The sequence below is a fragment of the Macaca thibetana genome, chromosome 5 (assembly GCF_024542745.1).
Source record: "Macaca thibetana thibetana isolate TM-01 chromosome 5, ASM2454274v1, whole genome shotgun sequence".
Taxonomy (NCBI): Eukaryota; Metazoa; Chordata; class Mammalia; order Primates; family Cercopithecidae; genus Macaca; species Macaca thibetana.
In genome coordinates, this window is record NC_065582.1 from 54,972,239 (window position 1) to 55,044,327 (window position 72,089).

Consider the following 72,089-nt stretch of genomic DNA (forward strand, 5'->3'; position numbering starts at 1 on the left):
AATCTCTATTCACTCCATTCCAAAGTAAATAAAGTTAGTAATTTTTCTTTTTAAAGCAGCAGTGGTACATATGAAAACCTACCTGGCACATAAATATGTAAGACAGATTTTCATTTATAGTTACTTCAAAAACCCAGGTTCAGTTGAATAATTTATGAAAGTTATAAACATGAGATCAAACTTTGCTTATACTTTTCCTTCCGGGGTTTCACTAAAAAGTCATAATATTGTTTAGGAGTCATAAAAGTCTTTAATTTATATATCACAGCCTGCTTTTATTTAGTCTAGGGATCTACATAACACACATGTTATGCATTCCCCAATTGCCTATGCCAACATGAAGACAAGAATGCTGATTAATTACTTTAATGCTAGCCTAACTCAGCTATTCTAAAGGTCAGATGAAGACTCACTAAAAAGAAACCAAAACTCTATGGATTAGCTTAACTATGGCAAACTACTGTGATAAATTAGAATTTGTGCATAATTTATTCTTTAAAAAAAAGTCTACACTGTTAAAGAGTTTCAATTTATTAGACTAATTTGTGTATTTTGGAAGGAGACCAGCTCCCATCATCTTACTGGACATTTGATTTAGGATTTTTACCATCAGTACTATTCCTGCTATATGAAGAGGGTGTTAACAGGGGGTAGCTACTCAGGCATGAGCAGGGAAGAAGAGCACCCTCCCACCACACCGCCCACTGCTCTCCCACCAGGAATGTCAGGAAACCATCAGGTGACAGGCAGTTGTCACACTCACTACCTCTCTGAAATAATAATTGTGTTGCAGGACTTCTCCCTTAGTTGACTAAAAACGGGGTTCTTTGTCTCACAGCCACAACAATTCAGGCAAGCAATTTAAATAGTGAGTAAGATAGGTTTTTATTGGGTGAAAATGAAGAAAAGGGGAAAACAAGGACTCTCGCTAGACCAGAGTGCCTTGCTAAAGTTCTTTCTACCTGCAGTTCAAATTCCAGGTTCCAAGTCCAGGTTCCACACAGGAAGAGGCGGGGCCAGGCTCCTCCCTGCTGCAAAGGGCGGGAACTTCCTGAGACTCCACGTCAGTGGGAAGGCTGGTTGAAGTTTCTCCAGGGACCTGCCCCTGCCACCTGGCTGTCTCAATTAGTTACAGCTGGTGTCAGGGAACGGCCTTTCTCAATAGATAGAAACACCAGAAAATGGTGTTGCTTCCCAATAAGTAGCTTCCCATAAAATCTCAGGAGTTGGGCAAGTAAACTCAAGCATGTACCATAAGAGGCAAAATGGTGTAATTTAACTGGTATGTGACCTTCCAGGGACATTCCACCGCTAAGGGAAGAATGCCTCCAGTGAGCACACATACAATATATAAAACCCCAAGTCAGTTGGACACAGTGGCTCATGCCTGTGATCCCAGAACTTTGGGAGGCCAAGCGGGTGGATCTTGAAGTCAGGAGATCGAGACCGCCCTGGCTAACACGGTGAATCCCAATCTCTACCAAAAATACAAAAAAAATTAGCCGGGTGTGGTGGCAGGCGCCTGTAGTCCCAGCTACTCAGGAGGCTGAGGCAGGAGAATGGCGTGAACCTGCGAGGCGTAGCCTGCAGTGAGCCGAGATTGCGCCACTGCACTCTAGACTGGGAGAGAGAGCGAGACTCCGTCTCAAAAAGAAAAGAAAAGAAAAAAAAAAAAAAAAATCAGAAGGTCAAACCAGGCACTTGACTCTCTGAAGTTGCCTGCTTGGCCCTCTTCCAAGTGTACTTTCCTTCCTTTTATTCCTGTTCTAAAGGTTTTTAATAAGCTTTCACTCCAACTCTAAAACCTGCCTCAGTCTCTCCTTCTGCCTTATGCCCTTCAGTGGAATTCTTTCTTCTGAGGAGGCAAGAATTGAGGCTGCTGCAGAACTATACAGATTCACCACTGTTAACGAGGGCAGATACGGGTTTTCACTTATAAGAGTCTGATGCTGAAATCTCTAATATAATACTCTTGAGAGATTTAGTTGAAATCACTTTGGTATGACAAAAAGGGTGGTCTATAAAGAAGGGCATTTTCGAAGTCCAAGGTTAGCTATAAACTGTTAACTATAAACTGAAGTTTATAGGTAAAAAATAAGTTTATAGCTTAAGAACACAAAAATCACGAGTGACTATCTCCTTCCTACTCATAGAATGGGGTCATCAGCCATTTGTTACCTTTCTCTACCGAAAGAACATGAGGGTCCTCTCCTGTCTTAAGATTTCTAAATTTATTGTAACAATACTAGCATTTTTTGTTGAAAGCAAATGAATGCATAAATTAATATAAAGTATAGTATAAGATAAACTTAATAGCTTGGGCATGATGCATATTAAGGTGGTATATGCTTCACTTCTATATTCCTACATTTCTACCTGTTATTCCTAGCTAATATCTATTACCTCAAAAGGTATCCCTGTAGTGAACAACCTAAGAGGTATGCTCTGCTTTCGGTTTTGCTTTTCCACACACCTGAATCTGTCCCTAAATTGAGTGTTTTCTGTAAGAGATGTGTCAAGGTTTTAGTTTGTGAACTGATACTTAAGGCAATTACTTCCATAAATTAGGATGCCTCTAAAATTAATTATTATATCAAACTCTCATCTGTGATACAAAATATCTGCTGCCACAGATTCAGTGTCCCTTTGCCTGACTGCGATTAGGCAAAGATTTAAAAAAAAAAAAAAAAAATCTGAAAATGGTGTTCAGACTCAGGAACACTGTTATGAACAGATTTCACCTCCATGATTAATTACTTAAAAATAAAATGACTGGAGATGGTAGAGCTGGATAAGAAAGCAAGGAAAAAAATGTGTGCATCTTTTATTCAGTAAGAATTATTAACAAACACCTAGAAAAGCTGAGATTCCAAGAAAAGTAAAATTATGCTTAGGAGAGTTCCTCAGATTCATTATTCTGTACTCAGAAAACAGACTCCTCTGATTTAACTTTATGTTACTTTCATACAAATTGATTTCTTTGGTAAACCAAAAATGACATTCTCAGCCCTCCAACCAACTGAATGGATCCCTCCTCTCCACCAATGGCATTCTAAAGTAAACCTGAAATGCATTCTAAACCTGAAATGGCACCAATGGCATTCTAAAGTAAACAATAGTTCAGGCCATGATGGAAATGGGTGGTCAGACATGTCTCGTCCTAGCTTCCTCCTTTGGAATTCAGGCATGGCTGGCCAGCATTAACATTAAAACAGAGACCTTAAGACTGACAGAACAGACTCTTTAAGTCTGATTTATTTATTTTATCTGAAGCCTGCTACCTGGAGGCTTCATCTGCATAATAAGAGCCTTGGTCTCCACAACCCTGTATTTATTTATTTATTTATTTATTTATGAGGAAGTCTCCACAACCCTTTATTGACTGATTGATTGAATGATTGATTGATGACGGAATCTTGCTCTGTCACCCAGGCTGGAGTGCAGTGCGTGATCTCGGCTCACTGAAACCTCCTCCTCCCACACAACCCCTTATTTTAACCCAGACACTTCCTTCTATTGATTGCAGATTGTTAGATAAACATTTTCAACCAATTGCCAATTGGAAATTCTTTGAATCCACCTATGCCCTGAAATCCATCCCCAACATGCCCCCAGTTTTAGTCGACCTTTCTTTCCAGACTGAACCAATGTACATCTTACACGTGTTAATTCATGTCTTATGTCTCCCTAAAATGTAAAAAATCAGGTGTAGCCTGACCACCTTAGGCACATATCAGGACCTCCTGAGACTGTGTCACAGACATGTCCTTAACTTTTAGTCAAAATAAACTTACAACTTGATTGAGACTTAGATACTTTTTGGTTTACACTTTGAGCATGTGCGCGCACAGACACACACGCAAATTATATCCGTAGTGCAAATAAAGAAGTGATCCTCGAGACCTAAAGTTTCTTTTTCATTTTCCTTTCTTCTCCCCAAAGGAAAGTTTCTATAGCCTCTTGCCCACGGAAAACAGTAAGACAAAGCATCTGCTGTCAAGACTGAGTGACAATTTGTAATAATTAGCATCAGGAACAATAGACCACTTTTTAAACTCCTACTCAGAGTGCTTAGCAAAGTATTCAAAGTCATTTAAATTGTTTGAGAGATAATAAGGACTAAAGAACTTGCAGGTGTTATGCACAGAGGCAATGAGCACTACAGTCATTATACCACTGTAATTCCAACCAAAACAATCTCCCAAACAGTTGCAGAGGAATTTAATGGTAACTCACTTTGAGGAGGAAGGTTCTTAAGTGTAGCCTTGAGCGGTAAACCTTTGGAAGGAAGATTAGTAGGCAATTTTTGGCCTCATAGTCATAACCTTTATGGGTGATTGTACCTGAAGTTTGGCTTCTGCCTAGCTGTATCTCAGATCCCTTGAAACACCTGTGTGCCTGAGATTTGCTGCAAGGGTGCTATTGCCATTTTCAGAAGAAGACTTATGCCAGCTGCTTTGGAACTGGTAAGGGATCTATTTGAGACAGAGAGAAGTCTAGGAAATAACTGAGAGGGAAAAAGCATACAAACTAACTTAGGAGTCATGCTTTTCATGTCACATAGATGGGATTTTCTTTCCCTGGGTTGTCTTTTTGAATTCCTCCTTGAAATAGCAGCAATCCAGAATTCTGATGAAACAACACCTGTTCCGACCCCAGGGCAGACTTTTGGGCAGTAATCCTTTTGGATACCAATTTATTCAAGTGTGCTAAATAATTAGTGAGTCAACTTTCCTAGTTGATTTCCATTCCTATGGGCAATACTGACTCTTTTCTAATTTGAATCATTTTATAAGCTAATTCTAGAATATAGTTTCCAACAAATGAGATTCCGCTGTCATGCGCGTCCGTGTGAAGAGACCACCAAACAGGTTTTGTGTGAGCAATAAAGCTGTTTATTTCTCCTGGGTGCAGGCGGGCTGAGTCCGAAAAGAGAGTCAGCAAAGGGAGATAAGGGTGGGGCCGTTTTATAGGATTTGGGTAGGTAAAGGAAAATTACAGTTAAAGGTGGGTTGTTCTCTGGTGGACAGGAGTGGGGGATCACAAGGTGCTCAGTAGGGGAGGTTTTGAGCCAGGATGAGCCAGGAAAAGCAATTTCACAAGATAATATCATCGCTTAAGGCAAGGACCGGCCATTTTCTCTTCTTTTGTGGTGGAATGTCATCGGTTAAGGCGAGGCAGGGCATTTGCACTTCTTTTGTGATTCTTCAGTTACTTCAGGCCATCTGGGCGTATATGTGCAAGTCACAGGGGATGCGATGGCTTGGCTTGGGTTCAGAGGCCTGAAAAATATAATTTAAGTCCCTTCTGAAATCTAGCAGCATATTCTTTTTAGGACAACGCTTACAATATTATTATTTATTTCATACATGTTTTAGTATTTTAATGTAAACATCTAGAAAGTAAAAATGACTCATAAATGACACAAATTTGTAGATTTCCTGTGAATTAGTTCATCTAAAACAACCTTGGCACAAATAGTACAGATAATAAAAATGTTTCATGAGTTGTGTATAATTATTTAATTTTAGAATTAAGCAGTTAGGTAATTTGCATGTATAATGCATATTAATATATACATATGTGATTTACAACTATGTGTGACTATTAAGTTTTATGTAAACTGAGTCCTTTAGAGAGTAGGTGCCAGCTGGGCTTCCTGGGTGGAGAAGGGGCTCAGAAAGCTGTGAAACTCACTCATTTCCTGCATCAGGACTTCCTTCGGTCCTGGATGGATAATATTGAAGATATATGCTTAAAATATTCCTAACACCAGGATTTGTGCATGTGTTTTCTACCCCAAGAAAGCTATAAACAGGGAAAATGTTGCTTTAAGTTTCCTTGTGTCCTGTCTCCCTCTCTCCCTTCCCCCTCCCCTGAAACTAAAGTAAAAGGAATGTTAACTGCCTGTTTTTCTGTGACCCGCAGACCTTATCTATACTCCCAATTCCAGTTCCTTGTAAACATACTTTGTAAAGTCCTGTAAGATCCTGTCTCCTTTGCCATGCCGCTGCAAGGTCATAAAGTAGATAAAACCTAAGTTGCAATTCCGGTTTGCCTCAAAATCTAAGACATGTCATAAAATACTCTACTGCCTTTGTTTCTTGCTCTGGTAACATCTTTCCGCCTCATGTATTTCCCTGACTTAAAGAGTTTAAAAGGCAATCACCCAAAACCAGCAGTGGCTACCCGTTCAGGACCCCTTCCTTGCTGTGGAAGTTTTGTACTTTCACTCTGCTCAGTAAAACCTACAGCTTTTTCTCTCTTTGTTCGTGTCTCTATCACTCGCCACAGTCAGCTGCCACACCAATTCTTTGGTGTGGTTAGGCAAGAACCTTAGGTGTTACACGTTGGAATATTTGACATATAAACATTACGTTTCTCCATATATTAGACACATACAAATAATTTAAAACTTTATTTCTTATGTGTTATATCTAAAAAATAATTACTAAATAAATCAGATCCCACAAAACAGGGCCTTGAGACGGGGACTTGCTCTGTCACCCAAACTGGAATTCAGTAGTGCAATCACAGCTCATTGCAGTCTTGACTTACCATGCCCAAAAGATCCTCCCACCTAAGCCCCCCAGCTAGCTGGGACCACATGCACATATGACCATGCTTGGTTAATGTTTAGAAAAAAAAAAATTATAGTGATAGTGTCTCCCTATGTTGCTCAGACTGGTCTCAAATGCTTGAGCTGAAGTGATCCTTCCACCTCAGCCTCCCAAAATGCTGGGATTACAAATGTGAGCCACATTGCCCAGCCTAAAATTTATGTTTTTACACTGCTAAAATGCTGATATTTAATAATAATAAATGATATTGCTATGTAGAAAGAAAATTAGATTTGGATGAGGATTAAACATTTTAAACATTTCACTTGAAATTATAACCTATTATTGGATGTCTTTTTTAACATATATAGTCTCAAATATACCTAATACTATTACATTGCAAAAATTAAAGTTCATGGAAATTTTTTTTTTTTTTTTTTTTTTTTTTTTTTTGAGACAGAGTCTCGTTCTGCCGCTGGGGCTGGAGTGCAGTGGCCGGATCTCAGCTCACTGCAAGCTCTGCCTCTCGGGTTTATGCCATGCTCCTGCCTCAGCCTCCCGAGTAGCTGGGACTACAGACGCCCGCCACCTCGCCCGGCTAGTTTTTTTTGTATTTTTAGTAGAGACGGGGTTTCACTGTGTTAGCCAGGATGGTCTCGATCTCCTGACCTCGTGATCCGCCCGTCTCAGCCTCCCAAAGTGCTGGGATTACAGGCTTGAGCCACCGCGCCCGGCCAGCTAATTCTTACTAAGATAAAAGAAACTATGTTGTCCTAATTTCAATCATGAATATTATTGTTTGAGATTAAAAAGTTTTTTAACGAATGTAATTCCATCATAATCTTAGTAGTAGCTAAACATTAGTAAAGTATGTGTATTTTTTCTTCATAATGCAACCTAAATATATATTTAGTGTAATGTAAATGTTTAATATAATGTAATGTAAAATAATATATTTTCTTCTGATTCACTACATAATGAAAAAAATGGATAAATTTACAAACTATAATTGCCATACAATTTGATTTACAAGAATTTCTTTTATATCAAGACCTTATAATGGTAATGCCACTTACCTTTTCATCAATTGTCCATCATTATTTTTCATTCACTTAAATAACTACATCCTTCAGTTATTTGGAGGCCTGCAGCCACTTGAAGTGTATTCTCAGAGGGTTCAAAATATAACATTAGATTTCTGTTTCACTTTGATATTTTATTTCATGGCAGCTATAACAAATAACCTAAGGTGTTTCTTCTGTGATAAGGTAATATTAATTCCCAGCAACAGATGTGGACTTCTCAGTTTTTCTGCCAGGTACAATTTGGAAAATACAGTTGCTATATTTTTTCACAATTTTACTTTTGCTCTTTTGACTCAACCTGGCTATATAACTAGAGATAGTATACACCGTTGAGTAAAATTTTTGAATAAGACTATTTAGAAGGCACTTTTAAATATTTGTTTTATTTATTTGCTATTGTGTTTAACTTCCTACCATCACTTTCATCAACAATATGGTATGTTTGAAATATTTACATAAACACCTTTGAGAGTTGTGGCCAATTACAAAGTTTAGAATAAACAGTCAACAAAAGACTGCCATTATTTCAGATATCAAATGAAAGTTCACGAGACAAGGTACACAACACTACTCTTGTATTTGATTTCACTAGAAGGACTCACAGAACTCATTTAAAGCTGTTTTACTTGTGGTTACAGCTTATTACAGAAAGAGAATACAGATTAAAATCTGCCAGGAGATGAAGTATTATACCTAGGTCAGAATCCAGCAAAGGTACCAAATGTGAATCTCCCATTGCCCCCAACCTGGGGGAGTGGCAAATTTATTAGTTTCTAGGCATTAACATGTAACCATACACATGAAGTATTATTAACTAGAAAAGCTTTCAAGTCTTTGGTGTCCAGAATTTTTAGTAGGGTTCAATCACTTACCATTGCTGTGGCTGGCATTTAGTCTTCAGCCCTTTCTGGAAGTTGGACTGACATTTTTATTCCCCAGTCCCCTTTGGAGGCAGAATTGAAAACTTGTGGTCCAAAGATTCCATCGCAGAGTACTTTTTGACTGGATAGTGGCCAAAGCTCCCAGACAAAGACATTCCCATCAGGAAGGATATTCTAGTGGCCTAGAGATCACTAACCAAGAGCCAAGGATGAAGGCCAGACCTATCTTTTGGTAAAGCTGATTCTTCACTACGCAAACGTTAAAATTACTAAACCTGAAACAGGCACATTGAATTCAGCAAATGAATGAGGCAATGAGTTTTTTCATCTGTTTTTTTGTTTGTTTTTGAGACAGAGTTTCACTCGTATTGGCCATGGTAGAGTGCAATGGTGTGATCTCGGCTCACTGCAACCTCTCTTTCCCAGGTTCAAGCGATTCTCCTACCTCAGCCTCCTGAGTAGCTGGGATTACAGGCATGTACCACCACTCCCGGCTAATTTTTTGTATTTTTAGTAGAGATGGGGTTTCTCCATGTTGGTCAGGTTGGTCTTGAACTCCTGACCTCATGTGACCCACCCGTCTTCGCCTCCTAAACTGCTGGGATTACAGGTGTGAGCCACTGCACCCTGCCACCATTTTTTTAAAAATATATATTTGGATTTCTAAAAATTTCTGTGGCTTAACACAGAACTATAGTAAAATCATGATATAATTCAGAGATGCTAACTTGCATATTGTTAAAAACTTTCAGTATGAATTTAGAACGTCCTGGTTTTGCATTTCAATTCAGTTATTAAGCATGCAACATAAGAAAATACAGAACAGAAAGTGTTTTCCATCCCTGTTTCCAAATCAGCCCCTTATATTAAAGTGAAATTCTCATGGGTGCCTTGCTTCAGCATCACTTCATGAGGATACATATCTATGTATGTTAGACATAGGTAAGTGGTGTGTGTATGTGTATGTGTGTGTTTCTTCCTCAACCAGATGCACAAGGAAGAGTAAAGCAAAAGCAAACTCTCTTCTCCAACTCTCTTCTCTCTATTTTCCCATTTGCCCTTTCTCTAAATATAAAAGAACTTCCTTCTTTTATATTCACTGGAGTAAACTGACTGGCAAATGAGAGCCTTATTCCCATTATCCACACAAAACTCATAATCAATAAGTGAATAGCAAACAAATTTCACTATTATATTTCATACTGTGATTATTTCATTCATTATTAATACTGTAATTAAACATTATAGTATTTCATACTGTAATAATTATCATTATTCAGTATAATGATAAGAGTATATAATTTCAAACAAAAAGAACTCCTAAAATATAAGAAAGAAATGTTCTACAAAAACTTGACAGACCATTAATGTAAAATTTACAAAAGAAGAAATACAAAAATGATCAAACTTAACATTTTCAGCTACACTAATAGGTAGAGAAATACCAACTGCAGTGACAAAAATTTTATATTTTTGCAAAATAGATTTCCAAGAACATTCTTTGTTTTGAGACAGAGTCTTGCTCTGTCACTGCAGAGGCACAATTGCCACCACTGCAACCTCTGCCTCCTGGGTTCAAGAGATTCTCTGTCTTAGCCTTCCAAGTATCTGGGAATACAGGTGCTCACCACCACGCCCAGCTATTTTTTTTTTTTTTTTTATTTCACTAGAGATGGGGTTTCACCATGTTGGCCAGGCTGATGTCGAACTCTTGACCTCAGGTGATCCGCCCGCCTCAGCCTTCCAAAGTGCTGGGATTACAGGTGTGAGCCAGCACACATGGCCTGCAGCAACATTCTTAAATACATTTATTGGGATGAGATCAGGGACCATATTTAAATTCCTTTTTGGTATATGCCCAAGGGCTACCATGTTAGCTTGCAAGTAATAGACAATCAATGCATATTTATTCAATATATTTTAGAGTATAATTCTAGATTGAATGTATTAATGTATTTTGCTTATAATCTTTTTTTTTTTTTGAGACGGGGTCTCACTCTGTCGTTCAGGTTGGAGTGCAGTGGCGCGATCTCCGCTCACTGCAAGCTCCGCCTCCCGGGTTCACGCCATTCTCCTGCCTCAGCCTCCCGAGTAGCTGGGACTACAGGCGCCGACCACCTCGCCCGGCTAGTTTTTTGTATTTTTTAGTAGAGACGGGGTTTCACCATGTTAGCCAGGATGGTCTCGATCTCCTGACCTCGTGATCCGCCCATCTCGGCCTCCCAAAGTGCTGGGATTACCGGCTTGAGCCACTGCGCCCGGCTGTTTTGCTTATAATTAAAACAAGTTCATAAGCTTTGATCATTGACTGAATGGAATGTAGTATTGACAGTTTTTGTTAAATTTGAAACGCTCACTCTGGACATATTTCTGAATGTAAGCCCAGCTTATTTCTATGTTGTAGATTGTAATTAATTATCAAAGAGGAGGAATGTAATTTGGACACTATAGCAGCAAAGCTGCTTTCAAAATCTTTCTGTAGTAACTAATTCCTGATGTATATAAAATTATGTATGCACGTGTGTCTGTATATAAGTATGTGTGTATGTATTTACTATTTGTGATTCTCATAATTACATGGCAAAATTCATAGAGTTGATTATGAATATATTATGAAAAAGATTAAGAAAACCTACTCTAAAACATTGATTAATATCGTCAAGACTAGAAACATTTATTAAATATGGAGATGAAGCTAGAATTCAGTCTTCTGACTCTCAGTCCATTACTCTCCTTCTACAGTACTAGACATCTTCTCTTTCTAGTTGGAGTCTTGGAAACCCTAAATTTATCTTCCTATGCACAAAGTAACATGAAGAAATATTATAATACTACATATAATTAAAGCAGAAAAAGACTATTTTTGCATATATAAATTTCTAACTGTTTTAAATCTAGTACTTGTAAACACTAATTTCATACCTAATGTAGAAGATGAAAAAGGGAAAAAGCAACTCTTAAAAATGGTTTTCGTCTTTTTCTGGGTAAGTTGTTGCTTCTGTAGTTTAGTTTCCTTTCAGCACTATCAGTCTCTTTTAAAGTAGCAACACATTTGTATCTAATACATCTTTTTCAAGGACTATTGTGCTCTTTTAGATAATTGTTTTTCTAACATCATTAGGGCTTTCTAGGCTTTAAGTTTTCACAATGAATACTACAAGATAATTTGAACTAAAAAGAGAATAACTTGTAGAAAATTGTTGTCTTCCCTCAGTTTTAAAACAGAATGAACCTTAAAACTGAAACTTATTATTTATTTAAGCATTAACTACATAGCTAAATCAACTTAGCTTATATAAGGCTCAAAAATTTCTGTTGTCTGGAGAATATCTTTTCCAAAGTTCCACTCACTGTTCCACTAATGATTTAAATTTTAGATTCAGACGTATTAGAAACTATAGTTCTAATAAGTATGAAGGTCATCTCTGTTCACAAAAATAAAGGCTAAGATCAAATAGCCTAGATTTATAAGTAGGCAAATGGGGGTACTTTTGTCTCTGTTTGTTACTTACCAATTAATAAGTTACCAAATAATTTATCATTATAAATATTACAATCTTATAATTATCGTGATCATCACCATTATTTTACTACTTTCCCCAGTTTATTAAATATATGAGATAGTGTATACGGTTTTATACTTTTAAAATTAGGATAATAAAACTCAATCTCCCCAAATCATATTTTAGAAGAACAAAAGTTTTGTCTATTTTTTATCAATAACAGGCACACCTTTGCAAATTTTTGACACAGAATGACACGTTTTGGCAAATATTTTCTGCTGTTTATTCCTAAGAAAAAAATATTTTTCTTGGTAAAATTTCACTGAGAATGCATGATCTCATGATATTCACTATTTAAAATAACTATGAAGAATTATTAAAAACTGAGCCTATTTTTATGACCTATATGTTTAATTTCATTTGCAAGTATTATGAAATAAAATGTATTAATTCAATATTTGAGTTGTGTTGTTTGATAACTTTAAGTCAACAAAATATTTTATAGTGAAATATTTTATAATTATACAATCACCAAAGTAAAATAATTATTTAAAAAATGTTAAGAAATTATCAAACCGCCTTGTAAAACATGTATTCTAATCTCAGTTTACTTGAAATTATGTCCTACTATCTAAATTCCCTGATGAACTCAGGCAATAGGGCTAGCAAAATGCAAAAATTTTACAACTTCGTGGCAAAATATGTACTGATTCTCAGCTTTTTCCTCAAGGCTAAGCATTCACAGACAGTCATGGACTACATTTCTCTCTACAATGTAGTTATGTTGACAGTGATATAGATCACTAAATTATTTTTTATAATTCAAGATGTTCAGGGTAAACATCTTGATCAAACATATGTTGATTTCATAGAACTTGAACAACTTCCTCTCTCTCTCTCTCTCTCTCTCTCTCCCCTCTCCCTGAGACTACATCTGTGTACTCAGATATATGTATGCATCAACACATGCTATTGATTTTCTCTTCTCTTCTTGATATAGTTACTGTATCCTGATGACCTAATAAAAATTTAAGAAAACTATGTAAAATTAGTTCATTAAAACATTACATGAGGTCATAATATACAGTGTCCAAAATAAAAAGACAGAGGAAGTCTACCCAGTAATCAGCTAGAGAGGGCATGCACACACACACACGCACACACAAACACACACACACACACGCCCCTAACAAGAATGTAAAATGCTATTGAAATAATCTATAATGACATTTAAATTTGAAGTAGGATACCAAATGATTTTTGTATTAAAGTAAAATATTGTTTTATCTCCCAATTTGACTTTTATGTTTAATCTATATCCCCTTAGACAAGTACAAAAGATCTAATAAATAATATAATAAAGAAAATAGAAAAAAGTAGTCTATATTCATATCATCTTAAAGAGACATCACTCATTTTTTAAATTAATGGTAGCTAAAAAATGAAATGATTTTAAATCTCTTGCAAGACTTGTTACAGGAATAGCAGTAAATATACTGCTAAAATCTACATTATTCTCTGTTTAAAATAATCTGTTCCAACATTATGTCATAATTTTTTAAAATATCATAAACAAACATTGTGTTATGAAAGTAATGAAACAATGAAATAATGGTTTCGTTTGATAGTGCACTTGAGGAGAGAGGCAGTTATCTATTGGAAACAAAATTAGTTTGCAAATTCATTCTGAGAATGAATCTATGTTAACAGTTTATTGCTGACAATTATTTGAAAGTAATGATTCAAAAACAATGCAGATAAATTTTTTATCTTATAAAATTTTAATAAGCAATACTTTTGTTGGAAGTTTAATAAAACTTTCATTAAAGATAAAAATATTCCCCTGAAAGGATTTCAGTCATTTTATACAAGTTATAATTTGGTTAATCAAAATGAACAGTGAAAGAAATACTGTGTGTTATAATTTTTGGAATATAATGACTTTATTAGTATAAGCAGGCCAAGTAATTCTATGACTATATTAAAACTTTGTTAAATTTTCTAAATGATCTTAATTAGGTTTCTTATCATTCTAAAACATAAAAAAGATATAGTGATAGATACCTAAAAGTGTCAATAAACAAAGAAAAAGTTTGGAACAGTTACTGATTAATATTATGTTTATGTTTTATTTTCCAAAATTATAATTAGTGTGTAAACTAGGTTTATGGATGTTTTGAAATAGGCCAAAATGAGATAAGCAAAATTCTAAAAGAATTTAAAAACATTAAGGCAGTATTTACATGTGTGATATTATTTGATGATTGTGAGTAGAGAATTCTGTTAAGTTAAAATATAGAAGTTGCATTTAGATATTCAACCATTAAGATAATAACCGTAAATAGTATATTAATAAATTTATTAAAATGCTGAAGCATTGTCATTTAATAATTAGTCAAATGTAAGCTAACTTTTAGTAGTTTTAAAAATATACGTTATTTTTTTCTCTTATTTATTAGTACTGTAGGCTTTATTTTATTTTATTTTTTTTGAGGCGGAGTCTCACTCTGTCGCCCAGGCTGGGGTGCAGTGGCCGGATCTCAGCTCGCTGCAAGCTCCGCCTCCCAGGTTCACGCCATTCTCCTGCCTCAGCCTACGGAGTAGCTGGGACTACAGGCGCCCGCCACCTCGCCGGGCTAGTGCCGCCCGGCTAGTTTTTTGTATTTTTTAGTAGAGACGGGGTTTCACCGGGTTAGCCAGCATGGTCTCCATCTCCTGACCTCGTGATCCGCCCGTCTCGGCCTCCCAAAGTGCTGGGATTACATTCTTGAGCCACCGCGCCCGGCCCTGTAGGATATTTTTAAATATTCATTTAAAAATGTTTGTTCTTTAAAATAAAAACAGAAATTTAGCATTCTGAATTTAAATGTTTAAGAAATAAAATATTCTAAACATATCAAATGATTTAAGGATTAGAAATAAACATCTGTACAGAAAAAGGAACATTTAAAGAGTTTACAGTTTACTAGATCTATATTCAATAGAGTATGATTCCAGTGTATGCAGTTACTTACACAATAAAATATATAAAAAAAGCATTGAAATATTTTCCTTAAAAAATTAATAAATGATGCTGGTTTTAGTCTGCACAATTTATAAAACAACCTTTGTTAACCAATGGTCAAATATGTTCCAAATATTACAGCTATTGACATTCATATCTATTGTTATTATCATTGTTAATTAGAAAATAGCAATCAGTGTCCATTATATTAGAAAGTGGTTATTCTATTTACTTGATAAACAAGAATGTTAATATAGTTCACCAAATGAGTGCTTTTTCTTTACTTTATATGTAATTTTTAACTTAACGTAAATCGCATTTGAAGCCATAATTTAATATACTGAAATGTTCTAAAATGAAGGGTAGCACAATTTCAAAATACAAGTAAATAGATAGTTTACAGTTACATAAAATTTCTAAGAATTACATGATACATTTATTACTAAATTTATATATAAATAAGATTGCAAATAATCCATCTAAATGTGAATAAAAAATTCTCTACTGTAGAAATACAATTTTAAAAATCATACATATATCTATTTTCAACAACTAACAGAATAAGTTACTTACTAACCTCTTCTAGATTTTTTATAAAAAATAGAGAGATAGAATCAGGCATTCTGTGATGTTTTTTCCATCTGATGTGGCTCATCAATGTATAACCTCAATGGTCTTGTTTTGTTTGGTCCTTTATAAGCATCTGGATGGATCTGAGGAAAATACAACAACTTTCACAGGCACATACTTAAGTTGAAGCTACAAGTAACTTCACAGCCAAAATAATAATCATAAAAGTATTAGATGCTTTCCATTAAGCATGGTCCTAATGAAGAATTGTGCTTTCAAAAATGAGTTTATAAATAATCTAACATAGTGCTTAGTTCCCAAAAGCAAACATAAAAGCCAAAACATAAAATGTAAGCCTTTCGATCAATGTGAGGCTAATGCTAAGTAACCTCCTATTCATTCTTTTGATGGGATGTAGTGTACTTAAAGAAAAAACTGCATTTTTGTAAACTTACATTCTTTCAGTCATACACCTTGGATAATATATCAACAACTTTACTCTGCAAATAAAGTTTATTGCATAATTGTTTTCATTTATGTATATCTCATATTTTAGAAATTCATTTAGTTAATTCCTATGGGCTTTTTAAAAAGAGTAAGAACATACAATATTTTTTTTTTTTTTTTTTTTTACTCTAGCAACAGTTTGTCTCTATAGCTAAGACACAAAATATAAAAACTTTCATTATTGCTGGCTAAAATGTCAAACAGATCCATTTTAAAATCATATGTGATATATGCTTCTAAGGCTTTCTTAAGCAAGATAACTGTTCATCCACACATCAAAGAGAAAAAAATCACTAATTAGAAGAGTATCTGTTTGACTTCTGTTTTTTTAAATATAACTTTTAATCATTTTAACAACTGTGTTTTTAGAGAGAGATACACTGGCATGCACTTAGAATGATTAAGTACATAAATCCAGGTAGAGTAAGATAGCTTTATTTCTTCTATCTTCTCTTATTATGTTAGAATGAATAGTTTATATCCATGTGAATTACCCTTGGTATTCATCTCTGTCACTTGCCCCTGTTCTCTGTGTCAGTCTTTATCTATTTCTATCACTCACTATGCAATGTGAGTCTTAGATTGGGTATTTGCCACAACTGCCAGTGCCTGATCTGAAAATCAAATCTGAGAGAGAATTCCAGAGGAGAGAAATTCTAAATATCCATTCAGAGAATCTCTCCTATACTTAAGACTTTATTCTAACTGTGTTGAACATTTAAATATTAAATCAATCTGCAGGATTATAAATTTAGTATGACCCATAACTGGTAGCCTGTGTATAACCTTTCTCATATTCCAATAAAATAAATATAATTCAAATAAAAATATGAAATTTTCATATGATGTCTTTGAAAAGAACTAGTAAACAATTAATTTCCAGTATCTGGAACATATTTTCCATAATTACACTGAAAAATAAACAACGAAAATCCTCTATTCTATGCCAATGAAAAGTAAGAAGAACTGCCTGTTTTAGTCTGTTTAGACTACTAAAAACAATGATACCATAAACAGTGTGGGTTAAGCAGCAAACAGTTATTTCTTACAGTTCTGAATGCAAGGAAGTTCATGATGAGGGCTACAGAAGAGTCAGTGTCTGGGGAGGGACTGCTTGTTTTAGATGATCATCATCTTTCTGTGTCCTCAGTTGGCAGAAAGAGTAAGGAGTTCTCTGGGGTCTCCTGAGTAAGATTCTTATTTATGAAGGCTCTATCCTTATCACTTAATCACCTCTCAAAGGCTCCAACTTCTAATGCCATCACATTGGGGAATAGAACTTCAACATGTACATTTTTTCTTTTGTTTTGAGACAGGATCTTGCTCTGTCGCCCAGGATAGAGTGCAGTGGCACCATCCCAGCTCACTGAAGCCTCACACACTTCTAGGCTCAAGCCATCCTTCCACCTCAGCCTCCACAGCAGATGTGACCCCAGGCAAAAGCTACCACACCCAGCTACATTTTTAACTTTTTGTGGCTATGAGGTCTCACTATGGTAACCAGACAGGTCTGTAACCCTTGAGCTGAAGCTGTCCTCCCACCTGGGCCTCCCAAAGTGCTAGGATCACAGGTATGAGTCATTGCATCTGGCCACATCTAAATCTTGTAGGGACGCAAACATTCATTCCTTCACACTGTGCCATAGAAATTAGATAAAATGATCCTCTCTCTCTCTCTCTTTTTTTTTTTTTTTTTAACCTCAAATGCCATACCTTTACTCTGTCATCTGAGTAGAAGACTGTGAACTCTTAACTATAAACTCTGAAAACAATTTGTCCCCAAAACTTTTAAGATGTAATAACTAAATTCCTAGGTTAAAACAAGTCAAATGAGGACAGAGGAAAGGCTACATTACAAATTGGATTTATTGTAATTTCAAAAATTGAAAGTACTTAAAGAAAACCAAAATGATTTATATATACTTTTTATGTATGTGATATGTTTTTCATTGAGACAGACAGAGGAGCTAGGATTACACTTTGTCTCACCATGAAAAAGCTACATAAACGAGATGTTTGCTAGATGTTAAGAAAGAAAAGTTATACATATCAGCCTGCTTTTGTGTGAACATCTCAAAAGATTATTAATCTAGCACAGATATGGATAAGAGATAAGACCTTGGCAACATAGACATCCTATATGATGCTAAGCATTTTTTCAAGGTTGAAATGTCTTTGTTTTATGATGACTAAGGGTGAAAATAAACCACTCACAAATAATATTGAGAAAGCAAAACAATAAGAAAATGAAGAGATTTCCCTGAAGGGTCAGAGTAAAAAAATAGGTCTATGCACTACAGTAAATTCAATATGTTTTATAATAGTATAACATGATTCTATAAAAAAAGTGGAAAAAGTTATAAATAGAAAAATTGAGATTAAAAGCACAAATATAAACTAACAAGAGAATGACATTTAACAGAAATAGATCTACTATGTTACCTGACACATTTGAGCTGACCAAATAGTATTTATGTAATGGAGCAAAAATTCCATTAAAAGTGATTGTATACACCTTCCAGCCCCCCAAAAAGTAATAACAAAATTAAAAAGCACATTGGAGGTAATTGGTTGTCATTTCTATAATGGCATACTATTAATTGTTGTTATATATCTGTATTCAACAATCTTGTTAAACCAGTTTACAAATTATGTTGAAGTTTCTATATATTTGCATTACCTAGAAACAACTGCAATTTTTGAATCTCCTTTCAAATCTATACGACACTTAAGTCTGTCTGTTGCCTAACTTCAGTGACTAAGACATTCAGTATAATATTGAATAGTATAAATAGCAATGTACATACTCATATTGTTTCTGATGTTAGTTGAGAGGCTTGTGAATTTTAGTATAAAGTGTAATGTCTAGTAAAAGATTTTGTAGGTTCCTAAGAATAAATATAACCCAATTTGTGCAAGATCATTATATAAAAACTTACAAAGTATTATTAAAGAACAAAAGAACATCTATCATTAGGGGAAATAAAAAATGTAAAGCTGGCCATTTTCTTACAGTTAATATATTAATCCAGTGCCAATATTATTAACAAATGAACAAGAGTTTTTTTTAGAAATTGAAAAAGGATTCAATTTTTCAATTTCGAAAAAGACTTAGGCAATTTTAAAAGAGCAAAAATAGAAGACATCTAACCAGGGAGAGAAACTTATTATAGAACTGAGAATATATTTTTGACAAAGGGATAAACTGTAGATCAGTGAGAGAGAGAAGAGGCCAGATATAGATACATAAATACATACGGTAATTTGCCATATGTCACATATTATATACACATATATGATAGAAGAGGAATTACAAATCAGTAAATTGCGATGCATGGTGAATATCTATTCATCTATCACATATAAATACATATATATATACACACCCATAGATAGCATATATAAATACATGTATATACCAACTAGATTCCTATCATATTGTAAAAAATTTTAGGTGTATTTACACATAAATAAGAAAATATTTAAAGTTTTGGATGAAAATACAGGAAAAATATCTCAGTGATTCATCATTGGGAAAAATCAGGAAATAACACATAAACAACAGAAAGCCTAAAGAAAACTATTCATTTATGAATTTATTCAACAATTATTGATGCAAGTGTTATATGCCAGGAATTTTTTCAAGCTCTAAGATTTTAGCAGTTAATAATACAAATTTCCCTGCATACATGAAATTTAAAATGTAGTTAGTAACAGTTTGGCTCCATTCAAAAGGAGATAACAATGCAGAATGAGAGAAGACATTTGAAATATATCACACAAGACGTTTCTATACTTTTTTTTTTTTTTTTTTTTTTTTTTTTTGAGACAAGATATTACTCTATCATCCAGGCTGAATGGCAGTGGTGTGATCTTGACTCACTGCAACCTCTGCCTACTGGGCTCAAGTGATCCTGTCGCTTCAGCCTGTGGCGTAGCTGGGACTATAGGCGCATGGCACCAGGCCAAGCTAATTTTTGCATTTTTTGTAGAGATGGGGTTTCTTCATGTGGCCCAGGCTGATCTTGAGCTCCTGGGCTCAAGCAATTCGCCCACCTTAGCCTCCTAAAATGCTGGGATTACAGGCATGAGCCACCCATGCCTGGCCAATTATTTTTTAATTAAAAAAAAAGAAAGACCAAACAAAAAAAATAAAAAACAAGAGATGGCAGAATATTTTTCATTTGCTTTTTTTGTGTCCATTTTCCATACTTTTCTAGCATTCTCCATAACCTGGAAAACTGTAGTTTGTAGACTGCATCAAGGTACCCCCTTGCCTTCTACATTCATGTTTGAACTTGGCCAGTGAGAGGAAATCAGTAGGTGATTGGAAGATGTGAAAAGAGGAAGGCAAGGCATTTATTTTCCTGGCTACCTACCTCTTTGCACACCTTGTATTAACTGCATTCCTATACAAAAGTTACAGTTTCTGTGAGGTAGACATCTACGATGGCTCTGTATTTCATGTCCTAGGTATTACTTTCTTCTTCAGGTCTGCTGGTATTAATAGCTCCCTGAGGATTTTAGTCCCAGGGTGCTTCAACACTTGATTTGCCTTAATATGGCCCACATCTTTATAAAGTGTCCATTCTATAAATTCTTCTCAGTTACTTCATTTAAGTTTACTGTTTCCTGTTGGAACCCTGACTAATATAATTGCCAATAAAAATAAAAAGGAAATTACAGAAAAGTAAACCTTAATAGTCCATATACTTCTACAATACCAAATTAACATAGATAGGAATTAGAAATATAACACAAAACTACCAAGATTGGACATTTTTGATCCACTGAAAAAGTCAACAATTTGAAAGGTCTAACAATATCAAGTGCTGGCAAAGATATGGGGATGCTTACTGATAAAAGTGTAAGTTATTTAATTGCTTTTAGAAGGCAATTTGGGTATATAAAACAAAGTGGTGCATATATGTAAATATTTATATATGAGAAAAGAAGCAATTTTATATGTGTATGTGTGTATACACACATGTATATGTAAAGAGTGAGAGAGAGAGGAGATATATATATATATATATATATATATATATATAAAAAACTAGAAAAATGTTGCTTCTATATAGAACATTTATCTCAACTTCATTTTTTACAGGAAACTTTGCTTAAAAAATAATTGCTCAGGCTGGGTAGAGTGGCTCACATGCCTTTAATCCTAGAAATTTGGGAGGCTGAGGTGGGCAAATTGCTTGAGCCCAGGAGTTTGAGACCAAACTGGGCAATGCAGTGAACCCCCTCTCCACAAGAAATATAAAAAATTAGCCTGGTATGGTGGCACATGCCTGTGGTCCCAGCTACTTGGGAGGCTGAGGTGAGAAGATCACCTGAGCCTGGGGAGATCAAGGCTGAAGTGAGCGGAGATCATGCCACTGTGCTGCAGCCTGGGCAAGAGAGAGAGACCCTCTTTCTCAAAAAAAAAATTGTTCATCAGATGGGAAATGAAAACATAAATTTTATAATGCTTATGAAATAGAATATGCAGTTCAAGTATTTTAGACTTCTAAGAAAAAATTAACACCCCATTAAAAGGGGACAAATAATAAAATTAGGAAAATTAAAAAAGTCATAAGTGATCTGTATTTTAAAGTATTCTATATACATAACCAAAGATTTTGTAAACAATGAGCTTTTCATCTACTTCATGTGTACATATATATTTTTCTTGCTGTACTTGTCTAATATATTTAGAATCATGTTATAAATAGAATAGTATGCTTTCAAAATCACACGTTAAGTGTGATGATGGCTGAGATGATTTAGAGACCCACTTCATTAATCAAAGAAGCTGCTTCTAGGAGTTCCTTTTACTTATTCTTTGTTTTTCATTTTTTTGTTTAGTCATTGAATTGTATTACTTTTTTTACATTAGTTAACATAATCATATTATTGTTCTCATTATTCTGTTGGTCTCATTGGTATTAAATATTGCTTGCTACTTCCTCATTTTGAATTATTTGAATCTATGTTTTAAAAACGAAGTTGGGGCCAGGCACAGTGGCTCATGACTGTAATCCCAGCACTTTGGGAGGCCAAGGCGGGCAAATCAAGTGAGGTCGGGAGTTTGAGACCAGCCTGGCCAACATAGTGAAATCCCATCTCTACTAAAAATACAAAAATTAGCTGGGTGTGGTGGCACATTGTAATCCCAGCTACTCGGGAGGCTGAGGCAGGAGAATTGCTTGAACCTAGGAGACAGAGGTTACAGTGAGCCAAGATTGTGCCACTGCACTCCAGCCTGGGCAACAGAGTGAGACTGTCTGAAAAAAAAAAAAAAGGAGATTGGGTAAATTTAAAATTTCCCAATGTTCTCAATAGATTTTGTTTTCAAGGTAGTGCAGGTCTTATACATAAAACTGAAAAGTGTTCAATATTTTTCTGTTATTTGGAAACATTTTGTAGAATATTGCTATTGTTTTTTCCATAAGTGTTGATGAAATTCATAAATGGGCCCTTTAGGTTTCTATTAGTTTTTCCTGTTCAAAGTCTATTAATATGAGAGTTAATTTATTCACTGTAACAAAAATTATTCAGCTTATAGTTTTTGTGCTAATGTTAAATGTTTAGCTATTTTTGGAATAGGTCTATTTTATTTACATTTTTGTACTTGCTAGGAAAAACATGCAAAATATATTTAGTAGTTTTTAATAATATTTGAATTGCTTTAATATCATTTTGTATTTCTATTAAATCTCATAAGGTATTTAATTAATAGTTTTAATCTTTTCAAATAATCATTATTATGCTTTATTGAATATGTTTACTGTCTTTTTTACTTATGTATTATTATTTTTTTTCTGCCCAATTACTCTTCACTTTGTTGGAGTGGTTTGTGTTTTTTTCATAACTTTTTGGAACAGATGCTTAAATGATGGAATTTCTACTTTTCTCTAATACATATAATTAATGCTGTAAATTATTTCTAAGTACAGTGTTGGCATCATTTAAAATGTTTACTCTGTACTATTTTTATTAAGTTCAAATATTTTCTCACTTGCTTTATTTCTCTTTTGACTCAAAGGTTATTGAGAAATGCATTATGTCATTTCAAAGTATAGAGGAATATTTTTAGCTTTCTTATTTTTAAATTATTAGTCCATATAATATGCAATAAATGATTTAAATTAATTTTAATGTTTAATACCTCCTTTGTGTCCCAGAAATTGATTATTATAGAAAATACTCTGTGTGCCCTTGAAAATAAACATACAAAAATTTAATTTATTTTTTTCCTAATGTTTGCCATATAATTACTAAACTTTATTGTATGCTTTTTATATTATTCACTGAAAGAGGTGATTATTTCTGGATTTTTCTATTTCTCCTTTAAGTTCATAAATTTTGCTTTTTATAGTTAGAAGCTATGTTATTAGTTGCATACAAATTTCAAATTATTTTCTCTCTTATTTAACTCACATTTTTATCAGACCATATCCCTATTAATCCAAAATAATTTGTAAGGCTTCATCAGTATATTAACAATATAAAATGCAAGTTTGCTTTTTATTAGTGTTTCTATTCCAGTCTCTTCATTTTAAATTTTGTGTATCCACCTATTTAATTTGTTCATTGAAATATAAAGTTATTTTAAATTAATCCTTGGTTTATATATTTCTATTACAGTGCTTAGTCTATATAACTATATCTCTATATACCCCTATACCTATGCATATATAATGTATTTTGTGCATATGTACACATCACATATTTAATGTACAATAAGAAAATATAGAGATATATTCTCTATTATTTTCTTTTCTCCAGCTTTCTTGTATTATTTTTAAATGTTATTTTATACTCCTCACCATTAACTTGTTAATTAAATATTATTTTACTATTATATGTGTTTACCCAAGATATTTCAATAGACTTTGCTGATTTATTAAAATATTATATAAAATGGTACTTCACTTTATGAACAAGGTATAGATTAATTAACATATTGCCAATATATGTTGCTATTTTATGTATTAATTTCCTGTATGATTTGGCCTCTCAATATGACATCTTTCTATACAGTCAGTTATCAGTAAGATATTCTACCATGTTTACCACTCTCCTCATTTTACCTTTTCTTACAATTTCTTCCCGGATCATAAGCCTTGTAAGTGGAATCATTTCTTTAGTTTGAAGAATTGCTTATAACTACTGTTGAATACTTTCTCGCTGTTTAATTTTTTTTCTTGAAAAGTATTCTTTTTTGAAATACATTGCAACTGGATATTGAGTCTATATTAGCAGTTACTTCCTTAGAAGATTTTCATATGACATGGCATTTTTTGTTGGCTTCCATTTCTCCCATTGACAAGTTAGCTGCTATTTTAATTTTTACTTCTTTGCACATAATGACTCCTTTTTGCTGTGGCTGCTTTAAAAATCCATATCTCTATTTGAGTTTAAAAGGTATGATACAATTTTGTGTGTGTGTGTGTGTGTGTGTGTTTTAATGCTGCTAGATTTTATAGTGGTTCTTTAGATACTTATCTAATATGTTTCATTCGTTTTGAAATGTTCTTATTTGTTATCTTTTCAAATTTACTCCTGCCTACATTCTGTCTTCTCCTTTGGGAACTCTAATTGCATTAATATTAGATATTTTAAACATTTTATATTTCTTAGTTCTTTATCCAAATGTTTCATCATTTCTTCTTTCCAAACTTCAGTGGAGATATTTTCCTTTGACTTCTCATATAGTTTACTAACTTCCTCTCTAGTTGGGTTTAATCTACTCTGAAACCCACTCATAAAACTCATAAAACTCATAAAACTCATAAAACTAAAATTTCAGATTTTAGAGTTTTGTAATTTATATTGGAATTTTTTTAAGTGTCCATTTCACCCAATTTTCTTTAAGAGAAATACAATTTCTGAAATATTTAGATTGCATTGAAATTAGATTTTTTTTTTTTTTTTTTTTTACAATTAATGTTATATTTATTTCCTGTGAGTATCTTTCTTTGCATTGTCTATTTTTGTTATTGATTTTTGGAAACAAATTGTTTTTCCTTGTGCCTTGATTTTTTTCTTATTATGTTCAAGAGATTGTGTTCTCTTTGTGAATGTAGTTTTCTGAAGATTTACATATATTATTTTTTACTTATTTGTCATTATTTTCTGGCTGTTCTTAACAGGATGCTTAAATATATAAAGCAGGATATCTCTCAGATATGTAGGCTTTTAAGTTATTTAAGTTATTTAAATGTTTAAATAACTATGTAATTATCATTGCTTTGAGATACTTTAGTATTTGAAGCAGTATAATATAAAATTCAGAATGCCATTGTGCAAATAGTGTTCTGTATTACTAAGTATTAATTAGTGAGTTGCAGTGAAGAGAACATTTGAAAATATTGGGGCAAGTAAACTGAAATGAACTTACTTTGTTATTTACTTTCTGTGAGCTATTAATATAGAAATGAGTTTCTGAATCTCCAAGAAAGGGATAAGTTATCAGACATTGTTAACTTATTTGCTAACAAAACTTTATACTAATAGAAAAATCTTACCGGATGAAATTCTATGCCATACTCTTTGAGTATTAGACTTAGATGAACTTGAGATAACTTCCATCACTTCCATTATGTGAATTGAAATAATTAAATTTAAGATCAAATAAAGGGTCTTGTTAGCAACTGTCTTATAGTGTATGAACAGTGTTTCAAAGGAAGATACTGACCATCTGTTCTCTTGGTCCGCTGAGAATAAAACAAAAGCATGTGAAACTTATGTTTGAGATAGGGAGATTCAGGCTAGATGTAAGAAACAACTTACTGACATTAAGGGTTGTTCAAACACAAAAAATTCACTACCAAGGGAATGTATATATATTTTTTCTCTGAACATCAGTAAGAATAAGGCAGACAACCATCTGTTGTACTGGCTCAGTTTGTAGTCCTACCTGAAAGCACAGCACTGGATTATAAAGACTCTGGAGATAACTTCCATTTTATAAAGATGTATACAACTTGGAAATGACAGAGATTAAAAACTATACTTTAAAAGGATATACTCTAATAAGAGCCCTGGCACCAAAAAGAAATAAAAATAAATTTTTAATGAAGTTCTAATTAAGATTTATGTTAATAGATTTAAAATTTAAAAGGTAAATTTCTCTCTTTTATTCTATAGACTATGTTTTAATCCCTTCGTATTGTCTATTTTTAGCTTTTTTATATTCAGTCTCCTTTGTTTTACTTCTTTATTCATTTTATTCTAAATAAGCTTCATTAACATATAATTCACATGCAGAAAATGCGTATATTTTAAGCCTATCATTCAAAGATTTTCAGAAACAAGAAACACATGTAACTAGTACCTTAAACATAGCAAACATTTTGTGAAGAAACCCTGGGAAGTTTTTTTTTTTTCTCACACAGTCTTATTAACCACTAACCTCCAGGTAGCTAACAATCTGATTTAGATCACTGTATCTTTGTTTGACTATCCATTAATCTATTCATGGGAATGTAGGTTATTTTCTGTTCTTGTCTATCATAAGTAAATCAATTCTAAATATATTTATTGTAGAAAAAACTTTGCACATATTTTATCTTGACTTAATCTGATGTCTAGGAGTGGAATTGCCAGTGAATTCAGTTTGCTGGTGTTTTTTTGAGAATTTTTGCACCTATGTTCATCAAGGATATTGATTTGTAGTTTTTTTTGTGGTTTTTTTTTTTTAGTTATGTCCTTGTCTGGTTTTGGCATCTGGGTAATTCTGGCCTCATATAATAAGTTAGGAAGAATTATCTCGCTTCCAATATTTTGGAATAGTCTGAGGTAATTGGTGTTAGCTCTTCTTTAAAGTCTGGTAGAATTCAGCACTAACGCCATTCAGTACTGGGCTTTTATGTTGTTGTTGTTCTTTTTATTACTGATTAAATCTTATTACTGGTTATTGGTCTGTTTGGATTTTTTTATTTTTTCTTGGTTCGATTTTAGTAGGTTGTATGTGTCCAGGAATTTGTCCATTTCTTTTGTTTTCCAATTTTGGAGCATATAGTTGTCTATAGCTATTCTCCTGTAGCAAGAATGGTAGGCTTCTGTGGTAGGATTGTGAACTGCTGAAGATCTCCAGTTTACCTGTTTCCCATAAGCAGAGTCCCTCTTAATTCAGAGCCGATCTTAGCCAGGTCCTTTGTTTCCCTCTCTATGCTGTAATACAGAGTCTGTATGCCTCAGACGGTCTCTATCAATTCCTTGCTGAATTTGAGTGTTCTCCCCTAGATATTTTATTTGATGTGTGGCTATCTATTTGTGGTTTTGGTCTTCCTTTGTGGTGGAGTCAATAGTTGGGTAAGTTCCCAGTCCTTAACATTCTTGCTCTAACTGTAGCAATTTCCATGAGAGATTGAGGGTGTGGGTGAATAGGGGTGAAGGTGGATAATAGATGTATATCAATAATAGATTCAGTAGAAGAGGCCATACCAATGAAGGTTTGTAGAAGCCTGAAGGGACACACTCATTGCCAGGCCTGGGTAAGGGTATTGGTTTTGGCACCCTCCGACCCAAAACTAGAGCAATTGTTGTTTCCTCTCTATCCTGGCGTCAAAGATTGTGAGGATAATTCATTGTGAAGATAAAATAACCAAGTCTCTAGGATATCTCCTGACTCTTGGGCAAAGCAATTTCAAAAGGTGCCATACTCATCTCATTAAACACACAAGTCTCAGTGACTTTCTGTGTCACGGGCTGCCATTAGTATGAGGGACCTGCAAAAGCCAACAGTAGTCATTGGGAGCAACTCAACTCACAAGATCTTTAACAATTTTGGGTTTTGTTGCTGGAACCATGACCAGTAGGTAGAGTATTGCTTCCCTAGCTTTCTTAGGACTTGCTTGATGTCTAATTTGACACAGTAGACAAACTCGGCTGAGGAGTCAGGGGCTAAAGAGAAGGATCAATGGTCCTCATCAAAACTGAGCAGCTATGTAAAGAGTCTCTTAACATTCTCCAGGAGTGTCCCATTATGTTCACTAGCACTTCTCAAGGCCCATTAGCAGGGTTAATGAAGTGCATTGTGGGGCCCTCAGACTCTTGAAAATGATTCTCTAACACCTCCCAGAGAATGCTCCTTGAATTCAGGTAGCACCTCTCAAAAGTGTCCTGTGTCATCGTCAGGTTTTTTGCTTCTCCAGAAAATTATTGTGCTGAATTTACCCAGCCTGCTCACTGTGCAAATTTGTTAGAGTGCTGCCGTGTGTGAAGGTTATTTATTAGGACAAGCCAACTGAAAGTAACTGTGAAGTCTTTATTTACTTCCTGTAATAGTGTAAACAAAGGTCCAAAAAAAGGTGACAACCCTTCCAATGTTCCATTTTCCCCATGGAATGGCACAGATCAAGGGTAAGATAGGTCCAAGAAGCTGGTGCAGGGAGTATGAATTTTCTCACTGTTGAGGAAGGCAAACAGTTTCTGCCATTTTATGGAGGGAGATCTATAGTTTCTACCATTTTATGGAGGGAGTGATGGAAAGATGTGGCGGAAGGGTACAACTAGGAAGATGAAAGCATTGAATCAGGTAAAGCAAGTGTCTTCAAGGCTCATGAAGAGAAGGTCTTGGAATAAAAGGTGCCTCGCCTATAAATACAGGTGGGCACATAAGCATGGCTGGGTCAGAAAGGAGTGTTGGGACTGAGTTCTTGTCTGCAAATCCTTCCAGAAACTGCATTGCACTGCCTGTTGGAATCATATAATGTAGATCTTTCACAAGATTTTTAGTTGATTCATTGGGACTTTTAAAATAGACAATCATGTAATCTATTAAACAAAATTTTGTTTCTTCCTTTTGAATGTGTATACCTTTTTAAAAATGTGTACACCTTTTATTACATTGTCTCATTGCATTAGCTAAGACTTCCAGTATGATGTTAAATGAGAGTGGAGAGAAGAGACATCTCTGCCTTGAACTTACAAAGAAAGCATCAAATTTTTCACCATTAAATTTGGCATCTGTAATTACTTTTGGGAAATTCTCATCCATTATACTTCTCATCCATTATTTGTTTGTGATAGGAACATGAAAACTGGATATGTGATTTAGTAAAGAAATTGAGGTAAGTCAGTCCTTTGAGTTCTTATTAGTGTTTGCTGGAAACTAGGCTGTGTTTCAGAGGCTTTATCTTCCTCTATGTACTCTTTTTTAAATTTTTATTTTATTTTTTTCATTTTAATAGGTTTATGGGGAATAGGTGGTGCTTGGTTACATGAATAAGTTCTTTAATGGTGATTTCTGAGATTTTGGTGCAACCATCACCCAAGCAGCTTACACTGTACTCAAAGTGAACTCTTTTGTCCCTCACCATCCCCACCTTTTTCCCTAAGTCCCCAAAGTCCAATGTACCATTGTTATGCCGTTGTGTCCTCATAGCTTAGCTCCCACATATGAGTGAGAACAAACCATGTTTGGCTTTCCATTCCTGAGTTACTTTATTCAGAATAATTTTCTTCCGGGTTGCTGCAAATGCCATTATTTTGTTCCTTTTTATGACTGAGTAGGAGTCCATTGAATATATATATACCACATTTTCATGATCCACTTGTTGATTGGTGGGCATTTAGGCTGGTTCTATATTTTTGCAACTGCAAATTGTGCTACTATAAACATGCGTGTGCAAGTATCTTTTTTATATAATCACTTCTTTTCCTCTGGATAGATACCTCGTAGTGGGATTGCTGGATCAAATGGTAGATCTACTTTTAGTTCTTTAAGGAATTTCCACTGTTTTTCATAGTGGTTGTACTAGATAACATTTCCACCAGCAGTGTAGAATTTTTCCCTTTTCACTGCATCCATGTCAATATCTATTATTTTTTTATTTTTCGATTATAGCAATTGTATTAGTCTGTTTTCACACTGCTGATAAAGTCATACCCAAGACTGGGCAATTTACAAAGGAAAGAGGATAGAATTCACTGTTAATGGAGAACTCACAGTTCCATCTGACTGGGGAAGCCTCCTAATAATAGTGGAAGGCAAGGAGGGGCAAGTCACATCTAAGGTGGATGGCAGCAGGCAAAAAAAGAGATGTGCAGAAAAATTCTCAGTTTTAAAACCATCAGATCTGGTGAGACTTATTCACTATCATGAGAACAGCATGGGAAAGACTTGCCCCCATGATTCAATTACCCACCACTGGGTCCCTACCACAGCTCATGGGAATTCAAGATGAGATTTGGGTGGGGATACAGACAAACCATATTAGCCATTGTTGCAGGAATTAGGTGGTACCAAATTGTGGTTTTAATTTGAATTTCCTGAAAATGCATGATGTTCAGCATTTTTCTACATGCTTGTTGGCCATTTGTATATCTTCCATTGAGAATTGTCTATTCATGTCCTTAGTCCACTTTTTGATGGGATCGTTTGTTTCTTTCTTGTTGATTTGTTTGAGTTCTTTGTAGATTCTGGATATTAGTTCTTTGTTGGATTATAGATTGCAAGGATTTTCTTCATCTCTGTGGATGCTCTGTTAACTCTGCTGATTATTTATGTTGCCGGGCAGAAGCTTTTTAGTTTAACTAAGTTCCATCTATTTATCTTTGTTTTTGTTGCATTTGCTTTGGGTTCTTGATCATGAAATCTTTGCTTAGCCAGTGTCTAGAAGGATTTTTTTCCGATGTTATCTTCTAGAATCATTATGGTTTCAAGTATTGGATTTAACTCTTTGATCTACCTTGAGTTGATTTTTGTTAGGGTAAAAGGTGAGGACCAGTATCATTCTTCTACATGTGTCTTGCCAATTATCCCAGCCCAATTTACTGAATAGGGTATGTTTCGCCCACTTTATGTTTTTGTTTGCTGTGTCAAAAATCAGTTGGCTGTAAGTATTTGGCTTTATTTCTAGTTTCTCTATTCTGTTCCATTGATCTATGTGCCTACTTTAATACCAGTACCATGCTGTTTTGGTGACTGTGGACTTTTAGTATAGTTTGAAGTCAGGTAATTGTGTAATGTGATGCCTCCACATGTGCTGGTTTTCACTTATTCTTGCTTCGGCTATGTGGATTATTTATTGGTTGCATATGAATTATAGGATGTTTTTCTAGTTCTGTAAAGAATGATGTTGGCATTTTGATGGGGATTGCATTCAATTTGTAGATTGCTTTTCACTATATGGTCATTTTCACAATATTGATTTTACCCATCCATGAGCATGGCATGTGTTTCCATTTATTTGTGTTGTCTATGATTTCTTTCAGCAGTGTCTTGTAGATTTTCTTGCAGAGGTTTTTCACATTCTTAGTTAGGTATAATTCTAAGTATTTAATTTTTTGACCGCTATTGTGAAAGAGGTTGAGTTCTTGCTTTGATTCTCAGTTTGGTCACTGTTGTTGTATAAGAGAGCTACTAGTTTGTATACATTAATTTTGTATATTGGAACTTTGCTGAATTCATTTAACAGTTTTAGGAGCTGAACTTTTTGAGTTGGTTTGTAGGGTTTTCTAGATATACAATCATATCATCAACAAACAGCAATGGTATGGCCTCCTCTTTACTGATTTAGATACCCTTTATTTCTTTCTCTTGTCTGATTACTCTGGCTAGGACTTCCAGTACTATGTTGAATAAAAGTGGTGAAAATGGGCATCCTTGTCTTGTTCCAGATCTCAGGGGGAATGTTTTCAACTTTTCCCTGTTTAGTATGATTTTGTCTGTGGATTTGTCATAGATGGATTTTATTACTTTAAGGTATGTCCCTTCTATGCCAATTTTGCTGAGGGTTTTAATCATAAAGGGATGATAGATTTCATCAAATGCTTTTTCTTCATCTATTGAGACGATCTGTGATTTCTGTTTTTCATTTTGTTTATGCATTTTATCACATTTATTGACTTATATATGTTAAACCATCTCTGTATCCCTGGTATGCAACCCATTTGATCCTGGTTGATTATGTTTTTGATATGCTGTTTGATTTGGTTCACTATTATTTTATTGAGGATTTTTGCATTTTGTTCATAAGGGATATCAATCTGTGGTTTTCTTTTTCTGTTATGTCTTTTCCTGATTTTGGTATTAGGATGATATTAGCTTCATAGAATGATTTAAGGAGGATTCCCTCTTTTTCTATCATATAGAATAGTGTCAATAGGATTCGAGCCAATTTCCCTTTGAATGTTTAATAGAATTCAGTGTTTTCTGCTGGATTACATTTCTATATAACTGGGCCTCACATAGAAAAGAAGCAGTAAACACTTCCATAAATAATGTGAACCCCAAATCACTTCTTCACAATATTCAATTCTATATTTGAATTTACAACTAGCTATTTCCTTATACATGAATTCTTAAAATCATTTAGCCAAATGTCTAGATCCTTTACTAAGCTTACTGGATATTTTTATCAAGATAGATATAATTACTTGTTTAAGAAAAAAAAATCTATACCCTGTGAGGAAGGTAAGGAGAAGTATAATCTTCCTCCATAAATATAGATTATTATTGTTCCTAGGGTTCATGAGAGAATCATTTCTACTCATAAACATCTGCTCTTATAATGCATTCATGAAAAAAATTGTAATAGCTAAGATGTTTAAATTATGAAATCTCATATGTAATTCAACCAATAAAACATTACGTATCTTTGGTTTAGCTATTTCTTTTTTTTTTTCTTGTTCTGGATGTTTAAAAGGGCCATGATTTAAAATATCTGGATTTATTTTGTACTTCGTAAGAATAATCATGTAAACATTAAGAGTAAACTTTAAGAGTAAAAAGAGATTATAATATGTAAACTTTAAGAGTAAAAAGTGAATATAATAAAATACAGAAGACATTTATATTTTACATTATTCAAGTTAGGGAGATTTAGTAGCTCATATCATATTCTCTCACAAATGCATATTTGCAGTATATCAAGTTTTTAATTGTTTAGGGAGACCAAATAAGGGATAAGCTAACAGTTTTAAATGGGTATAAAATGCTATGTAGATATCAACTTTAAAAATGAATCTTTGATGTGTGTCTTCTTTTCGTTTTTGCAATTAATTTTAGCTTTTGAAGCCATTTGGAATTCAATTTAAGCCCACAGAGTATAAAATTATGCATTAACTTGAAGATAGACCCATATTTAGCAAAAACAAGGTTGGAAGATCAACAGGATTCGAGACAAGTGTTAATTTCAAATGTATAAACTCAACTTTACCAGGGCTTTTAAAACAACTAGCACATTTGTCCCTAATCAAAGGCTTTAATTTAATCATCAGAGACTGTAAGATGCTTTTTAATTCTGCCTCTCATATGGGGCCGACTAGCATTTATTGTCACACAGTTTTAGCAAATACCCACAGATGAATCTAAAATTGAAATCCGAAGACTCTGAGGTTTTATATAAAATTTACCTCTTTGAAGTGAATTGCATTAGGAGCTGGGAAAAAGAAGTTAAAACAGAAGTTTTATACCTGGCATTTTTCTGCAATAAGAGGGAAGGGAGTTTCCAATGTGAAAATCCTCTATGTGCACCCAGTGTTAATATGATGCTCTAGATGCATATTCAAAGTGAGCAATATCTTGCACAGATTAGTGACAAAGTGAAGTAAACCTAGATCCCTTATCCTTACATTTGTTTCCAATAGTGATCTTCCCTGCTATTCTAACACACAAATTCTCATAGGCTATAAAGTAGCCCAAAGACATCTTTCCATGTCAATCTATCTGGTTAGTTTCATTATTGAATTAGATTGTCATATCTTTTATCTATCTATCCAATTATTAGACAATTAATTATTTATTAGGCTGTCCAATTATTAGACAATTAATTAAATTTGCAGTTGTAATCTGTGGAACCAATTTTACTCTCATCATATTGATTAGACTAAAGTCTTCAGTTGTATCAAAATATTGGAGAGTAGAATGCTAGTCAAAACTGTTTTATAAACATTCTTATTAATCATCAAATCATTTATATGAATATGTATTATATTTCCTATTATAAGGAAGGATATTTTTTCAACATGAGGCAGCTTCAAATGGTTGGCAATCAATGCTCTTGATCGCTGATGCACCGAATTTCTGTAAATGCAATAATTAGTGCTCCCATGAACTCTTACTGGTTTCCTCATCTTCTAACTCTACTGACATTTCACTTGCTTTCCTATAAATTTTAGAATTGTTGAAGATACTTCAGAAACACCTTGAATCCAGCAGTGTTTTCAAGTGGGACAATGCTTTTATCGTATAAATGTATTTTAGAATTCTCCTTAAGGAACAAAAGTTATTACCACACACCCACAAAACAATGTTTTGCATGAAGTATAATATCTAATACATTTCAACAGGACTTGTATCTTGATTGATATAGAGATACCTTAGAATAGCATCACAAAAGGAAACCTCCAGGAACATGCTTCACTTAGCAGCTACAGTTTCAATTTCCTTTTCAACTATTTACATTTGTGAATCTTGTAGAAAACAATAACTCTGCTCACATTTACAATGAGCTCTTTTATTCATTAGTTACATTGGGTGAACAATGTTTTATGATTTGCTCAGCCACTTGCATTTCCCGAATAAATGGAAAACAGTACAAATGAACAAACAGATAAAGAAAATGTAAATAGCACTAGAAAAAGTAAAATATTAAAGAATAAGCATGGATAAATAACATGAAAAATTCTTTAGTCTGCTCAATGCATTTACCTGGGGATCCTAGTAAATAGTTAACATATAACTCAATCACTTTTCTGTTTTTAATGAGAAAAACATATTTTGAAAAGTAGGATTATGCTTTGATTTTTTGCCTTTAGTTTTATATAATTATGTCTTGGGGGACTTTTATTATTTGTGATATAAAAATATACATCTTTTTAATCTTAATGTTTTATTTTATCATTTTATTTACTTGATGCTTATAAAATTTTTCCTCTTATTAATCAAAAATTGCTGTTTATTATATTGATTCTTTTTTATACAATATTATTTCACAGAAATATTTGATTATTCTTAGATTTATTCTAAATTATAATTTTTACATTATTTTAGAAAACATATGTATCATATTTAATATAGGCCAGTGGAACTAATTATATATATTTATAGCAAAATATTAACTCTGGAACTCAGTTTTTAAAGTCAAATGCATTAATTGAGAACATACTGTGTCACTGAAATAAGCAGTAAGGCCTAGACCATGAATGACAAATACGACAAATTCAATAAAAATAATACTAAGCAGTATATTGCATGAACTGTAAGAATGAAATATTAAGTAAAATTCCATTGTCATTTTATGTATTATTTGATAAGTATGCTTTCCAATGTATCTGAATAAATATTACCTATAGTATTTCCATTCTCTGTTTAACTAAGGTGAAGTATAAATGTGACTTACTGGGTTCTCGTTAGGGAGCCCAGAAGCACTGTGCCCAGATTCTTAATAGATTTACTTTAGTTAAGACCCTTTTGGAAAAGAGAACCTTAAATACAATTTTCTATATAATACATTGTTTTTGAGTTTCTGGTTTATAAGTTGAGTTGCCTAGTTTTGTTTATCTAGTCATTTTCTACCTTATCTTCAGTCACCTTTTGAATACCTTTTATTTTATTAGAGATGTTTCTTATTTTCAAGCCACAGATTTTCTTTTAACACACACTGCAATAAAACTGACTAAAGAATTCCAAAGAGTTAATGTTGTTCAAAAAATATTCTGAAGGCTTTCTTGGTATATTTATATCCTCTGAGAATTAACATAAAATAGTCTCAAACTTGCAATATAAACTGCTAAAAATAAAAATGGAATGTAAAATGTATAATGATGTAAGTTCCAGCATGTATTATTAGTTTGATTTACTACTAAACCTCATCCTTTCTGCTCTTATTAACATTGTGTGTAATATCCACTACATCCATTTAATAAAAGAGGAAACTTTAAATTCATGAATTTCAAATTACAACTCATTTAAATCTCAGAATTACAAAGGAATGAGCCATAAGCCCAAGTCTTTCTAACTGGCCCACGAATAGCATTATCTTCCTTAATGGTCAGTACACATAAGGTATGGAAATTTAATTATTCCCTTGAGTTCTCTACAGTTCAGGCATCCAGATGATAGGCTATAAAATAGACCATATTTGCTCTTTGCCGCAGATCTTTCTTCACTGTGATAGAGTTGGCCAAGAGTGCCTATAGTTATATTCTTTTTCACATCCAGATATTGTACAGTAAGTTTGCATACAAAAATATATATAATGTGTCCTATCGTAATTTCAAAAGACTTAAAATCCAGCACACCCTGATAAAAATAAAAATAGATGAAATGCAAAAGGTGCTTTAGGAAGCTAATCATTTATTCTAGTTGAGAATTACCCAAAGAATTTGCATAGCAAGCACAGAATGTTGTGAAAATTAAGTCAGTTTTATAGGCTACATAATTATTATTAGTGTGCTATTATAGAGAACATTTCAGTACTTACTCAGTTGATTCTGTTATTGTCTGTTCCCACTGATACTGCAGCCATCTATGAAAGAGACTAAATCATTCAATATGGCTCTAGTCCTGCCACAGAAAATACTTGCTGCCCAGCAACACCCTTTCACAGAGGAGCTGGAAGAATTCTAAATGAGAAAGTTTTTTGTTTTTATTTGGCAGCATTTGCATTTGGCATAAAATAGGTGAATACCTGACAGTGGCTGATGCCTTGACAACCAGTCTTATAAATATCACACAGAACAACCTCTCTGGACAGAAAAAGGACATGTTAATTAGCACCTCTGTGGAAAACTGTATGGAGATTTCTTGATTTCTCAAATAACTAAAAATAGAACTACCATTTAATCTAGTAATTCAACTGTTGGGTATCCACCCAAAGGAAAAGAAATCAATATACAAAAAAACCCACCTGCACTTGTTTGTTTATCTCAGCACTATTCATAACAAAGTCATGAAATCAACCTGAATATCTATCAATGGATAATTGGATAAAGAAAATGGAATATATATATATATACACACAGACACACACACACACACACACACACACACACACACACATGCATGTGTGTGTATATATATTATTCTTAGATATATATGTGTGTATATGTGTGTGTGTATATGTATTATTCTTAGATATATATGTGTGTATATGTGTGTGTGTGTATATATATATTTAATACTATGCAGCCATAAAGAATAATAAAATAGTAGCTATTGCAGCACCATGGATGGAGCTGGAGGCCACTATCCTAAGTGAAATAACTCAGAAACAAAAAGTCAAATGCTACATGTTCTCTCTCATAAGTAGAACCTAAACAATGAGTCCAGATGGACATACAGAGTGGAATAACAAACATGAGAGCCTCCAAAACCTGTGAGGGTGGGAGGAGAGAAGATTGAAAAATTACGTATTGGGTACAAGGGTTATTATTCCCATGATGGATAAACTGGAAAACCAGACTCCACCACTAGGCAATATAGCCATGTAACAAAGCTCCACTTACTCCCATTAATTCTTTTTTTTTTTTTTTTTTAAGTGTGGAGAAATGCTGTCAATACAAACTCACCCCACGGGGGACCAGGCCCAAAACTTTAATTATCATGTGGAAATATTGTTGTTTAGATATCCGGGTATAACAATACACAAATATTGCTTCCACTTAAATTTTGTTTAACTGACAGAATATTTTAGTTGAAGTTAAATGAAATCGCATTAAATAAAACATTATATATTAACTAATCATCTTTACCAATATTACAACCAGAAAACTACTAATAATATTTGATGCAATTCTATTTTTAATACTGAAATTTTCATTACCACAGAAATGAATAAAATTTTGCCAAGTATAATTTCACGAACTGCTTCTTTTTGGGTCCTTTAGAGTCTCTCTCTCTCTTTCTCTCTTTCTCTCTCTCTCTCTTACATTCCCTTGATCCTTAATCATCTTCTTTTCCTTTTACTAAATGAAAACAAACAAACAAACAAAAATACCCACTAAACCAAAAAAAAATTTTTTTTACAAAATAATTTATACTTATTTTTGTGAAACCGGAATGTTTACAAAAGCAAAACAATGAGGAAAAACTAAAGAAAAAAAAAGATATATATATACACACACACACACACATATGCATATATATATATTTATATATATACATGTATATATATACACATATACAAATATGTGTGTGTATATATATATACATATATACACATATACAAATATGTGTGTGTATATATATACATATATATACACACACACACACATGCACACACACACACATATATATGTGACCCTTGAACAACATGAGTTTCAACTGTGTGAGTTCACTTATATTTTTTTTTTTTTCCCAACAAATACAGCCCACTCTATACTGGATGTTCCTCCTCCGCAAACAGAGGCAGATAGAAAATACAGTACTCATCGGCTTTTCATTCTGCAAATATAGAGGACTGACTTTTCCTTAAGTGGGTTCTGCAAGGCTGACTTCAGAGTGGGCTTGATTATGCACAGATTTTGGTAATCTGGTGGGGTCCTGGAACCAATACCTCTCAAATACAAGCATATCACTGTGTGTGTGTGTGTGTGTGTGTGTGTGTGTGTGTGTTTGTGTGTGTGGGTGTGTGACCATGTGTATATCTGTATGCAGAGATAAGAATTATCAAGTTGTGAATACCTTATAAACTTAAAATTATGCCGATTTGTAAATCTCTTATGTAACTCATTAGTGCACATCTTTTGTTCCTTGCATTTGCAGAGATACTTTGTTCTGTACTTTTGCGGAGATAGCATTTTGGAAATACTATGATGTTTAGTCGCTTTCATTATTTATTATAGATGGCAATATAGTTATTGACATTCTGTTATAGATGGCAATATAGTTATCGCCATCTATAATAGAAAATAATCAAACTTGGACAATCTATTGGGTGCAATGTAAAATATTTGGGTGATGGGTATACTAAAAGCCCAGACTTCACCACTATGTGATACATCCATGTAACAAAACTGCATTTGTACTTTTTAATCTATAAAAATGGCTTTAAAAAAGAAAGCACAAGAAAATGTTCTGGGTGTTAACTTTATCCTATTACTGTTTTACATGGGTTACAGGGCTACAATATTTTCCAAAACATGTTCTCTTCTACATTTGATATTATTACATATTTCTGTTGTTAAATAAAGCCTCATTTAAAAAAAAATCATAGAGCATAAGACAGTGAACTGTCTTTTAGTTACACTTTAAAAATACTCACTGCCACTGCTTTTCTAACTCGATATTCTCCATCTGTGTAATCAGTCCTTTACACTGGTTCCGGTCTCTGTACTGAAATGGCATGGTTCAATGAGTTTATAGTCAACTTCACCTGTTGGCAGGAAAATAATAAATTTAGGCTGAGTGTAGCCTGAAAAAAAGTTCCCAGCCATGCTGACGCCATTGATTTGGTGATACTTCATATGTCACATTACACATTATCAAACATCCCTGCTGGCTATAGCAGCCCATGACTCTGCCACTCAAGAATTCGTTATGTGATGTGTAAAAACATCATGAATTATTTGCAGTAATTTTGTCCTATCTGTGCTTCTGCCATTGCTATCCCAAATGATTAATGTTGCTTCGATTGAAGGTATGGTCTGAAACTTCAGTCCAGGATTGCCATTTGAGTCTTAGGAAAAAAAAAAAAAAAAATGTTTTTTTTTTTTATGTTTTAAATATTATGTTATCCAAATGCTTAGGTAATGTTTAACCAAGTTAATTAGATTTTGGAGAATATTAGAATAAACTGGATATTGGTGGTTCATAGACAATAGACACCATGAATAGAAAATCACCAGTGTTAAAAATGTAAATTATGAGAGAGGTGTATATTTTTCTGATTTTGAGTATCACCTAAGTTGCAAAATTGACAATACTTGAATGATACTGTGTTTTTATGATGATATAAATTCTGCCAGCTACTTTTTATTATTAATTTTAGAGCACAACTGAAGTTTTCAAGTTGAAAACGTAACTCACTGAGCCATAGGGCTCTGGGAACTTGTTGGTCATAAGAAAGAGCATGGATAGTGTATGGATGAATTCAAAAGAGAGGAATCATACATACTCTGTGCAGCACTGTGGACCACTTTGTTTGTTCACCAAAGAGACTATTCAAGTCTGTGATTTCTGTCATGGGTAGCAACTACCCAGGGCCAGTGTCACAGGCAGTAAAGGAATTTACCAAGACAGTTGTAGGTAAAGAAAGACATATTTATTAAAGAAAGTATGAAAATGTATTGCAAGATTGCAATGGGGAGCACAGCAGAGAAGGGGATGTCTACAAAGGGAGAAGGGCTGGAGGGGAGTTTACAGGGTTGTTTGGGTGACAGCTACGTGCAGAATGAGGTTTTGCTGCTGGGACCATGCATGGAAGGATGTCATTGTGCCCACGGGTTGTTTGTGGTGAGTCATCTTTCAGAACAGTTGTTCATTGTTCTACTCACCTGGGGTCCTCCCCATCCTGGGACCTTTCCTTGTTGTTGCTTACTTGTCCTATCAGGACTCCAAAACTTCCTTTTCATTTCCACCACTACTGTGCTGTGTACATTCTTATGCTTTCAGTTCTGGTCTTCTGGAATATGTTATTAAAGTATGTTCTTGCCCTCAAAGTCTCTATTACTTACTTATTCTAACTAAAGCCATTCTACATACAATAACAAAAATTATTCTGCTAAAGCAGACTTCAATCTGTTTTCTAGTTCAGAATAGAGGCCCCAGAAGTTTACAAGAGTTTGGATTCCTCGTGAAAATGATGACTTTTTATCATCTGTTAATTTGCTATCTGTGAAGCATTATCTCAACTATTCCCTTCATCAAACGTCCCTCACACTGGTAAATCTGCCTTTCCCTGCACAGTACATGCATTTTCGCAACACTTTTAGGAAACTCTGTTTTTTACTTTTTTTATTTTATTTTTCCCATTCATCAACTGCTCAACAACAAATGTGTCCTATTCTTTAGACTATAACTTAATTTTCTCAACCTGAAATAATCTCATTCTCATTTTAATAGCATCATGCACGTTCATCTTTGAATCTTCAGAATCTATTGTTATACCCTGAACCTCTTTGCTCAATTAATTTTTGTTGACTTGGGAATGAATGTGTATTTTACCATAATAATAATTTGATTAATCCTATGCATTTTCAGATATAAAGATATGTTTCATAAGATTCTATATTAAAAGTTATATTTTTACTGCCATTTTGTAATGTAGTTTATTTGCAAGCTAAAAATAAGTATTTCCAAAGACAAAAGACAGCCGATTCTGAGTGTATGATATAATAAAATATATGAAGTGGTATAAAGCTTTTAAGGTATAAAATTTAATACTTTAATAAAACGTTATTATAGTATTCATTTTTAAGTAAAGTAATTTAAAATATATTTTCTAAGTTTTTTCTTCATTGTTTTAAAAATAGATGCCAAATATCTGTTAGCTTTTTTTTATAGCTCACTGTTTCATTCTCTACTTTTTCTGGGTGTCAGGATGTCTATCAGCTTGCTTGTTAAGATTCACCACATGACTAACTTTCCTTATCTAATACACAGTCTGCATATGGTGATGATATTTGTGGGAAATGCCTGAAAGATATTCCACCTCGCCCTCCCACCCTTATGTTACTGCGTCCTTCAAATAACATGATAGCCAGAGCTGAAGAACAATGCAACAGATGCTCCCCCTCAGAAACTAACTAAAAGGAAAGGATTCTAAAATACTGTCGGCGATATAATCTCAATTTATGTTCAAACTAATCACAATTTATGTCCAAAATAATCATCATGCTAATTCATAATTACCTCATAGGAAAATGGTGCAAATAGAAAAACGATAAGCAATTTCTCATTTTAGATGGAGATCCATGCATTTTTCAGTCCCAGGACTTAGGTTGGAATTGTGATAGCTGGCAGTATAATGCAAAATTCAAGGCAGAGAGAATAGGAGCAAAATTTAGAGCACTGCCTCAAAAGATGATGCTAAAAACTAATATACTTGGAAGAAAGTGAAATGGAAATACTATGATCAAAAGCACACATTTTAAGCAGAAACATGGAATAAGTTACTTAAGGTAAGCAATATATATTAGAATATTATTTTATTCATTCCATCTTTAGTTTATTCACTTAACAAACATTTACTGATTATTATATTCTAAGCACCATGCCAGTTGCCAGCATAACTAATGCGAAAGAGATGTGTCACTACCTCTTTGAATCTCATAGTTTAATGTAAAATATAAATGTAATAAAAATACAGGAAATTTTGGTGCAAAATGTAAATATTGAAAATATTTGCCTACAGATGAGGAAGAGAGGAATCAGTGGACAGATTCAAGAAATATGCAGCACTTACTTGTCTCTTGAATGATAGATAGGAGCTTGCCAACCGGATAAGGGAAGATGAACATTTCAGACAAAACATACTGCACATTCTTAATGTTATCACAGTTAGAATGTAGAAAACTGCATATATAATTTGTTCATATGTGCAAAAATGTGCTACATTTGTATCACCATCTTATGCTTATTAAAATATTTAATTTCTATTGAATCATTTATTTATCTAGTATCTCTCAGTTATCTGATCTTGGTTCTGTGTACTGATTTTACTATGCTAGGTAGGGATAGCAAGTTGCAAATTGCATTTCTCAGACTTCTTTGCCAAATGGCTTCTACTTAAAATAAGTACACTATTGAGAACAAAAAAACCAATGATATAAGCAAAAAGATACATTATCTCAAAGCACTATCTTAAATGAAAGACATCAGACTCAAAATTTACATACTACATGATTCCAGTCATGACATTCTGGAAAAGGCAAAAAGTGGGGGTGGGGTGAGGATGGAATGAAGAGGAGATTAGTGATTGCCAGTGACTTGGTGTAGGGGTAGCCTTGAACTAAAACAAGGAGCAGTGTAAAGAGATTTTAAATCGAAGAGAATTGTCTTCTAAGATGAATTTGTTGGTGGTAACATTATTTCAAGCATTTGTCAGAATTTACAATACTGGGCAACAAAAGATTAAATTTTTTTCATCTAATTTTTTTAAAAAGGTAAATAAAATTAAAATGACCAGTGTATACTTGTTCATTGTAAAGCTTGTTCAACTTGGAATACGTTCAAATTTGTGTAATCATGTAATGAAATGTTTAAAATGAAATATAAACACACAGAGTGAAGAAGAGAATAGAGAGACGGAGAGAGGAAGGAGAATGAGGAGGAAGGGAGGGAAGGAAAGAGGAGGGCTGGAAAGTACAAGAGAGAAGAGGAGAGGAGAGAATAATTAGAATATTATCTTGAGGGTGACCAAAGGTATAAAATCTACAGAACTTTAAAGAATTGGTTGATGCTATAGTTACAGAACAGCTTGCCTATTCCGTTAACATTTTTTCTACATTTACTGCGTTTGAGAAGTTATATCTGTGGCTCATGATGAGATGTTCTACCCAGATTTCCCGTTAAGTCCTCAGTGAAATTGATGTTACTTAACAGGAATTGCTTCTCCCGGGGCTCCTTCTCTTTACCAAGTTCTGCTCATCCAATGTCTTCTTAACATAATATAAATGTCTAGTCTCATCCAATTTGTGATAATTCTGAATGGCCATCCTAGTTTCAGAGGAAGAAACTGAGGTCTTTGTTGAGATTACAGCATCATCCAGTTTCTTACTCTGTCTACTGCTGATTCCTTCCTTTTCTATTCCTTCTAAAGATGGGAAGTACAGTAGCACTCCTCAATAAACTTCAGACATACTAATCTAATCTCCATCTCAGAGTCTACTTTCCAGCTAATCTAGTCTATGATAATTCCCAAATCAAGAAAAATAAAGCTACTTCCCTTATAGTAAACTAAATAATTAAAAATATAGAGCTACTCTAAAAACAGTAAGAAGCAGAAGTTGGAGAATATCCAAAAACTATATTTAAAAAGTCACCCTTTTAAAATAAATATTGTAAAAAAAAAATTAGCTTAATTTCGTCCTTGAAAATTATTTTAGTTAATTCTCAGCATTTGTATCAATTATAAAATTATTCTTTTATTTATTTGTTTATTTACTTTTTGAGACAGAGTCTCATTCTGTCACCCAGGCTGGAATACAGTGGCTCAATCTCAGCTCACTTTAACCTCTGCCTCCCCAGTTTAAGCAATTCTCCTGCCTCAGCCTCCCAAGTAGCTGGGATTACAGACATGTGCTACCACACTCAGCTAATTTGTGTATTTTTAGTAGAGGCAGGGTTTCACCGTGTTGGCCAGGCTGGCCTTGAACTCCTGACTTCAAGTCATGTGCCCCTCTCAGCCTCCTAAAGTGTGAGCCACCGTGCCTGGCCTGAAAAAACAAACAAACAAACAAAAACATTATTCTTAATTGCAATTAGGACTTTATTATAATTTTTCCATAAGACTTTTTTTCCAACAACAAAATATTATAGAATTAATTTCAGTGGATTGCAGCCTTAAATTTATTTCCTAAGAATACTCACAAAACATTGAATAAAATGTTTGTTCTAATTATTACTATTGAAAACTTGTTTGAATTGCAATTTAACATTTATTATTAGTGCATAAAATATAATAACTGAAAAAATTTGAATAAGTAATATAAGTTACCTCAGCAAAATTTACAAGTATTAATTGTTTTCTGTTAAGAAGAAAAAGTTAATGCCCTTAATAGTTGGAGATTGGTTTACTATAGTTGCAATATGAATGTTTATAAGTAAAGATTCTCAGTCTTAAAGAATGTACTGTTTGAAGAATTAAGACAGAAGAAAATGTCTGATTGTTCTGAATATTCATGATAATTAAAATGATAAAAAAATGTTTACATAAAAATATCAATATATTGGATTATGAGTGGGGTAGGCAGGGATAAGGAAGGAGACTAAAATAAATTACTTGGGCAAAGAAGAAACAAATTCGTAAAGAGAGGTGACAACACTTTGTCAGAAGATAGCTTGAGGCAAAATAGGTGAAAATCACAAAGAGGCAAGAAGCACAGAAAAGGAAACAAAATTGCAGAGGAATAGCAAAAGCAAAGGCTTAATAGTTATTCTGTGTGGGACATGTTGACAGCATGCCAAAAGAATTAGGATCTCATCAGTCTGGAGGCCTAACGACTGTGTAGAGGAGGAAGAAACAGATAAATGGAGTCTATAAAGAAAGTCAAGAACAAACTGATTTTGAAGGGAATATTATGTTCCTGCCAAAATCCCTTGACTCAAAAAAGAAAAGACAGATGATCCCTCCTGTTACATGACAGTTGGGTCATAATCTCTGTTTTATTCAGAGATAAGAATGAAACTATTTTTAAGTCAATCCATAGAAGATCTAGGACACCATCTATCCATCAAGAGAAAGGTTGACCCTTTACTGAAAAAGAAGTCTTGAAACAGTAATCACGGACTATCTCTTTAGAACTAAAAAAATGAGAATATTGAAATAGTTCTGATAAATATTTATTTTATGGGTGATTTAAGCAGTGCATCTAAGCATTTGAATTATTGACCTGACCTCTTAAATTTTCAAATGTAATAAAAGCTCTTTTAGCCAACTTTTATTTAACTGACTTACCTGATGAACTGACACTTTCATTTAACACAACTGACACCCGTAACTCACCTATTCTCAAATAAATACACACATTTCTGCTCCCACCATTTTATGTTTACCAATCTTAGTTGTGTTTGTTCTCCAATTTATTTATCACAGTAGTATCTAAAATTGTAATCACACAATATTGTATAATTGTAGTAATGCAAATATATACTAAGCTGAATAGAAAGAAAAGGATGTAAAGAATTGTTTTATGAGGGGGGGGGCGGGTCAGTTCCAAGATGGCCAAATAGGAACAGCTCCAACTACAGCTCTCAGCCTGAGAGACGCAGAAGACGGGTAATTCCTGTATTTCCAACTGAGGTACAGGGTTCATCTCACTGGGTCTTGTCAGACAGTGGGTGCAGGACAGTGGATGTAGCCCACCGAGTGCCAGCCAAAGCACGGCAAGGCATTGCCTCACCCAGGAAGTGCAAGGTATCAGGCAATTCCCTTTCCTAGCCAAGGGAAGCTGTGACAGATGGCAGCTGGAAAATCGGGTGACTCCCACCCAAAAACTGCACTTTTCCAATGGTCTTAACAAATGGCACACCAGGAGATTATATCTCACACTTGGCTTGGAGGGTCCCACATCCACAGAGCCTCGTTCATTGCTAGCAGATCAGTCTGAGATTGAAGTGCAAGGTGGCAGTGAGGCTGGGGGGAGGGGTGCCTGCAATTGCCGAGCCTTGAGTAGGTAAACAAAATGGTCCGGAAGCTTGAACTTTGTGGAATGCACTGCAGCTCAAGGAGGCATGCCTGCTTCTGTAGACTCCACCTCTGGGGGCAGGGCATAGCGAACAAAAGGCAGCAGAAACCTCTGTAGACTTAAATGTCCCTGTCCGACAGCTTTGCAGAGAGCAGTGGTTCTCCCAACATGGAGTTTGAGATCTGAGAATGGACAGACTGCCTCCTCAAGTGGGTCCCTGACCTCTGAGTAGCCTAACTGGGAGGCACCCCCCAGTAGGGGCAGACTGACACCTCACACAGTCAGGTACTCCTCTGAGACAAAGCTTCCAGAGGAAAGATCAGGCAGCACCATTGGCTGTTCAGCAATATTCACTGTTCTGCAGCCTCTGCTGCTAATATCCAGGCAAACAGGGTCTGGAGTGGACCTCCAGCAAAATCCAGAAGACCTGCAGCTGAGGGTCCTGACTGTTAGAAGGAAAATTAACAAACAGAAAGGACATCCACACCAAAACCTCATCAGTACATCACCAACATCAAAGACTAAAGGCAGATAAAACCACAACGATGGGGAAGAAACAGAACAGAAAAGCTGAACATTCTAAAAATCAGAGCACCTCTCTCCATCTAAAGGAACTCAGATCCTCGCCAGCAACGGAACAAAGCTGGACAGAGAATGACTTTGATAAGTTGAGAGAAGAAGACTTCAGACGATCAAACTGCTCCAAGCTAAAGGAGGAAGTTCGAACCCATCACAAAGAGCTCAAAACCTTGAAAAAAGATTAGATGAATGGCTAACTAGAATAACCAGTGTAGAGAAGTCCTTAAATGACCTGATGGAGCTGAAAACCATGGCAAAAGAACTACATGACACATGCACAAGCTTCAGTAGCTGATTAGATCAACTGGAAGAAAGGATATCAAATGAATGAAATGAAGCAAGAAGAGAAGTTTAGAGAAAAAAGAGTAAAAAGAAATGAACAAAAGAACAAGCAGCAATCTATGCTGTAGTACAGACTCTGCTAGTGACCACAAAGTTGGAAGTAAAGCACTCCTCAGCAAATGTAAAAGACCCAAAATTATAACAAACTGTCTCTCTGACCACAGTGCAATGAAACCAGAACTCAGGATTAAGAAACTCACTCAAAACTGTTCAACTACATGGAAACTGAACAATCTGCTCCTGAATGACTACTGGGTACATAACAAAATGAAGGCAGAAATAAAGATGCTCTTTGAAACCAATGAGAACAAAGACACAACATATCAGAATCTCTGGGACACATTTAAAGCAGTGTGTAGAGGGAAATTTATAGCACTAAATACCCACAAGAGAAAGCAGGAAAAATCTAAAGTTGACACCCTAACATCACAATTCAAAGAACTAGAGAAGCAAGAGCAAAAACATTGAAAAGCTAGCAGAAGGCAAGAAATAACTAAGATCAGAGCAGAACTGAAGGAGATAGAGACACAAAAAACCCTTCAAAAAATCAAGGAATCCAGGAGCTGGTTTTTTGGAAAGATCAACAAAATTGATAAACTGCTAGCAAGACTAATAAAGAAGAAAAGAGAGAAGAATCAAATAGATTTGATAAAAAATGATGAAGGGGATATCACCACCAATCCCCAGGAATACAAACTACCATGGGAGAATACTATAAACACCTCTACGTAAATAAAGTAGAAAATCTAGAAGAAATAGATAAATTCCTGGACTCCCAGGACTAAACCAGGAAGAAGTTCAAGCTCTGAATAGACCAATAGCAGGCTCTGAAATTGAGGCAATAATTAATAGCCTACCAATCAAAAAAAGTCCAGGACCAGACAGATTCACAGCCAAATTCTACCAGAGGTACAAGGAGGATCTGGTACTATTCCTTCTGAAACTATTCCAATCAATAGAAAAAGAGGGAATCCTCGTTAACTCATTTTATGAGGTCAGTCTCACCCTGATACCAAAGACTGGCAGAGACAAAACAAAAAACAGAGAATTTAGACCAATATCCCTGATGAACATTTATGCAAATAGCCTCAATAAAATACTGGCAAACCGAATCCAGCAGCACATCAGAAAGTTTATCCAGCATGATCAAGTGGGCTTCATCCCTGGGATGCAAGGCCGGTTCAACATATGCAAATCAGTAAACGTAATCCAGCATATAAACAGAACCAAAGACAAAAATCACATAATTATCTCAATAGATGCAGAAAAGGCCTTTGACAAAATTAATCAGCCCTTCATGCTAAAAACTCTCAATAAATTAGGTATCAGTGGGATGTATCTCAAAATAATAGCTATTTATGACAAACCCACAGCCAATATCATACTGAATGGGCAAAAACTGGAAGCATTCCCTTTGAAAACTGGCACAAGACAGGGATGTACTCTCTAACCATTCCTATTCAACATAGTGTTGGAAGTTCTGGCCAGGGCGATCAGGCAGGAGAAAGAAATAAAGGATATTCAATTAAGAAAAAGGAAGTCAAATTGTCCCTGTTTGTAGGTGACATGATTGTCTATTTAGAAAACACCATCATCTCAGCCCAAAATCTCCTTAAGCTAATAAGAAACTTTAGCAAAATCTCAGGAACCAAAAAACAGCCCTCATTGCCAAGTCAATCCTAATCCAAAAGAAGAAAGCTGGAGGCGTCACACTACCTGACTTCAAACTATACTACAAGGCTACAGTAACTAAAACAGCATGGTACTGGTACCAAAACAGAGATATAAACCAATGGAACAGAACACAGCCATCAGAAATAATACCACACATCTACAACCATCTGATCTTTGACAAACCTAACACAAACAAGAAATGGGGAAAGAATTCCCTATTTAATAATTGGTGCTGGGAAAACTAGCTAGCCGTAAGTAGAAAGCTGAAACAGGATCCCTTCCTTACACCTTATACCAAAATTAATTCAAGATGGATTAAAGACTTAAATATTAGACCTAAAACCATAGAAACCCTAGAAGAAAACCTAGGCAATACCATTCAGGACATAGGCATGGACAAGGACTTTATGAATAAAACACCAAAAGCAATGGCAACAAAAGCCATAATTGACAAATGGGATCTAATTAAACTAAAGAGCTTCTGCACAGCAAAAGAAACTACCATCAGAGTGAACAGGCAACCTACAGATTGGGAGAAAATTTTTGCAATCTGTTCATCTGACAAAGGGTTAATATCCAAATTCTACAAATAACTCAAACAAATTTACAAGAAAAAAACAAACAGTCCCATCAAAAAGTGGGCAAAGGATATGAACAGACATTTCTCAAAAGAAGACATTTATGCAGCCAACAGACACATGAGAACATGCTCATCATCACCAGCCATCAGAGAAATGCAAAAAAACCACAATGAGATACCATCTCACACCAGTTAGAATGGTGATCATTAAAACGTCAGGAAACAACAGGTGCTGGAGAGGATATGGAGAAATAGGAACACTTTTACATGGTTGGTGGGACTGTAAACTAGTTCAACCATTGTGGAAGACAGTGTGGTGACTACTCAAGGATCTAGAACTAGAAATACCATTTGACCTAGCCATCCCATTACTGGGTATATACCCAAAGAATTATAAATCATGCTGCTATAAAGACACATGCACACGTATGTTTATTGTGGCACTGTTCACAATAGTGAAGACTTGGAACCAACCCAAATATCCATCAATGATAGACTGGATTAAGAAAATGTGGCACATGGAATACTATGCAGTCATTAAAAAGGATGAGTTCATGTCTGTTGTAGGGACATGGATGAAGTTGGAAACCATCATTCTCAGCAAACTATCGAAAGGACAAAAAAACAAATGCCACATGTTCTCACTCATAGGTAGGAATTGAACAATGAGAACACTTGGACACAGGAAGGGGAGCATCACACACCGAGGCCTGTCATGGGGTGGTGGTGGTGGGGGGAGATAGCGTTAGGAGATATACCTAATGTAAATGATGAGTTAATGGGTGCAGTACAGCAACATGGCACATGTATACGTATGTAACAACCTGCACATTGTGCATATGTACCATAGAAATTAAAGTATAATAAAAAATATGTATTTATTTTTAAAAATGTTTTATGCTTAAATACATCAGTCCTAGACTGTAGTACCTTAATGAGGATCATTTGTACTAAAGTCCATTAAAATGATGTGAAAACAGTATTATTACTGTCAAAATTTTTGTGAAAAATAAACTAAACCTTATAAAAAAGTCACTTGTATCTAGTACAAAGCATATTCACTTCTCTTACTTGCTAAGCTTTGTGATCTTGGCAGATTACTTTACCTCTCTGAGTCTGTGTTCTCACAATATTTAATGAGAAGTGTTTTCTTCCAGTATGACTACAACTTTCATCTCCCTTCCTACATGCTCTTCTTACATTATTACTTACTCTTCCCCCTGTGAATCAGTGATTAAATATCCTGTTTCCTGCATCCTGAGTATGTTTTTGTGATTGCCACAGATACATAGAATGGTGCCGTGACCACTTGTGCCCTCTGGGCTAGATCATAAAAGCCTCCAGCTGGTTCTTTTGGTAATCTTTCCTCTTGGAATCCAAAACATGCTGTGTGGAAGTCAACACAGCCCTGACAAAAAAAGAACAGAACAGAACAGAACAGAACAGAACAGAACAGAACAGAAAAGAAAAGAAAAGAAAAGAAAAGAAAAGAAAAGAAAAGAAAAGAAAAGAAAAGAAAAGAAAAGAAAAGAAAACAAACATCCTTTTGTCCATGTAAGGGGGAAATAAGCCCCTTGCTTTCAGCCATGGCTGAGCACTTAGCCAACAGTGAGCACCAATGGAGACAGCCATGTCTATGAAGTATCTATTATATTCTCCAGTCCCCAGCCAAACTGTCCCAGTTGATGTTATATGAAAGCAGAAATTAGCCTTCCATACCTATCTCTATTCAAATTGCAATTTCATGGAGCTTATAAATTATTATTTTTACAGATCACTATATTTCCAGATTTGTAATGCAAGAAAACTAAACTGAAGCCAAGATAATCATCTTACATGCTCCGTAAGGTTGTTATTAACATCGATTATAATAATAAATGTTAAATTCACAGCACAGTGCCAATTACATTGTAAATACAGCACAGAGTATTTCTTTACCCTTTTTATAGCTCTTGGTATGATAAACTCTAAACTTTATTCAATGGTGGGTATATTCATCTAGAACTTTGTTACTTTGCTAAATGGTTGTACAGATATTTGACTTACAGCTAACACGATTATAAAAAAATTCCCAAGGATCAGCATTATTCTGATAGCAAACTCTGAAAGAGATGATAAGAAAACTCATGGTCTCTCTATATGCAATGGTGAGTTATTTTGGCCGGAAGGGTTCACCTAGAAATAGATAATTTGCAATAATAACAATATGGGAGAAGGTTATTGTTCAATCAGTCATCAAATTTGCTAGCAAATAACAAATAAATTTAATTTTTGGCTAATATACAAAATTCCAAAAAATTAATCATAAAGTTTTCTATTTAAAAAAGTCATTAATAGTGTTACAAAAATCAAAAGAACACAATTAAATATGTGAGAAATTATCGAATCAATTTAAATTACATATTTTGAACCTACCTGTAAACCTATGCTTGTTGTATTTGAAGTTAGATTTGGGGCACAAAACCTTTTCACCTTCTTTTGTTTTAAAGATTAATATTTAATTTACTGAAATAAATTTTAAACAATGTCTTTTATTTTTACATTAAATTTAAGTAACCTTATTATTCCCTATAAAACTCATAAATCTTTATATAACTGAGGAATTTGCACTTGGGCAAATAAGTTTCCTTAAAAAATTTAAATTTAATTAATATTGTACATCGTATATTCAATTTTCTTCTTCATTCTAGCAAATGTATAATTTGAATATTAATACAGAATGTTTCTAAGACCCAACCCAAGAACAATGATGCTTTGTGCTTGAATCAAATTATTCTCATCATCATCATCTTCATTTTTTTTTTTTTTTTTTTTGAGACGGAGTTTCACTGTTGTTCCCCAGGCTGGCATGCAATGGCGTGATCTCGACTCACTGCAACCTCCACCTCCTGGGGTTCAAGCAATTCTCCTGCCTCAGCCTCCCAAGCAGCTGGGATTATAGGCATGCACCACCACTCCTGGCTAATTTTGTGTGTGTGTGTGTATTTTAGTAGAGACGGGATTTCACCATGTTGGCCAGGCTGGTTTCAAACTCCTGACCTCAGGAGATCCACCCATCTTGGCATCCCAAAGTGCTGGGATTACAGGTGTGAGCCACCACACCCAGCCTCAACTTCAATTCTAAGCACCCAAATTTAAAGATGTCCAATAAGAAAATGGAAGTCACCATCCCAAAATTTTGTGAGATGATTTCTCTGTGAGCTGAAGTTATTATTAGTCAAGACGGTGGATCTAGAGAGACACACATTCAGGACAATTTTTATGTTTTTGCTTATGTAGTATGCTGAGAGACTAGAGTTGATAATTAATATCTGCTAGCCTCCACATAGGTTATTTTATCATTTCAATAGATTCAATTAATCTACTTAATATAGGACTATTTTGAATTCTATGTATATCTTTCTTTTAATGTTAGATCTTAACTTTTACAGACTTTACAAATACACATAATTTAGGAATCTTTCACATTTTTGTCTGGTTTTACACTAAATATTTCTAATGTAACTTCATAGTACTCGTTCAAACATCCTTGAAGCATTTATAAAGGGAATACTTCAACTTACTTAAGAAAACTTACAGCTATTAGGACTTAATAACTCTAATAGCTGTAAAAGCCTGTACACACAGAAACATGCACACACACACTCATGCACACACACACAGAGGAATGATCATGGTAGAAATATTCTTGACTCTTTTTGTATCATTTATGTGTGTGAGGCTGCTAGAAATAAAACAATAAATTGTCTAGGTATCCTACTTAAATTGTTGAGTTGTTCAATATTTGAACTATTAATTGAGAAAAAAATCATAATTTATGAATTTTTAAGTTAAATGAAATGCTCGTATTGTGCTATAATATTGCTTCATTAAATGTATTCCCACTTGCAGTTTGGATTTCTGCAATGTACTGTTATTATAATATTTCAATAAAGCATAAATGAATCTAATTTGGCAAATCATTTCTGTGCTATGGTAAGGCCAATCAGAGGAACTGCTAATTTATATTCCTATTGTGTTAGCCAGGGATTTCCAGAGAGTCAGAACCAGTAGGAGGAATACATGTATCCCATAGACAGATAGATAAATAGATGAGATGGAATTTATTATTGGAATTGGCTCATATGATTATGGAGGCTGAGAAGTCTCACAATAGCCCATCTACACGCTAGAGAACCAGGGAAGCCAATACCTGTTTCAAAGTCCCCAAACCTCAAATCAGATGGCATAACTCTCAATCTAAGGCTAAGGGCCCAGCAGCCCAGGGGGCCACTGGTGCAAGTCCTACAGTCCAAAAGCCAGAGAATGTGGAGTTCTGACATCCAAAGGCAGGAAACAATGAATAGTCTAGCTCCAGAAGATAGCAAAAATGTGCCCTTGCCCTGCTTTTTTGTGCAATTCAGGCCCCCAGTCAATTGCCTAGTGTCTACCCATATGGAGGGCATATCTTCCCTACTCAGTCTACTGACTCAAATGCCAACATCCTCTGGAAGCACGCCTCACAGACACCCTCAGATATAATGCTTTCCAGTTACTGAATTATCCTTTAATCCAGTCAAGTTGACATGTAAAAATTAACTAGCACAGCTATCCACCATTCAGGGACTACACAAAATATCCTTCTTAATAAATAAGAAAGTTATTCTCTGTTTTGCGTAAATCATTCTTCTCTATTAGTATACTTTAAAATAGAGACGATCTAGCAGTTTTATCCAAAGATTAATTAAAAAGTGCTGATAAGCATATATTAGTAATTCCTCTACAAAATTTGCATGTGAAAATTTCTTGATTAACAAATAATGATTACTCTTTCCTTGGAAAATAAGGTTATGCCAACGAAAAACCATTTTACAATGCATTTAGCTTTTACATTTAACTGAAAAATATTTAATTAAGTTCCTCATTATTAACACTTGAATATTTGGAGAATTTAATATTTTCTTCTGAAAATTCAACAAAATGTGTTTTGGGATTAAATAATCATAAAAATATCTAAAATTTAAAGTATACAGTAGTATGATTATAATCATCATAGAAAATATAATTCCTTTATAATTTATTTTATGAGTAATGTACTGCCTTGAACATAATAGTCATTTTCTGAGGCAAAAATCCTTTGGAACAAGTGAAATACTTAAAGCAAATAACCTAACTTATCTTCAACAAATGTCTTAAAAAGTGTTGTGTGTCCTTGGAGGTTAAATAAAACAGACTAAAACTGAATAAATGAGGGTTCATGCTGTTTCTTTACAATGTTACACATACTTCAAAACAAAACATGATTTTGAAAAATAAAAACATTAATGAACGGTTTTTTTTTTTTTTTTTTTTGAGGCAGAGTCTTGCTCTGTCGTCCAGGCTGGAGTGCAGTGACCGGATCTCAGCTCACTGTAAGCTCCGCCTCCCGGGTTCACGCCATTCTCCTGCCTCAGCCTCCCGAGTAGCTGGGACTACAGGCGCCCGCCACCTCCCCCGGCTAATTTTTTGTATTTTTTAGTAGAGACGGGGTTTCACCGTGTTAGCCAGGATGGTCTTGATCTCGTAACCTCGTGATCTGCCCGTCTCGGCCTCCCAAAGTGCTGGGATTACAGGCTTGAGCCACCGCGCCCGGCCCTAATGAACGGTTTTTATTTTTACCTATACGTATGTATGTCATTTATATAAAATAACTGTTAGTATCATGTTATATGCAATAGTCTATTTTTTCTCAATGATACATAATGGTTCAAATTCTTAATTCACAAATCAAATATATTACCAAATAACTCACAATAGAAAAAATAACAATACATATGTTTAAATATATTCTTACTTCTTAGTTAACATCTTCTGCTCATTTGTTTATTCATTCAATTAACAAAATATATTTCCATGTTAGATATTAAGGACATAATGGTGACAATATATGAATTTAATAATGACTTTTGGTAAGAATATATTTTTGAGCAAGTTTCCTTGCATTTCTATCCCAGCTCTACAATACCGTATGTCATTAAAAAAACTATAGATCTTTGCTAAGCATATTATTTATCCTACATAATGTGATATAAGTAAAAGCATAGTCAGTTCTCCTATAATGCAACCTATGCATTTGGAAAAATTATTTAAAAAATGCAAAATCTTACAGTAATAACCATAAAAGTTTGGAGAAAATTGGTGCTAAGGCACAACAGTTAAACACTTTTTTAGTGACACACAGAAACAAAAATAGAAAAAGCTACTAAAATATTGGCACAGTTTTACTCTTCTTAAGTTATTAAGATACTATAGTAAATGCAGGACATTGTCTTGGGGGAAAAACAAGTTTGCTTGTCAAAGTATAAGTTGGAATCATTACAGCTTAGGGTAGTGCTGATCAGCAACTGAGAATTGGTAGGAGGAGGATTATCTGAAGGAGAGTTATTGATGTATTTGAAATGTAGAGAAGAACATTGGAAAATCTGTAGACATCAAGCATACCTACATATTCAAGAAATGCAATACAATATTTCAAAATTGGAGCTGAACAATAGAAAATGGAAAGCCACTAAACAGGAAATCACAAGATTTCATTTGAACTTTAGAAAGACTACTAGATGTACAGTGAGAAAATTATATTGGTGTTGGAAATCATTAGGGTAGGAAGTCCTATAAGAGAACTTTTACAGGACTAACTGAGATTATAAAAGATTTAAATGAAGACAGCAACTGGGTGATAGATATCAGTGGAGGTATTTAAATCATGTTTAGAAAACATAAGAGTAGTTTTGATGGATGCTTTGACATAGCCTTTGGAGAAAAAGATGGGATCAACAAAGAGATAGTTTTTTGGCAACTGGAAGTATAGTTGCTTGAAAGCAGACACAATAACTGATTTATTGAGAGTGAGATGATATCATTTTTAAGTTCCCTGTGGGTCATCCATACCGAGTCTTCAAGGACACAATTGAATTAAAAAATATTAATCAGGAGAGTGGTGTGACAACAGTCAAGGTAAGAAAGGCTGGGAAAGAATATCTAAGTTGCTTCTAATAGAGCAATTAGAAAAATGACTGAGGAGTTCACACTTAACTAGTAATACTGAAATCATTTTCAATTCTTGCAAAAATAATTAAAATTTGGGCGGCAGCACAAATCGTAGAATACATAGACTTTTGTAGTAAGGTGAGGCAACAAGAAATGTAAAAACTTTTTAAAGTAATTAGCATTGTAAGTATGAAGAGATATTATAGTTGGAAATATTTTGTTTTGTCATCATTGTTGTTTTTGTTTGTTTGTGTAATTCATCTTGAGTTAATTTTAGTATAAGGTGTAAAGAAGGGATCTAGTTTTAGATTTCTGCATATGGCTAGCTAGTTTTCCCAACACCATTTATTAAATAGGGAATTCTTTCCCCATTGCTTGTTTTTGTTAGGTTTGTCAAAGATCAGATGGTTGTAGATGTCTGGTGTTATTTCTGAGTTAAAGACTTAAACGTAAGACCATAAAAACCCTAGAAGAATACCTAGGCAATACCATTCAGGCCATAGGCTTGTTTATAGTATTCTCTCATGGAAGCTTGTATTGCTGTGGGATGGGTGGTGCTATCCACTTTATCATTTTTTATTGTGTCTATTTGATTTTTCTCTCTTTTCTTCTTTATTAGTCTGGCTAGCTGCCTATCTATTTGCTGATCTTTTCAATAAATCAATTCCTGGATTCATTGAGTTTTTGAAGGTTTTTTGTGTCTCTATCGCCTTCAATTCTGCTCTGATCTTAGTTATTTCTTGTCTTCTGCTAGCTTTTGAATGTGTTTGCTCTTGCTCTTGCTTCTCTAGTTCTTTTGTGATTTTAGGGTGTTGATTTTAGATCTTTCCTGCTTTCTCTTGTGGGTATTTAGTGCTACAAATTTCCCTCTATGCACTGCTTTAAATGTGTACCAGAGATTCTGGTACATTGTGTGTTTTTTCTCACTGGTTTCAAAGAACATATTTATTTCTGTCTTCATTGCGTTTTTTACCTAGTAGCCTTTCAGGAGCAGGTTGTTCAGTTTCCATGTAGTTGTGTAGTATTGAGTGAGTTTCTTAATCCTGAATTCGAATTTGAGTGCACTGTGGTCTGAGAGACTGTTTGTTATGATTTCCATTCTTTCGCATTTCCTGATGAGTATTTTACTTCAAAGAAACTTAAACAAATTTACAAGAAAAAAAAACAACTTGGCAAAGGATATGAACAGACACTTTTTAAAAGAAGACATTTAGGCAGTCAACAAACTTACGAAAAAAGTGCTCATCATCACTGGTCATTAGAGAAATGCAAATCAAAGCCACAATGAGATACCATCTCATGCCAGTTAGAATAGCGATCACTGAAAAGCCAGGAAACAACCGATGCTGGAAAGGATGTGCAGAAATAGGAATGCTTTCACACAGTTGGTGACAATACAAATTACTTCAACCATTGTGGACAACAATGTGGTGATTCCTCAAGGATTTAGAACTAGAAATACCATTTGACCCAGCAATCCCATTACTGGTTATATACCCAAAGGATTATAAATTATTCTACTATAAAGGCATATGCACATATATGTTTATTGTGGCACCATTCACAACAGCAAAGACTTGGAACCAACCCAGATGCCCATCAATGATAGATTGGATAAAGAAAATGTGGCACATATACATACACTATGGAGTACTATCCAGCCTTAAAAAGGACAAGTTCATGTCCTTTGCAGGGACATGGATGAAGCTGGAAACCATAATTTTCAACAAACTAACACAAGAACAGAAAACCAAAAACCACATATTCTCACTCATGAGTGGGAGTTGAACAATGAGAATATGTGGACATAGGGAGGAGAACATCACACACTGGGGCCTGTTGGCAGCTGGGAGGCTAGGGGTGAGACAGCATTAGGATAAATACCTAATGTAGATGACGGATTGATGGGTGGTGCAAACCACCATGGCACATGTATACCTATGTAACAAACATGCATAGTCTGCACATATACCCCAGAACTTAAAGTATAATAAAAAAAAAATGTACTTCAATTTTCTCATCAATCAAATTACCAACAATTTAAAGAGAGGAATCAGTCCAGGAAAACATGGGGAAACAAGTCCTCTCCTAGATTGGTCCTATGTATCTAATGACCTTTTTTGAAAAAATATATGTACACACACACACACACACACACACACACACCTTTTGAGTCAGCATTTTACTATGTGGAATATATTATAAGAAAATAACTGAACAGCTATGTAAAGTATATGTAAAGGAATGTTTATCGCTGTTTATTTGAAAACAAATAATAACCAGAATGTTCAGCAAAAACAGATGGCTTACTAAATTATTTTATTTATATGATAGAATACTATTCATTAAAATGACCTATGTCTATTTTGACATGGAAGTACATTTATGAGATATCATCAAATAAGTTATAATATGGTCCAAATTTTGTAAAAAAAGGTACATTTATAAATTTTCATAAAAGAAATTTAAAGCATATCCATAAGAATATCAACAGTGTTCATTTCTACTTGTGAGTATTGTCTAACTTTTCTGAAAAGAACACTTATTAATTGTGGGAGCAAAATGGGAGAAACTTGCCCCTACTCCTGATAGCTGTCATGCTTGCTTGTTTCTGTCCCCGCCCTCAGTAAACATTGAGCACTGAAGACCACTAAAAAAAAAAAAAAAAAAAAAAAAAAAAAAAGGAGAATATATTGTTTGATAGTATATGGGGCACAGATTTTAAACAGTTTGGGAGACTCATATACAATATTCACAATGCCTTATGCATTTTTTTGATTGCACTCTAAATTACCTTGTATGTTTTCTAAGGGTGTGCAGAATATTTTATTTCCATCTCTTTGTAATAGATGGAGTTTAGAACTGATGTAAATTCTTAAATAGCCCATCTTTTTTTAGAGTGGTTAAGGAGCATTAAACATATTCTGAAAAAAAGCAGTGCATTAACTTAAAACTCTATAATGATAAAGAGATAAAAATCATAAATCAATATTAAAATAATAAATATGTGTAAAAAATATCAGTTGCTTAAGAAAATGTTGCTTTATCTTCTAATTAATGTAAAGATTTTTTATTTCTGTAAATATTTTCATTCAATTTGAAGCCTTTCGAAAGGATATTATAATGTCTAAAAAATATTTAATAAGTGAATAGAACCTGGTTGATAGTAGTGCAACAAAGAAAGTAAAAAATGGAATCTGAAGCTGCTGTTAGCAATTTGTAAATGTGTCAAAAATATGTGACAGAGAGGAGAAACAATTTCTTCTGCTTAAATTGTCATCCTTGGCCTATTATGCCAGGTACATGTATTTAGACACTTTCAATGAGTTATCAAGGGATCATATTCCAAAGTCATGTGTTGTTTGGGAATTCAAGCACAGTGGCCTGATGTACTAAGTATTCTGGTATGGCTAACGAGCAAAATCTCAGGAAGAAAATCTAACCTGTCAGCTTCTTGATTTTGAGTAATGTGACCTAAACCCACATATGCCAAGGTCTCTGCAATGCCAGGAGAAAATTTTGGGGGATTTAATGCCACAGATACAGTTATAATTAATTGGATTTAATCTCATTAAATCTTTTCAGTGATCTGTGCACATTTACCTTTGTTAAAATAAACTAGTTTAGATTCTTTTGTCTCCATGTGGGTGAATGTATACACATGCAGAAATACACACACATATTTTCAAAAGCTTTTAGCTTTAATCTTTGCTAATGTTATAAACATAAATTAAAAAAAACAAGAAAATTCTACAGCAAAACAAATAATAGTATAATTGTTCTATATAATTTGGCTCATTTTTGAGATTTCATATTTAATCTTGAATGTGCCATAAATCCTTAGATACTTTACAGATAGTACATAACTGATGCCTTAGTCAATCTTGATGGGTATTACCTTCAGGTTTTACAGATGTTCATATTTGGGTAGTATCAGTAATACTACTACAGATGTTCCTCAACTTACAATGCAGTTACACCCAGATAAAACCACCTTGAGTTGAAAATATTCTAAGTGGAGAATATGTTTAATACACTTAACCTATGCAGCATCATAGCTATGCCTAGCCTATCCTATATGTGCCCAGGACACTCATGTTAGCTTAAAATTGGACAAATTTTCTAACACAAAGCCTATTTTATAATAAAGTGTTGGATATCATATGGTTGTTTACCTTTGTGATCACGTGCTAACTGGGAGCTGTGGCCTGCTGCTACTGCCCATCATCCTGAGAGAGAATCATGTCACATATTGCTAGCCTGGAAAAATATCAAAATTCAAAATTTGAAGTAGAATTTCTACCAAACTCATGTTGCTTTTGCACCACCATAAGACTGAAAAATTGTCAGGTAAACCATTGTAAGTTGGGACTGTCTGTATTCCTACTACTGTTTCTGGATACCCTGCTATAAAGCTGTAATATATTACCTGATTTCCACTGTATAGAGAATTTAAAATACAAAATGTAAGTTAACATTTCAAAGATTAATCTTTACTACTAAGTAAATAATAGAAAAATTAATCTTACAATGACATCAACTGATACAATTCTATTGTGTATACATACATATATTAAACAGGCCAGGCGCGTAGGCTCACGCCTGTAATCCCAGCATTTTGGGAGGCTGAGGTGGGTGGATTGCCTGAGCTCAGGAGTTCGCTACCAGCCTGGCCAACATGGTGAAACCCTGTCTCTACTAAAAATACAAAAAAGTAGCAGGGCGTGGCAGCATGCACCTGTAGTCCCAGCTACTTGGGAGACTGAAGCAGGAGAATTGTTTGAACCCCAGAGACGGAGGTTTCAGTGAGCCGAAATCGGGACCCTGCACTCCAGTCTGGGCGACAGAGTGAGACTCTGTCTCACCAAAAAAAAAAAAAAAATATATATATATATATATATATATATACACACACACACACACACACACACTCTCACACACACGCACGCACACACACATATACACACACACATAAAATGTACTTGTTTTATAAAATGCAGCATTCAATGTTATTATTCTATTTGTTCTACTATCCTATTTTATTCATTTTGCCATAGAAACACCTCACCGTTTGCTTGTAAGTCTTAGTTATGTAACACGACTTTTCAGCCAAATAGCATATTTCCCAGCCTGACTTGCAACTACATGTGGCCACGTGGCTAAATTCTTACTGGTGGAATGTGAGTAGAAGCAAAGCAAGAAACTCTGGGATAATTTTCCCTTGGCCCTCACTGTCTTTCTTCTTTCTTGGAGCCTGAAATATTTTTGTGATATTGACAACAGCTTTGACTATGTAGATAAGGGCACCACTCTTGGAGTGACAGGATTCAAAATTGGAAACACTTAATGAGCTCATGAAGCTACAGCTTCACTTTTTCTAAACTATTATATATTAATAATTTAAAAAGATATATATTTTTTTCTTATTTGAGCCATGTATATTTTGAGATTATCAAGACAAGTTAAGCTGCACTCTAAATAATATGTTTGGTTTCAACAAAAATATGGAAATATAGGTTACCTCAAATAATTTCCAGGGTTCTCCAAAAAATCTGAAAAGAGAAATAATTCATACTGTTGCATAGTGATAGTTTAACTACTTTTCATGTGTTAAAAATGTTTCTAATTTTCTTCATATATCTGAGAAGTATATCTGAAAAGCATGCAGGTATCATATCTGAAAAGCATGCAGGTATCATATTGCTTGTACTTGGATGTTTTTATAAGTGATGAGTCAGGGTAATTAAAGTTTATTCTTTGAAGGTGGAAAGAATGTCACTTTTTATATAATAAGCTTTGTATAATATTTAATCTTTTAATAAATTATAATTAATTTTTATTGTACTACTAAAATATTTTCTATACCTAAAAAATGACTTCTACTCAAAAAGAAGTATAGATAATAAGTCAATTGAAATGATAAAATGGAATCATACAAAAAATGCTCAATTTATACAAAAGAAGGCAGAAAAAGAGAAAAACAAGAAACTAGAGATAAAGTCATACTTATTGATAAGAAACTTGATGCTATTCCAAGAAGATCAATAGCAAGGCAAAAATGTCCCCTCTCACCACTACTATTTAGCATCATCCTACAAATCCTAGCTAATGGAAAAGAATAAGAAAAGGAAATAAAAGGAATACAGATAAGGGAGGAAGAATTAAAACAGTCTTTGTTAATACCTGACAGATATATTTGCTGACAGATGACAGATTTTCTAGATTTGTATAACTAGAAAATCCCAAATAATATGCAAAATTGAAAAGTGTCTAGAGCTAATAAAAAATTACAGCAAGATTGTGGGATAAAAGGTATTTGGTAGTTGAAAACACACCAACACTTACATGTGCACCAAACTAAAGAAAACACTTAGTTATAAACATAGCAAAATATGTACAAAGAAATACATACAAAATCAGTGATCTAAATAGATATTCCATGTTCATGGATAGGAAGAGTCAATATTTTTATATTGTCAGTTTTTCCTACTTGATTTACAGATTTAATGCAGACACAATAAAAACACCAAAAAGTTACTTTGTAAGTTTTAAAGTTTATATGAAATAGCAAAATAAACAGATTGGCAACACAATGCCAAATACATAAATGTCAGAGGACTGGCACTACTACCTGACTTCAGGACTTACTATAAAGACTTACTAGCAAAAAAATAAAGTATTTGTGAAAGTATAGACAAATAGATGAATGGAATAAAATAGAGAGGCCAGAAATAGTTCCACAAAAATATTATCAACTAGTTGTTGACAAGGAAGCAAAATCAATTCAATGGATAAAGGACAGTTCTTTCAACAAATGTTGCTGGAACAACTAGAAATCCATGTGCAAAAAAAAAAAAAAAAAAAAAAAAAAAAAAAGAATCTAGGCACAGAACTTACATTTTATATATATATATATATATATATATATATAAAAGAACAAGGTAAATCATAGATCTAAATGTAAAATACAAAACTCTAACACGTCTAGAAGATAATTTAGGAGTACATATGGATCACTTTGGATATACCAATGACTTTTTGGATATAACACCAAAAACACAATACCTGAAAGAAAGAATGAAATGTTAGACTTTACTACAATTAAAAACTTCTACTTTGTGAAGATGCTGTTAAGATAATGAAGAGACAAGCAACAGATAGGGACATCTTTGTGAAACATATCCGATAAAGAACTACTATCCAAAATATACAAATAACTCTTAAAACTCAACAATAAGACAATAAACAATTGAATTTTATAATGAGTAAACAATCAGAACAGATACTTCACCAAAGAAAATATATAAATAAATATATAAAAAAGATATTCAATATAATTTTTCATTCAGGAATTGCAAACTGAAACAATTAGTTACTACCACATATATGTTAGAATGGCTAAAACCCAAAACATTGACAGTACCAAATGCTAACAAGTATGTGAAGCAATGAAGGGAAACTCTCATTCATTGCTGGTGGGAGTGGAAAATAAAACAGCCATTTTGGAAGACAGTTTTATGGTTTTTTACAAAGCTAACCATAGTCTTACCATATGATCCAGCAAGAGAAACCAGGTATTTATTAAATTTGATTAAAATTTGTGTTTATACAAAAAACCAAATGTAGTTTTACTCATAATTGCCAAAAATAAAAAGTAGCCAAAGTGTTCTTTAATAGGTAAATAGAAAGAAAAAAAAAAAAAAAAAAAAAAAAAGCTATGGTATATCCTTCAATAGAAAAATAATCATTGATATAAAGAAATGATCTAATAAGCTATTAAAAGACTTAGAGGAATCTTAAATGCATATTGCTAACTGAAAGAAGCCAGTCTGAAAATACTACATATTGCATAATTCCAATTATATGACAACTTGGAAATAAAAACTGTAGAGAGAGTAGAAAGATAAGTGATGTTCAGGGCTTTGGAGTTGGGGGAAGGGATAAATAGGGGAAGCATAGAGGACTTTAGGGTGGTAAAAATATTCTGTGTGATACTGTAATGTTGGATTCATAACAATGCTTTTGCAAAGCCCCTGGAGTTATACAAGACAAAGAGCGAACCCAAATATTAACTATGTTCAATAGTTAATATATTAATATCGATTAATCATTTAATACAAATGTTCTGTACAAATGCACGATGTCAATAATAAAGAAAACTTTGTGTGGTTGGTGGTAAAGGGGGTAGCTGGAAACTCTTCATACTCTGAAACTGTTTTGTAAAACTAAAAACTTTCTAATAAATAAAGTCAATTAAAATATGCTATCTGATTAAATACTAAAATGTTCAAAATATTTTAAAATTTCTTCCCTCATTTGATTTTAGTGTTTATATGCATCCATAAAATAATAAATTGTTAATATTTTTATTTCACTCTGCTTAGAAAATGTAATGATTCTTAATTCTCACCCTCATATGCTGTGCTAAAACATTTGTCTTCAATTATTTTTTGCTTCTCCCAATATTAAGGAAAATAATACTAAGGGCATAAAACAGTCATTTCGGAGGTCTTTAAAAATGTGTAAAAGCATACTTTTAAAAAGTTAAATAATAGAAGATTCAACTACAAAATTAAATAACTCCTGGGTGAGAGTTTGAGGCAAAAATACTTAAATAAAATGAAAAATAAAATTCTAAGTGTAATACCTTATTCTAGATCAAAGAGAATCTCCAGGAATGAACACTTGATTTCTAAAACAGTTTTTAAAAGATTCAAGGTTTTTCATTTTGAAAAATGGCATGCAAATATAAAACCTCAAATATAAGTATCTTCTCTAGCACTGTTAATGCCTCTCTATGTCTGTTCAATTGTTCTCATCTGCTTTTGCTACCACTTTGCCTATATCTTCCTATTACACTATTTGTTTTTATGTTTATTTATTTTTTACTACTTTCAGAGTCACATTTCCTACTTTTTTTTTTTTTAATTATTTTTCTAAAAGATTCTAAGGCCTTTGCCTAAGTTAGGCTATTTTTTCTTTCTTTTCCTTCTTTTTATTGTATGTATTGTATTGTATTGTATTGTATTGTATTGTATTGTATTGTATTGTATTGTATTGTGTTGTATTGTATTGTATTTTTTTATTTATTTTTTGAGACAGACTCTTGCTCTGTCGCCCAGGCTGGGGTGCAGTGGCATGATCTCAGCTCACTGAACCTCCACCTCCCAAGTTCAAAGGATTCTCCTGCCTCAGTCTCCCACATAGCTGGCATCACAGACATGTGCCATCATGCCTGGCTAATTTTTATATTTTTAGTACAGACGTGGTTTCACCATTTTGGCCAGGCTCCTCTCAAACTCCTGACCTCAGATGATCTGCCCGCTGTGGCCTCCCGAAGTGCTGGGATTACAGGCATGAGCCACTGCCTTCCTTTTCTTACTTTCTTATTTTTATTTATTTATTTATTTTTGATACCATAACATTTTATTTAATGCTTTTTAAAATATTTTTTATTTGAATGGTTTGCGAAAGTGAAACAGGAGAGTCTGCAACAATTAGGTTGCACCACAAGTGCAAAGGGAATGCCAAGGACCTGTAGCTGAAAATATCTGTATACAAGAGACATCAAATATTATTTTCCATGGCTGGGCGTGGTAGCTCACGCCTGTAATCCCAGCACTTTGGGAGATTGGGGCAGGCTGATCGCTTGAAATCAGGAGTTCTAGACCAGCTTGGCCAACATGGTGAAACCCCGCCTCTTCTAAAAATACCAGAATTAGCTGGGCGCGGTGGTGAGCATTGTAACCCCAGCTACTCAGGAGACTAAAGCTCAAGAATCACATGAGCCCATGAGGTGGAGGTTGCAGTGATCTGAGATGGTGGCACTGCACTCCAGTCTGGGTGACAGAGAAAGAATCCCTCACAAAACAAACAAACAAACAAAATTCCCATTGGGTGCAGGTCTTAAGGAATGAACATCTAGGCCAGGAATGTTTGTTGCTGAAGAGGGACCTTGCGCCTTGAGCTAAAATCCCTGTTTATAAGAACTATGTGCAGTTGCCTTTTAACCCTTCCTAACACTGCACTTTACATCTAGATGAATATTTAGCTTTCCATTTTCTAACTGGACATTTGTATATACAGAGAGCACTGGCATATAAACATTAAATCTGCTCCCTCACATTCTCTTTTTCTAGTTTCTCAAATCATAATGTAAGTTCTTAGTCTTCCTTGTTAGAAAGCCAACATTTATTGATGATCTTTAAAAAACTGTCCTGCTTCTAAGTCTAAATTTTATAGCAGATCAACAAGCTTATTAAATTATTTATTCAAAATGTACATTTAAAAATTACTCGCAAGGGGACTCAGGGGCAGTGACTCTTTCTCATTAGAAATTAGCACGTTGTTTTCTTTAATACCTGCTTGTAAGCTACATTTGGGCAGGGGCCATATAGTTTTCATTTACTATTGAATGCCCAACAAAATGCCTGATGTATTGCTCACATGTTAAATTTTCTTGAATGAATTTTCAAATGATTATTTTAACAACAGTCTCCATCCCCAACCTGAACTCTTATGATTGATCTGGATGGTAGATACAGAAATTCCTCCAAAACTCATCACAGTAAAAAATTAATAATGTCTGTAAATGGCAAAGAAATTTCCTACTGATTGTAAAGATCTACTACAGATAGACTTTTACAGTTAAAAACTATAAAGAGCATTTAGATATTGAAAGACCTATCTGAGGTTCAGTTTGGGAAGAGGAATAGGGAGGAGTGCTAAACTGCCATGCATAAAGTGATCAAGAAATGAGGCACTGGAGGAGAAAAAGATTAAGAATATCTCTTTTGAAAGAAGGCCAGAATTTAAAGGGGAACGTCTTATGAAAATGTCTCCATAATAAGTAATAACCAATTGGAAGACTGAGGGTTCTAAGGTATGTTCTATATAGTAATATCATTATATTTCCCAAATTATATCATATATGTCAGTCTTGTGTAAACTGTGTTCTAGGTAAATGAGGGAGATTTCTAGCATCAAAAACCCACATCTCGATTACCTTATAAATGTTCTATGTCCAATATAATTTAAATTAAACATTTGTCTGTCCTCTCAATTGATTTATAACACATGAATTTTACTTAAATCAGGAAAAAGAAAAACTCTCTAGAAAATAAAAGTTACATATTTATTAAATTTATATTTATAAAATTTCAGGCAAAAAACGTAATTTTATTTAAATCTATTCTGTACAATTTATTCATATTAAAAAACAGATAATGCCCTATCAATTCATAGACAAAGACCGACTGATATTATCAATTTAGTTTTCAGATGAATCTTTTGACTATTGTAAAACAGCTCAGATAAGTTACAAAATTTTTCAGCTGATACTATTTTATAAATTTGGTTTTATTATGTGAAGTTTTGAATTTCATAAATATACTTATTGAGAATTCAGGTGTAACTAATGTTATAATAATTTTACAGAAATCTCCAACAAATTCAGTTTTCATTTTAAATATTGCTATTTAAATTTAAGTGTTTTTTTAGAAAACAATCACACACGAGCCTTACCTAATAAGTACTATGTAAATTATGATCAAGTAATGTAAGTGTTCTTTTAGAAAATAATCACACATACGAACCTTACCTAATAAATACTGTGTAAATTCTGATCAAGAATATGATTTTCTAAAATTTACTTGATAAATTAAATCTGTTAATTCCCCAAGGTGTTGTAAAACCAATTATGGCATTATCCATCTCTCTTATTACCTAAACATAATGCTAGCTGCCTAAAGAGGTACTCCTAGAAACACAAAGTAAGTACAAAGGTAGATCAAATAATATTATAGAAAAAACTGCAGAGAAACAGAGAAATTCTAAAACTGGGGGAACTTATCAAAAGTTATGAGAGAGAGAACAAAACGAAGCAGAGAAAAAGAAAGTGAGGGCTATATATAGCTTTACAATTGGCCATTTACCCGCCTCTGCAGCATGTGTGATGATTAATTCTGATTGAAGAACAAAGACTACTGGTTTGATGTGCTTAACTAGCTGAATTCCTAAGAGGAAAATGAACTGACAAGTAAAAAGAGACTGATGATTTTAATTTTGAATAATCTGAAGTATAACTAAATTTTGACAGGGGCAAAACTATTAAAAAGTGTATTTTCCCTTTTAGTTTTCTTATTAGGGTGGGAAAACAAAGTATGTTATTGTCACCAGTACTTTTTAATGATAGAATTTACTAATTTTTCAAATTAGTCTTATCACAGTTATCTTAAATCCATTAATTGGACTTGAGTCTAAAAGTAATGTTTCCTGGCCTCTCTAAAAGGCCAACACATGTTCACAAGTCTAAACATAAAATTTCTTGTTTAAATTCACATTTTGGAGATTCTAATATTATGATGTGACTTGTAATTAATGTCAAAAGATACTCTGTAGCTACTGGTGGGGGGTATATGGTGATTACAGACTGTTGTTATTCTGTGTATGTGACCAAACTTAGTCATTCAAATGGGTCCACTCACCTAATTGTCAACATTGTTGAATCATTTTTATTTGAGGCACGACGAGCAGTCTGACTTCATCCCTGATCCCTCATTTAACTTAAAATGTCTCCATTTCTGTCCCATTGTCCTCCTAATTTGGTCTTGAGATCGGTCACAGGAGAGTGGCTGTAAACTCGAGCCCTACGCAGGCTGGACTCTGGGTTTTGTCGATGTGCCTTTTGTGGGACACTTCTTTACCCTGGCAACTGCCTAATGCTTAAGTGTTGACCCATGACCAGGTGTCCCTCTCACAGGAAACTTGTTTATACTGGCAGAGACTTTTGTGGCTCCTGTATGACCTGTGTCCAGTTTATTCCTGCCAGGATAACCACTCTGTAGGAGAGTCTTGACCGGGGATAAAGTTAGATTCAAGTGTGTCAGTCCAGTGAGACACAGAAGCAACAGTACAACAAAAATGCCTAAAATAACAGAAGCAGCCCATTATTCACAGATCTACAAGAGAAGAGGGGTGCCAGCAAAGGCCAACAGGAAGATGGCAGAAGCAATGAACTCAGTCAGCAGGTGGGGAGCCAAAGAGTTATGGACCTATGGGCTTTGGCCTTTACTGGGGTCTGGGGCATTACCAAAGCAGGTTTCCTGCAGATAGTTCTAACTCGTGGGTTTGGAGCAGGCAGATGTTAAGTCATGTTGGATCATGCTGTGACTGATCGTGATCACTGTGGCTTACCTTCACAGATCATGTGGCATGCAGGGTCAGCGGAGTAAGTCAAATAGTTTGTATCTGTATGTCCTGGAGGAGATGGTTACAAGGAAATAGTTGTATGTCAGACAGATATATGAATTAAGCACATTGAGAGACTGGGAGGAGGCAGAGAACTGGCAACTGTGTGAAGAGTGACTAAGTCCTGCTTTTAGTATTAGAAAGTTAAACCTGTATTCAAAATGGATGGTAAGGCAAACTAAAATTATAGAAATCTGGTGTAGAACATAATTTTGTAAAATTCAGTATTGGACACCAAAATTGATACATGCTGGACAGTGTAAATTAAAGCATTTGGAATTGCCAAAGCATTTGCACTACACCACAGGATTTTGAAGGTCGGAAGACACTATTGGAACTGAATAATGTATTTCATAAGGCCATCCATCTTAGTTCAACATTAACCTGTGAAATCATTTAATTTCTAACAAGCATAACTCAGTGAAGAGAAAAAAAAAACAGACTAAATAAACAGGATGAAAAACTCTAATTTAAAATAACTGGAACAGAATACCAAAACATTATGAAATTATTTAGATTTATTTGGTTTGCAAGTGACAAAAATCCTGTTTAAACCAGAATCATTAGGTAGCTTGCAAACTTGAGTTTAGGTAAAGCAGGGATACAACTAAACCATATCCTTGAGCAGTTGAGAGCTTCTCTTCTTTGTCTCACTTTCTGCTTCTCTGAGCAACTAATTAATTCTTTTCTCTGTTTTACGTTGTTGTTCTTTACCCCTCAATCTATGTTTAGAAAAAATATGAATATGTATGTCTTCTTTATTGAGAGAGAGAATGGAGAGTAGGGGGTTTCAACATTATTTTTGAGGTTTAAAATCCTCTTTGGCCCATCTTAGGATAAGTGCCCATCCCTAGATCAATCAACTGTGAACAAGAAAAGAAGACTGTGATTATTCCGACTGGAGTCAGGTACCATCCTAAGACTAATCGACCATGGTAGTAGTAGGTACAAGAGCTAGAAGAATGAGTAGACATTTCCTAAAGTTTAAATGTATTCTGTATTCGTCATGTGCCTTAAAATCAGGCATTTAACCTTAAAAGCATGAAGCATTGTAAAATGTGATTATTGTGATCAGTATTATAGGTTAGAAAAAGGAACACGTCACTAGAATAAGCCCTGGAAGTTTAAAATGATTTAACCAAGTTTTCACATTCTGAGTATGATAAGAATTAAAAATAAAGTTATATTGAGATACTAAGGAAAAAATGGCATGGAATTTTATGGATAAATGAATGCTATTTATTGTCTTACAGAACAAGATGCATAGAAAGCACATAATGTAATCTAACTCCAGAAATGATGCACAGACTATAAAAACAAACTCGTGAATACAAAGTGGTGCTAAAAATATATGAGAATATAGAATCCTCAAGAAGTAGGAATTCAGATTCATGCATAAAGGGAACATGCCATCATGGAAGCACAGTGGTCATTTGGTTGGTTAACATGGTCCTATAAGATCAGGAAAGGAACATTCTTCCTGTATGCTAGAGTAGAAGCAACACTGACTTAGGTCAAGAGCTGACACTGGCATCAGTGCTCTACACAGAAAGTTTAACAGTGATAATGAACTGGGCCAGAAATGAGATAAAATAACTTCATTTTTAAAAGTTATGTGAAATAAAATAAAAATTAATAAAATAAAATATTACCAAATATATGTATGAAAAATAAAAATATGTGTGGTTTGTGATCAGTCCTCTTCATTCAGAATTTTAAAAATCTGTATAATTATTAATATAGTATATAACTTTTTATGTAACAAAGAAAATTCTAAATAACTTTATAAAATAAATTTGAAAACATAAAGATAAACTTTTCAGTGAAATTACGAATATAAAAAATTAGTCCAAGACAAATTGGGAATTTTACTAGGTAACTATAACTAAACCATTGAAATATTTGTTAAATAGCCAATACCCTAAATGTCACAGATTTTTGGATGAATTATGGCACACCTTGAAGAAATTAGTATTCTAAGAAAAATCAACAGATAAGAATGAAGCTGAAAGCAGTTATATAATTTTCAAACAAGAAAGATCTCCTAAATAAAATAGTATACTCAATAGGATGTTAATAATATTTTATAATCAAGTCAGTTAAATCCCAGGTAGCAAGTGTTTCCGCATGACAACCAGTATTAGTGCAATTTACTATTAAAAGATTAATAGGTTAAGGGAGGAAATGCATGTGATTATCTCTATAGATGGAAAAATCAATAAAAATCCATTACCAATTCATTATCTTAAAGTCGTAATTG